The sequence below is a fragment of the Fundulus heteroclitus genome, chromosome 6, assembly GCF_011125445.2.
Source record: "Fundulus heteroclitus isolate FHET01 chromosome 6, MU-UCD_Fhet_4.1, whole genome shotgun sequence".
In the NCBI taxonomy this organism is placed as follows: Eukaryota; Metazoa; Chordata; class Actinopteri; order Cyprinodontiformes; family Fundulidae; genus Fundulus; species Fundulus heteroclitus.
Window position 1 is genome coordinate 8,462,839 of NC_046366.1, and position 57,833 is coordinate 8,520,671.

A 57,833-nucleotide genomic window follows, 5' to 3' on the forward strand; every position below is an offset into this window, starting at 1 on the left:
AGCGAAGACATGAAACTCTCTCTAGCTGTGTTCACAAACCTGATCCAGTACATTGTAACAGCTGGAGGTACAAGTAAAAGCAGAAAAATAGCCTTAGTTAACCACTTCAAACCTTTTCATAATCCGTTGTCACGCTGCTTTACTACCTTTGGAAGACCTTCAAGGAATCATAGGAAAACAAGGAGAAAAAGATTACAGTGGTTTATAATTTCTTTGCTCGCTTTGTTTTTTTTTACGTTTGACAGTTTTTATAAAGTTAAAATGTTGAACACAATAGTTATTCGTCTGGTTAGTGGAAAGATTCAAGTGTATCAGGAGCAGATTGACGGACAGATGGAATCATTCAAATACACATCCAAGTAAGCAAAAACATTAATAATAATATTTAAGACAGGAAAGAAAGAGTGCAATAAGGTCAAATACACACCATAAATATAGAGTTATGAAATTTAGCAGATGCTGACTCTAAAAAAATGCATGTTAAGATAATGAGAAACAGTACAGCTGTACAAAAACAGATTAATTACAGACTAGTTTACTCTGTTATATTAGCAGCACAGTACACAGTAGTAGTCCTGCCCTTTGCTGTGATATGCTTGATGAATATAAAGGGATAACGTTGCTGACAATTTTAAAGAACGGTTAGGTTATAGAACAATATCCCAAGCTGTTGAATATCTCACAGAGCTCTGGTCATCTGTCGCCAGGACCAATGTAGGTCCTGACACAGCAAGTCTGGAGAAAATAAAGTGAAACCCTCCAGCTTTGTGTGGTAAACAGTTAACACTGCACGTCCCCCTAAACAAGACTCTAGAATGGGGCGGAGGTTCAACTTCCATCAGGAATAATACCCTAAACCTACACCCAGAGCTACAGTCAAATGGTTTACATCAGAGCATCTTCATGTGCAGAATAGCCCAGACAGTGGAAGTTCAAACCCAAATCCACTTCAGGATTTAAAGCAAAATCTGCGGATTAATATTCCCAGACACTCTCAACATACACACACATGGTTTATAAATGATTACTTACTTTATCTCAGAAAATGTCAATAAAATGCACCCAAATTTTGTAACTTTACAAAATGGGAAAATTATCTGGGGTAAGAATACATTTGAGAGGCACTGTGTGTGTGATATGAATGAAAAGCCTGCAAAAAAAAACCTGTTAGCCGTTAGTTTAGAAGGCAGAGGCAAACACAAATCATTTTAAACCCACAAATGAATGGTCAGCATGGTATTAAATGGTGGGAAATGATGGTTGTCCTTTTCGATTGAAATCACAAGATCTTATATACCTAAGACCTATTATAAGTTTTAATCTCTTATATAATTTTTCAGACAATTTATTAGCTTTGGTGATCAGATTTAAACCAGAAATGAGTACAGAGTTCCTCTAATGCTGAAACAGCACGTGGGATTTCAAATAAACATCGTGCATTTTCAACAAAAAAAAGGAGAAAAAAATACATCATCGTCGTGACCATGTGTGTAAATGCTTACGTGTGGGCTTCCCAAGCAATTCTGGGTCTCTTTAAAGTTAGAAGATGGTCTTCTGATTCATAGAATACCCACAGATGGCTCATCTGACTTCACACTTACACCTAGATCGTGTTTACTCAAAAAGCGCACGCCCACGCTGACAGCCTTCAAAGTTGTCTGCTATTATGGAGGAACAGTCACGCGTGAAAGCAGCTCGTTGGGGAAAAGCAGGGATCTCCTATTTTTTCGTATTGTGATGAACTTCTAGGCCATGCCGCCCACTGTATGTCGACACTGCGAGATTCTACACCTATTCAACTTCAGCCTTGAGACAGTGCTGACATGAAAACGAGCCTGGCTGAGAATGTGTTTACATTCAGGCTGTTTGCTTCAAATCACTCAATGATATTGTGTTTACACAACCAACCCACACAGATCACTGTCGCTCCCATTCCTCGGTCACGTGTTGTCTTTGCTGCCACCTAGAGGTAAACACCGTGTACTACGGGGTGATTCGTACCGAATGCAACATTGAGTGCTTCATCTTTTTTCTTTTTCTTTTCTTTTTTTTTTTAATCAAAATCTAGATTTAAAGTAATTAACGACTACTTAATGTCAAATTTAGTAGAGTTGTACGTGTCTGTTCTTTTCCAAGTCAGCCAATATCTGACTGGCACTGTTGCCACAACAAATACGACTGTTTGGTGAGAATTCCAACATTTTCTGAAGCACTCAAATGCGGCATGTCTGTAACTACTAAAAAACAAACGACCACGGAGGGAGTGAGTGTGTAAAATGCTTTTCATCTGAGTCAACTTGATATTCATTTAAAGTGTGGCCATTTTAATGCAGACAGTTTATTATGGGGTGCTAATAATAATAATCAATAATTATTAATAATAAATTAATAGGCATCTTACATGCTTAAAGCACAGGAGGGGAGCACAAATTCATTGTGAGAACATACATGGAATCAGCAATTGATCCTGCAACACTTTCACGTTCTAAGGCAAGATTGAGGATATGGTGATCAGTTAAACAATACTGGGAAGCAGGGGCGGATTTACCATTAGGCGAAACTAGGCAGTTGCCTAGGGCCCCTAAGTTCCTGGGGGCTGATTATCCAGCCAGGCTTTGATAATGATATTGTTCCACCAGACTGAGAGAGTCCAGCATCATCCACTCTGCTGGTAAGCAGTCAGCATAGTGTACTTCCTGAAGATGACCCAGCTCTGGCCAATCAGCTGTCTGATCATGCACGCTGCTCAATAGTACTGAGAGGACCGCTCCAGGTGAAGAACAGGATCTTGCCAAGAAATGGAGACGGGGGCAGATTTACTTCCAGCTATTATTTCATTCAAATAAAAAATGGAGAACACATAAGCAGATCATGGGTTGTCTACTAAAAAAAGGACAAAGGAAAACATAGAGGAAAACAACAAGAAAAGGGATAAGAGAGGGACAAAATGTAGAAAAAATAATATATGTCTATTCTATTAAAATTTTTGTATCTGTATAATGGGTCTGTTTTATGTGTTGTCTTCACAATTCAGAGGGCCCCATGCCTTTCTTTGCTTTGGGCCCCGAATTTCCTAAATCCTAAATTAATTTCAATATGGAAGTTGATCATTTAGATTTCTATATTTGTACGCTATTTTACACGCTACTCACCACAATATAAAGAAGAAATTGGTAAGATCAAATAAAAGATTGGTGGACAGAGGAATGTGACAAAGCAATCAGAGTTTGAAATAAAGCTTTTAAAATGTTGAAAAGGGATCACCTTTTTGAATACGAGAGGTTTAGGGTAGCATTTAAGATGGAAGGTGAACTTCCTTTGAAAAACTGATTCATCCCCTAAAAAAAATTAATGTAAAACTCGATTGAATTGATTTACAATGAGACACCCCAAAACTTAAGGTGACCAGGTACACCGTACCAGTAGGTGGCGGCAAAGCACCAAATCGTTGTTTCCCCTCCGCCAATAGATCCCACGAAGAAGAAGAAGGGGCGGAGCGTGTGTCCAGCGCTATAGAGACGAAAGTTAGATTCACATGACTCACAACACATTCAGCGAGGTAATATCTTTATCACTCACTTTGACAGTCAGTGCGTCGTTTCGCCTCTCGTTTATTACGCAGCTTTTCGGGTTCTGTGCGACAAACAACGTCGGCGGTGAGGTCTTACCGCGGTTAAAGCAGCTCAGCCGCCGCTGCCCGTTAGCAACGGTCGGCCGGCGCTGAGCCCCGGCAGCCGGCGGTCACGTAATGATGGAGCCTGTGTGCTGCCAGCGGGCACGAAGCGGCGCTACTTGGCTCTTTTGGCTACGTTTTCCTCGTGAATCTATTATTTTTAAAACGTTTTCTTCATTTTAAAACATGACACAAATGAATGGCAGGTGTTGCTTAATTCCAAAGTGTCCCCTAGTTGTAACAATGGGCCAAGCAGCTGCTGTCTTTTTTTGTCCTGAACGAGCATTATATCATAGCGGGGATGTCTCCCACGTCATGCTGGAGGAATTGTTGGTTCATTGAAGTCTGCCGCTGTTTATCCGCTGCTCCAATGTCCCACCACAGCATGTTAATCAGGGTGGGAGCTGGACTTTGACTGGTCCACTTTAGGCCAATCTGTTGATGACCCAGTTTCATCAGTAGGAGAACATGGCCTAACATTTGGCACTAAATACTTTGTTGTTCATCTAAGTTTGTGATTGGCTCAGGGTCTGTTAAGCAAGGCCAAATCGTCACCTTTCCAGCACAATGCTAAGAGATGTTTGTGTGGCTCAAGCTTCAGCTGATGGACAGATGGCTGCAAGGCACCACATCAGGTGGCCATAAATAAATAAATAAATAAAAAGACACGCCCAAGTCATCACTCCCCCACCACTGTGCTTGACAGAAGCTGATCGGTTACATTTGGTCTTCCCTCGACATGGAGCTGAACATCTTTACTGTGATCTGTCAAAAGGTCGATGTTCCAGAGAGGATCTGCTTCATTCAGATGAAACATTACCCTGACATTGGCCTGACACGCACACACACTGCGTTTTCAGAAATCATAAACAAGAAAAATACATATCGCAATGTATAAGATAGAAAATGATGAAGCTGATGGCATCAGCAAAAAGCCTCGTATTTTTGAGGCAGCAGATGCGTGCCAGACGTAGGGCTGGGCGATAAATCGATTTAATCTTCTTTAAGATTTCATTTTTGGAAAATCTGGGTTTTATTTTGCCAATACACTCATTGGGTTTCCATGAAGAGAACAGCATGTGATGCTGAATATATGTTTAGGAAAATGTATTGTCAAAATATTGTTAAGTAGAAACTTTATTTTACCATAATACGAGGTACTTATTTACTTTTTTTTTAACTTAGTTTGAAGTTCACAAGTGCAGTGAAGCCTGTTCCTAGCTCAATGTGTAATACCACTTAGCAGCAAATGTTTTGTTATATTTTCATTGTTTATAATGGCACGGCTGCCATCTTGTTTTGCATGTTTCACAACTTGTTTTTAGTTGCACTTTGAATTCAGGTCAACTCCCTGACAAAATGCTTGACATAAAAGCAAGGTTTTAAAATAATTTCTTTTTATGAAACAAAAAGGAGGAAAAAATCGATTAATCGGATTTGGTATAATAAAATCGGAGATTTGTTTTTTTAATCCATATCGCCCAGCCCCAGCCAGACGGCTCGGATAAACATAACAGCGTCCATCAAGTCAGACTAGTTTGATCTGGATAACTAATTATTTGATTTTAACTATCCGTTCTCTGTGAATGTGCCGCCGTTATTGTCAGACGTCGACAGGGAAGACACCTTTTTGCACCATTCCATTGTGATTGTTATTTACGTCCTCAGGTGTAAAGGTCTCTGCCCTTTTTTTTTTTTTTTTTACGTCTTTATTACCTGTAACTTGTTGTCTTATCATCCACCCGTGCTATCAGCTGGCGTAACGGCATTATGTCTCCTTGTTCGTACGCCTTGGCAGAAAAAACACCTTTAAGGACTCTCCTATGGATTCTCCGATGGAGCCTCCTCGGCAGTCCAAGAAGACTAAGCAGAACCGAGAGCCAAAGCGCGGCCAGAATCAGTCGAGGGCCCCTCCTCAAAAAGACGCCTATGCCAGGCTGCTGAGTCAGCACAGCAGCAGCGTGTTCAGTTCATATCTGGAGCAGTGTGCACAGGACTCCTTATCCCAAAAAGAGGCGAATGATTCCGGCTTCCACCACGACAAGCTTAACGGAGCACAACAAAGTCGGGATTTCTCAGACCCAGGTGACTTCTCCCTGTCCTCAAAAAACAAAGGAGAGGAGAGTTCGCTGTCCCTGTACATGGAGAAATTAAGCACCCGCAATGCTCGCCAGGAGCCTGAGAGGAAGCCAGGGGTGAGCGAGAGGCAGCAGCGAGGCCAGAGGAGGGACACCGCCACCAGCCAGGACGGCGATATCGAATCCGGAGAGGAGGTTGCCTGCTCGAGACCCACCAGCGCCAAGAAACACCAGAAGCCGCAAAGGAAGAAGGATGAGCCGAGCAAAAACGCTGGCCCCAAAGCGGCGGAGGAATACGTCGGCCCCGTGACCGCCCCAGCTGACGCAGGCGAGCAGCAGCAAGAGAAGGCGAGGAAGTCAAAGAAAAAAAGCCAACCGAAGCACCCGGGGGAGGAAAAGAACGGAGAGGGGATTCCGAAATTACCCGCTGATCCTCAGACACCGAGGCCAAAACCTGGCATGGGGAAAACTGGTAAGCCTCAGCAGGCTGCAGGTTAGTGCGCCGCCTCACTGATACGTCTCCTTTATCGCTACGTCGAGCCTCTGACTTCAGATCTTTCCCAGCTGCAGGAACAGATTCTCCAGGCGAGAGGAGTAAGAATAAAGGAGACAGGCGAGCAAGGAAACAGGTGTTTGAGTCCTACATGAGCCTGGAGGAGGTTTCCCATGGCCTCAAGAGGGGAGAGCTTTACCAGGTATGAGCAGCTTCGCCCCTTCTGCTTCTTTCGTTTTGAAAATTTTGAGGTGGATCGGGTTAGAGAGTATATGTAAATCATTTCATTATAAAACCTTATTAAAATAATATAAAATTAGAATAATACATGATATTTTAGCATTTTTGTGATCGTCTGATTAATTACGACATAAACAGATTTAGTAGACTGACACCCAGTGTTTAGTACGTTAGTGAATTCTCAAATTCTTCCTCCTTTCCTCTTCAGGGACAATTAAGAATCAATCCCAAGAATTACACTGAAGCCTTCGTCCCATCTCCTGTAAGTTAAAATCCAAAGCCTCCTCAGAGCGCTACACTGGACAGTGATGCTGTTGGTCTTCTTTGTGTCCTACCTGCAGAACTGAGACAATTAGAAACCCAGCTCCATGTTTTATGTTCACAGGACGACACTCGTGATATATTCCTGGATGGAGTCGTTGCCCGCAACAGAGCACTCAATGGAGACATAGTGGTGGTGGAGATTCTTCCCCGGGATCAGTGGAAGGTGAAAACACGAGAGTCTGATAGTGTTGTAATTTAATATATTCATCCAGGATCCTTTTGTACAGCAGCGTTTGTTTTCGTTGGGTACAGATTGGACTCGTTAAGCTGGTGAGTTTTAGTTTTGACCTGCTAAACGTAAAATATTTAAGTGGCTGCAAGCAAAAAGCAATTATCAGAGTTGTTGTCCGCATTGAGGGCTGAGTTAGCGAGGCTGGGAGTCAAACATGGTCATTGTAGCTACGGCTGGCGCTATTTTAAGCCAGCTACCGTTGTACTAAAAGTGCAAAACTACACATCAACTTCCAGCAAATCAGCAGTCGTTCTAGTAACCTGGTCACATTAGTCATTAAAGTACAGGCAGAACTTTTCCTCCTACCCGTGCTGTCTTAGCTCTAGCCTGGATGGTGTTTCTGCATGTTTACGAAAGCTCTGGAAGTTCAACATTCTGCATAAACATAAATGTCCATTTAGGAAAATGTTTAGACTTCAAGACTGACTAATGTTTCCTATTATGTAACAGATAAAAATTGGAAGTGGTAAAATATTTATATTGTTTTATTTGTAGATGATACCATGCGTTTATTCATTTAACACATCCAAACTTAACTTCCTTTCCAACTCCCATTGTTTGGGTTTTTGCATTAGTCACCAAACCCTCAGATAAATGAACAGGAAAAATTAACTGATTACTTTCCTTTTTTTTTTCTTTTTTTTCTGGCCTTCAGACCTTCATATATTGGAATTTTAAAATGAATGTGTGGTTCTTACACCTGGTTTAAATGGCAGGCAAAGTGTTGATCAGCAGATTTTCCTGATAAACGCAAGACAGTGAAATGCATCAACCGTGGCAAACTGTGCTTGACAGTCTATGAATTTAGTGTAGAAAGCTGCAGGTCAGTGCTGAGTGAAGTAGGGTTGGCCAATATATTGAGATTTAAAAAATACAGAAATAAAAAAAAAAGATCAAACTGTATAATTTGTATCGAGAGTTAATGTTGCGTTAGAATTATACTTCTATGTATTCTAGTAAGTTATTTTTCAGCCTTTTCTCACAATCAGTGAGAGAATGCTGTATAAGCATTCTCATCAATGAGAATGCTTATACAGCATTCTCATTGATTGTTTTTCTGTTATGTTTTTCGGTGTCTCCTGCATACTTCAACTGATTTCAACAATTTTAGTATCAAAATGTTCATCTCGTTCTGGACATTACTGCTGTGTCTCCTGGTAATTCTAACAGTTATAATTTTCAAGGTATTTAACTTTTTGTGAGTTTTTTTTTTGCTCTCATTGAAATGAATGGAAAATCCTTCAAAAACGTTGCTTTTTCACAGCTTACTGCTTCAGCCTACTTTCAGCTATAAACTTTATTCAAACTTTAAAATGTTCGCACATCCTTTAGCTATCTTCAACTAATGCAACTTTTGGGGCTTTTCCCTCATGTTGTTCTGCTTCTAATGATTTAGCTGTTGTCCTTTCATGTTCACATTGGTTCTTCTTTGATTTAAATTCGTTTTTCAGCTAGTTTTTCTCTTCTTCAGGGATCTTTTGCATCTTCTGCTCACATCATTTTGCAGAATAGCATTCTCACTGTTGTTTCATGGGAACAGCTTTTCTAGTTATCTACTGCTGTTTGTTAAAAAATGTGGCATTTGGGATAAAGCTTTGATTCAGAGATGCCTTTTTTATTACTTTGAGAATAAAAACTTATCAAGATGAATATCATATATATAGGCATTCAGCCTAAAAATAGCAAGATATTATTTTTGGTCCATATCACAAAGTACCAAAGGATAAAGGGAAGTGGCCTTTTATCCTTTGCATTCACAACCTGTTAAAGGTTCAGAATGCAAATGTTGTGGAGAATGTTCAGAAATGCAGGAATTTGGGTCGGGGGGGAATGACAGCTTGTAGCTGATGACATGTTAGTAAATCTGGAGTAGGTAAGGACACACGCAGCAAGTTTGCATCAGTACAGTCCTGTTTACCAGATGGAATAATGTCAACAAGAGTGATTACTACACAAAATGCCAACTTCTTTAATTGAAAAACACAAACTGTAAATTAATGTTATCAATGAGAGCTTTAACGTTGCAGTTCTCAATTGTAAATATTTTATGGTGTTAAAAAATGTATTATATATGCAATTAATTTACAATGAGTTGGGACTAAAAATGTTGCTAAATTTGCTTGAAACTAGGCTGCACAAAATATTGAAGATATCACGTCATTGCAATATCTTTGTGATGAGTATTCATATCATAAAGGACTGTTTGGTGGGCAGTCATAGTTGTCGCATATATTCCAAGTGTTTTAAACTTGAGTTGGACAACGTCTCACGACAGCAGATTCTCACATCGGACACAAATGGCATTGCCCAAAACGCTGAAGGTCACAGAGTGATGGAAGCACAGATGAAAAAGAGAAAAAAGAAGAAAAAAGGCAGATGTCATTGCAATATTTACCAATATTATTGCCCTACTCGAAACCCAAAATGTAGATTAAATTTTTTAAAAGCATGCAACAACCCCACAGCTTCTTGTTCTTTTTTTTTTTAAATAAAACACTAAATTAGATCTTTGAACACCCTCCAGTGCTCATTTAAACCACTAAGTTCTGTGCATTGTTCTAAAAAGATGAATATTTGCCTCTGCAGGTGGTGAGATCTGACACGGACTGCGACAGCACCAGCGAGTCCGACACACAGACGAAGCACGTGGCACCGACAGCCCAGAACAGCACAAGGCACGCCCCGACTCCTAATGCCACAGCAGAGGACCAGTCGAGTGACCCGGAGGAGCTCGTCAGACCTCATGATGTCTCATTCACCGCCACAGGTACCGCGGAGCAGTAATAAACAGAGCAGCCGATGCAATTTCTCAGCAGTAAATGAAATGATGTTTCTGCTGTAATCTGAAATGGACAGTTACTGGCATGTTTGAGTTTAAAAAAGGGCTAAACAAGCTGTCCTGGTTTTGCTCATATCATTCATTTCATCTTGACTCAGGGGAACGTCAGGAAGATCCTTCAACAACCCGAGCCAGTGCTGAAATCCTCCAAAAGACTGCTAAAGTAAGCTACATTGCTGACTTTTTATGCTCTAGGTCCGCCCCAAAAAATAATCTCTCTCTCGCTCTCAGTTGATGTTACCATTTTGTTAAGAAATGTTTTCCAAGACGCATCTAAAGCTCTCCCTTCGCTTTCTGTCTGCCTGTCTACCAGGTGGTTTACATCGTTGAGCGCAAACACTCCCGCGCTGTAATGGGCCACCTGAAGTTCCTCCCAGACAAGCCCTTCGCCATGTTCTCTCCTGTCGACCACCGGGTGCCACGAATAAACGTTAAACTCGACGACTGCCCCGCAGACTTCAGAACCCACCCAGGCGACTTTGCCAACATCCTGTTCATCTGTCGGATCACCGACTGGCCAGCTGACAGCAACTTTGCTGACGGGTGAGGGGGGGGGGGCGTGGAGGGGGAAAAAAACGTGCCCCGTTGGGATTATAAAGTTGTACTGATTCTTAGATTGTTTCTGTCCTCAGCCAGCTTGCTAAGACCCTGGGCCAAGCAGGAGAAATCGAGCCAGAGACGGAGGGAATCCTGACAGAGTACGACGTGGATTTCTCCGAGTTCACAGAAGAGGTGTTGGACTGTCTTCCTAAGAACCTCCCCTGGACCATCCCACCGGAGGAGTTTGCAAAGAGGAGGGACCTCCGGTAGGACCCCAAAGCCCGTCTTCATCGGGAGCATGTCTCGTGATGTTGAATGCTGCACTGAAATCCACAGATACCTTTTTTTTTAAAATCCACGCTGTGTGTTTAGGAAGGAGTGCATCTTCACGATCGATCCTGCTACCGCCAGAGATCTGGACGACGCTCTGTCATGTAAACAGCTCCCTGATGGTAAGCTGCTGATCTACCCTCATTGCTAAGACCTTTAAGAGGGAAGCATCATTTCACACTGTTTGCTTTATGCAAATTATTAGTAGAAAATCAATCAGACTTTCTCTGGCTACTCACAAGTAATTACTAAGTGAAAATGGTCACGAGTTTAGTAATATTCAAACTTTAATAAACATGCTGGGTTGTCGTGGTGTGATGTATTTATGCAAGATAATGATTTATTTTAAACTTGAATAAAAGTAAAATGATCTAATTAGTTTTATTTAAGACAGTGAAGCAACAATTATCCCCACAATGACAATGGTTATTACAGTTGTACCTTTTTGTTGTTCTGCGCTTTACAGAGTAACACAAGTGAACAAGCAGGTATTTCTGTTAAATTAGGTAAACTATCTGTTCAGGAGTCGGCCGCTAATCAGTCGGCCTGCTCGTTGCTTGCTAACTGTAGCTTTAATTATTTAAAGTCTCATCTAAGAAATAATAGTTTAAAAAAAAAAAAACATAATTTTTTATGCGAGGTGGGTTCCCCTTGGTCAGGTCACCTGTCCACCACAGTATTTTCCAATATGTAGTAAGGCTGGGCAATAAGGTCTAAAATCAATATTGCGATATATTGAGCAGTTCTTCTCTATAGCGGTAAATGGACGACACCACTAACGCTCGCTCCCACTGCACTCGCATCCATCTGGTGAGCTCGGCAGCTTCAACCATGTTTGCGGCGACATGGGCCTGTTCATTATTGTCCCATGCACACAGCATCGCATTTAAACCTCCGACCACCTCCCCGGTGTCGGAGGTTTATAATTTCCTCCATTTTCTCAACCTCCATCTCTTTCACTTCTTGTTTCAGACTGGATGGGGTGGAGTCACGTGACTCAGCGCAGCGTCATAAAGGGACTGCAGCATAGCTTACCTATGCCTATAAAAACGACTTTTCCTTTCATTTTTTAAACACCGAAAATACCGACGTGGGCAAAATGACGTCGATTGCTGTCGTAAATTCCGGTGCCGGTAAATTTTTGGTTTATCGCCCAGGCCTAATATGTAGTACAAATGACACGTACTAAAAGAAACAACCCATGCTTTGGACCGTACATGATAGCTGTGTACCTAAAGTACCGTAATTGATGTTCACATTTTCCAGTTTATCCATATAACATTTCTTGATATTTTGGGTGAAAGTTTCCTGCATGACTTTACTATACTTTTCAAAATAATCAGTTATTCACGCTGTATTTCCGTAACCATTCCCAACAAGCACTTTATATTTTATAAAAACCCTGCTTCTTAAAAGGTGATTTAAAAAGGAAACGGGTGCTTGGCACATGTAGTACCTAGATCCTCCACCAGAGGATGAGACAAGTTTAGTATTGATTTAATCAGGTCACTGAGGAGAAGACCACATTATTAATGGAGAGTTCTCAGAAACACGTGTATCAAAAAATACGTTTGGTGTAATAACGTTGGAGCAGCATTAGCACAGTGAGAGTGATAGGTGGCGCTGCTTAGCCTTTTAAACCGTTACTGTCTGTGTTGACTGGAAGAATAATCCAAACAGCCAAATGTGTTTTCGTTTTCTTCTAAGTTAGGGAAGTGCATAGGAGTCTTTCTTCAGCCACCTAACTGGCAGTGTGCAGCAACAAGTGGGGGGGGGGGGGGGGGGGGCAGCTGTGTGTTACTCTATGCTGCCCACAACTGGAAAAAACTCTGCTTTCTGTCGATTGCTCATACAGCATGTCTTAAAACTGGTAACCGCTCCATGCCTATTTTTAAAACTAAAGTTTTGTCATAGCGATTCTTTACTGGGAAGCCTTAAAGGGAACATATCATCCAAAATTCACCTTTTTTAGCTCTTAAATACATTTTATTGTGTACGTGATGTCTTTAGAAGTGCAGAAAAATTCAATTTAGTCTTTCCAGATGCCGCATAGTATCGTTTTATTGTGACATATTTTTCAAGCTGTACAATTTTCACTATTGAACTGTTGTGAGTATTAACCCACACAATTCATCACACCGTCCCCCAGCATGCTACAAAAGTGGCCGACCACGGTGGAGTTAGGGGTGGACAATAATTCAATATCGATATATATTGCAATATAACTTTACTCAGTAAAGGGGATATGACAGTTCCAATATTTCAGTATACATTACAGTCTATGATTACAGCGTTTGTCACTGACTGACATTCTGGGTTTTATGTCATTTTCAAAGCAAATATTTCTAAAATGTTATACTGGAGTTTTATAAACAGGGTAAAATATGCATTTGTACCTGCATCTGTTGTGGGCATTCTTTGCAGTCTTTCTGAGGCTTTTATTTTGATTATATCGATATTGTAATTATATTGTATCAACAATAATGTTGAATTCAGACCAAAGCATTGCAGTCCCAATTTATTTAAACCACACCTAAATTATTTAAATGTGAAAAGGAAGGCATTAAAAAGCATGTCCCCTTTAAAATAAGATGGAAATGTTTTGTTTTTTTCTCAATTTCACTAATAGTGCGAGACATTGTTGTCTTTGTGCTACTTTGCACAAAGATTTTATGCAAATAAAATATTTATTAAAGCAGCACTAAGTAACGTTTTTACCATAAAGTATCATCTTCTAAGTCCCTGTGCTGGTAATCTGTGTTTATGAGACAATTGAGGATATTGTCATTGAGGATATTGTCATATCCTACTGTCTCTGGCCAAAAAATCGCACTCGCAGCTTTCTATGCACCGACCCGGTGGTGGTCTGGCGGCTATGTTCTCCTGGTAGGATGAACAGCTTTACGGCAGCCCAGTGGCATCAATAGCGACGTTATTAGGTCCACCATTTTCTGAAGTCTCTTGTGAATTGCGTGGGTTGCAGTTTATTGGGCTTGTTTTTGACCATGAAGTCGCTTATTTGGGCTACAAAATATGCGACCATGAACAAAGGGCTATAAATAGACCTGCTTGCACTGTGTGAGACAGGCAGCCAGTTTTTAAAACAGTGCTGTTTTCAAAAGGTCCTGTAGGGGGCGCACCTGTACAAAATTACTTAGTGTCGCTTTAACTTGAACAACGTGCTAGTTTTCATACATTGTACAGTTTCATTATATTACTTATTGAGATCTTGATCTAAGACCAAATGTAAACATTCTTTGTAAAACTATATTTAGGCCATTTTAAAGTTTGAGACTTGAAGGCTGAAAATTTTTTGGTTTGTTCTCTTTTAAAACCTTTGCCAATTCACCTGTGTTTGTTGCTGTTCATCTGTTTTATGGTTGATGGTAAGAGCATACAGAGTTAAAATGCAATTTTAAACGCAGGCAACTTTGAGGTGGGAGTTCACATTGCTGACGTGAGTTATTTTGTGGAGGAGGGCACCGCGCTCGACACCATCGCCAGCCAACGAGCCACCAGTGTGTACCTTGTTCAAATGGTGAGTGCTCAAAGAACCCGTGACAAGCAAAGAAGTCTTTAGTTGTGTACTTCTCAGGGGTTTTATCAGACTTTTGATTTATTTCTAAGTCTTCTCTGAGGTTTTGGAGCCAATGGTTGCTTTGTCCTCTGTCCCACCTCAGGTGGTTCCCATGCTGCCCAGGCTGCTGTGTGAGGAGCTGTGCAGTCTGAATCCTCTCACTGACCGGCTCACTTTCTCTGTCATTTGGAAGCTCACGCCTGAGGGAAAGGTATGTGCGACAATGAACAAAACACGAGCCTGTCACAGCTGCACTCAGTTCAAAGGATTACCCTTTTTATATGCTTTATTAAATCAAATGGAACCATTTTTCAGATCCTGGACGAGTGGTTCGGCCGCTCAATCATCCGCTCCTGTGTGAAGCTGAGCTACGACGACGCTCAGAGAATGATCGATGCCCCTGAGAAGTTATTCCCTCTCGAGGAGCTTCCACCTATTGACCCTGAGCACACAATTGATGAGATACACCAAGCTGTGCTTTACCTGCACTCTATTGCCAAGAACCTTCGAGCTCAACGCTTTATTGGAGGAGCTCTTAGACTGGACCAGGTCAGCCCATCTGACGGTTTTTCAAGAACTTTATAGTTTGGATAATTAAACACACAACTGAAAACCATACGTATATTTTCAACAACACTATTATAACCCCTTGAGTTTGTGTCCTGTCTCAACCGCTATCATCTGAGAATTTTATTGAAGGGATTAGGGCTGTCGTGATTAATCGAGTGATCCGAGGAACTGATTGCTAAATAATCGTTAGTGACAGACCTAGATGTGATGGAACAACACATTGTGAAATGGAGGAAAAATTATACATAGTTTTTACTACTTTTTCTAAGTAGACTTGAGTCCATTTGTATTCAGCAAACATGTGGAGAAAAAGGACTTTAGTCATGTAAGATCAAAATAAAACTTTTGGGCCTTGATACAATACACTATAAGCGACTTAAAGCTAACTATGCACGCTCCCCTGATCATACATCAGACTGTGGGGGTGGGTTTTCTGTCAGCAGGGCTAGGGAAGGTGGTCGGAGGCGATGGGAAGTGGTTGCAGCTAAATTCAGGGAATCTTGGGGGAAAAAAACCTGTTGGATTCTGGAAAAAAGATTTGAGACCGGGGCAGAGCTTCACCTTCCAGCAAGATTATGACCCTCAGCTGGAGCAACAGTGGGTTAGATCAAAGTGTGTGTTAGACTGGCCTAGTCAAATTCCAAACCTAAACCCAATTGTCTATTTCATGTGTCTTTTGGTTCAGATCAAACTTTCTTTCACACTTGACAAAGAGACCATGATGCCTCAAGGTTGTTATATTTATGAATACAGAGACAGCAACAAGTGAGTAGCCTCTGTTAACCCCATTGTTCAGATCCCTCCGTTCTTACCCTCATATTTATCCTCAAATTTAAATTGTTTTGACGAAAGATGTTGTTGAATTACTCTCTAAAAGACAATGTATCGCTGTTAAAACCGTCTCTTTTAGGTTAGTGGAGGAGTTCATGCTGCTGGCTAACATGGCCACAGCGACCCACATTTATGGGAAATTCCCTGAGCTGGCCCTGCTGCGGCGCCACCCTCCACCCAGAACCAAAATGCTGAAGGAGCTGGAGATGCTTTGTAGCCAGCTTGGATTGAACATCGACTTCTCCTCTGCAGGATCCATACAAGTCAGTGTCTTTAAACAAGAAATAGTGAAAACCTGCCATTCTTAGATTTCTGTTACTAATGAGCTTATACATAATCTCTTTTATCGAGCACAGTGAGCAATACAAGTTAGAGATATTATCATAAGGATAATCATGACTAATTGTGATTTGTTCAAGATTCTTTCTGCTATGATGGCCATTTAGATATGAACAAAATGTCTTGTGTTTCTTCAACCAACAGAAAAGCCTCTGTGCTGTTTATGGAGATGACGAGTACTCTGTTTACAGAAAGGAAGTCCTCAATAACATGTGTTCCAGGCCCATGCAGGTAAGAAGTGATCAGTTTCCCTCTTTAATTTATCTTTTGTTTTCTAACTCAATACCATTTTTGATACTGAAGCAATATATTTTGAAGGCACAAGGTCAGTTTGGTTAAGAGCAACATATGATTAATTAAGATAAAGCAAAAAATAACTAACTTCCCTAATTAGGACAACACCAATGATATTTCTCCTCTCATTTAGAAAAAGTAGATAACTTAAAATTTTCACTTCCCTGTTTGGCAAAACTATAGACAAGACCAATGGAACTGGAAACATGTATCTTTGTCATGCAATTATTTTATTAAAATTGCTTATCTTTAGTGTGCCACTGTGTGCTTTCATTTGTCTACTTGCTGTTGAAACAATTAAATGTTGCTACTGAGGGACAAATAAAATAAATTAAATATCAAAAACAAAAATGGATCTGGCTCAAACAAAACACATTTTACAGTGTAAATGGAGATCTGGATTTAAATATATTCAGCGGCGGCCCTGTACAATTCTTACTGGTAATTTAAACATTATATTTTCTTTATCTGTTAACAACAGCAGCAGAGTTTCTATTTTTTCTGCTCTCCTTGATGGCTTCAGTCGTGCTCCATTAACCGCGTTATTAGCCACATTAGCCTCCAATAGCTTGACAACCAAACAGAGATGTAATCATGGGGGGTGCACTGTTTTGTTTTTCGTTGACATTGGGTTGTCTGTGTCTGCAAAGCTAATATTTAAACAAGATAGCATTAGCTTATGTCGTTGAGAAGGTTTACTTTTTATGCTTCCAGCAGCAGATTATTGTGGAGATGAGCACAGGGAGGCTAAATGTTATTGCTGCGCTGTGGTCAGGAGAAGAGCAAACATATGGACAAATATAAATTGGTCAGTTTTTATTGATTATTTTTATTTTTAGGCAAATGATTATTTCTTAATATTTTTAGTATCAGTTATATTGAGATATCAATCATTTTGACAGTCAACGCTGGCGCTTTGCCCATGTGCATCACACACTGCGTGCAGGGCACCAAACAAAGCAATAATTTGATGAATGGAAAACAGCTTGGCAATATGAATGTCAAAAAGACTTAGCAACTAGGGCTGTCAAAGTTACCACGTAACTGCAGGTTCACGCAGTTACCTTTTAACGGCATACATTTTTTAACACAACGCATGTTATTGGGTCTTGTATGTGCTTTAGGTTGAATGTTATTTTGTTTTCTGTTTCAGCTGGTTCTCCAGTTTGCAGTGGTGAGCACAGCTAACCAAACAAACAAATTAGCTTTGTTACCATTAAACCAATGATAAATAAGGAAAATTAGCTAAGGGCTAACCCATGTCTGTCACTCAGTCTTTGTCGCACGTCTTCAGACAAAAGGTGCTGCGGATGCACACAGAAGCCTCAGGACAAATGTGCGCAACGTTAGAGGGGATAGCTGTTTTAGTTCAGGATAAATTACTCTTAAACCTTAACTTTTACACAGCAGTGGACGCTTTTGAGAAGAGTCTTCTACCCCTCTGTGCCCAGGTAGCTGCATTTAGAAAAAAGAACTTGTGCAAGTCAGCAAGCCAGTCCAGTGTTGCCAGTTCTTGTGTCAAAGGCAAGCAACCAGCTCTATCACCTCTACCTTGTAAACAGTATAAATGAACAAGACCAAAGTCGCTTATAACAAGTGGATGTGGCAACACTGCTGGAAGCCTGGAACACAATGCTGAGAATTTCTGGAGGTCCCTTTTCCCCTCTGTCATCGCTATTTAACAAACGTGCAATGAATCATGACATTTTGGGTTACTTATTGTTGTAACATCAATAGTATATATTTAATGTGCACTATTTTTTAACAAAAATATATAAATAAAAAGGGGTTTCATTGCTGTGTAGAAACAAGTTTTTCCTATTTTATGCATGCTGGTTAAATGTCCCTCGAGGATTGTCATAGCAGGGTTGGCACTAAGCTATGCGGTGTTTAGTACGGAAGTGTTGGGGGGGGGAAAAAAAGAGTCGCTGTATCAAAACACTATGCTAACATATTGGCAGGAAAATGCTAACCTGACGAATGCTATGATAAATGCTGGCAATGCTCACAGTTTGTCTTAACAGGTGGTCACCACTAAAGATATATCTAGTATCTGGTGAACCATTTCTGTGTTAAGCCATAATGAGTCCACCAGTTTTTATTTTTTTTTTATCTTTTTTTACTTAAAATCTCCTGTTTTTTTTTTTTTTTTTTTAAACGTGCATGATCTTTAAAAAACATTTAGAAAAGAAACATGTCCACATAATCACAGTTCCTACAGCGTACTTGGTTAGATTTAAGATTGAGTGCTACGACTACCAATAATTGTGTGACTGGTGTCCAAAAACAATGATTTCTTTGCATTAAATTGTATTTCCACTTATAAAAAAGGTTGTTAAATTAGAGGTTGGAGTTTTAAAACATATTTAATGTGAGATTAGTCTCTTCAATAAAAGATTACAGTAGATTTTGAAAAGAAAAAGACTAATCTGTATCCATACATGAGAAATGGAGATTTTAAGAAACTGTGGTGGTCAACTGGACCGATCATCCGGAAAACATCACTGATTTAAAGGAATAGAGCTCAGAGCTGTGTAATTCTCCCCCCATAAGAAGAATAAATAACTTGAGTTTCTATGTGTGATCTGTACTGTTTGTTTTTTTCCTCAGCTGGCCTTGTACTTCTGTACCGGTGCACTGAAGAAAAAAGGAGAGTTTAGGCACTACGCTCTCAACGTTCCTCTCTACACACACTTCACATCGCCCATCAGACGCTACCCTGACATCATGGTGCACCGGCTGCTGGCGTCGTCTCTGAGTATGTGCCGCCTTTACAAAGGGACACACACAAACAACCCCTTGTAGTGTTCAAAGGCTGCCTTTGTTGTTGTGTCTGTTTGCCAAAGTGAATCTGAATGAAAGACAAAAAAACACACCCAGACATCCAACTCAGTTGATGCATTGTTGTATTTTCTGTTCCTGTTGTTTTCGGCACATCTTGTTCTTTATCTGCCTGGTTTATAATATTGTGTGTCTGCTGAATGTTTGCATGTAGAGGTCGGTCCTGACTTGGGCCTGTCAACTGAGCAAGTGGAAAAACAGGCGGCGTACTGCAATGATAAGAAGACTTTGTCCAAAAGAGTCCAGGAGCTCAGCTCTGAGCTTTACTTTGGAGTTTTCGTGAAGGTGGGTAACCAGATCACAACGCACACCCATCAAATACAACGAAACACAAGGGTTAGGATTTCCATTAAATAAATGACAAAATAAAAATCTAGTTTTACTGCATGTAATCAACTAATTGCCTTATTGTATATGAACCGTTTCTAAAACCTGGGATCACAAATGCTATTTCTTATTATATCTACAGTAAAGTTTTTAATAGGGTTGTAACGGTGCATCTAAAGCCAAGTTTGGTACAAACGACACTCATGTGGTCGTCGTTTGGTACAGGTTTAGTAAAAACGATAAAAAAGGTCAAATGTGAAGTGCTGCGTTAAAGTTAAAATAGCCATCACCTGTTCCAACAGAAGAAGAACGCACCCCTACTAGAGATGAGGCTCTAGATTCCCTCCATTATATCATTAGATCAATTATAGGCTCCACAGTTTCCTGAACGTTCGTCCCGCACTCCTGTTTCTCAGTGGAGCTGCAGCCGCGTTTAAATTTTTTAAGCTATCGAGCAGAATATTTGACCGCCGTTTTTGGCAGAACTGTTAATTTATTTAAATCAGTTGTTTTCCTGTCCCAGATTTGGCTTTTAAACATGGTTCATGAATGTTGAGTAGATTGCAGGTTGAAATGTTAAGGTTAGTCTGCTTTATTCACTCTGAACCAGTTTATTGAGTTGAGGAGAAGTTGCAGAATTCAGAGGTAGTTCATCTTCATCTATTTCATCCCAAACATCAGTAACACTGGCAGTGAAACAGACCTACAGCATGATACTACCTCCACCATGCCTAACAGGTGGTACAGGTGGTACTTCCTCAGACTAATATCTTCATTGTTCAGCTCCAGCATGTATCATGTGGCACTTCAGGGCCAACATTTGCACTAATTAGTTTTTTTTTTTTATTATTATTTTTGCACTGCGGCCCAAATTCTTTATTAATTTGTTCCGCAGGAGTGTGGCCCGCTGGACTCTAAGGCTATGGTGATGGGGGTGCTGAACATGTCGTTTGATGTGCTGATTCTCAAATACGGGGTGCAGAAACGCGTCTACTGCAAGGTTAGTTCAAACAAGATCACTTGGAACAGTTTTTTTTTTTTTTTTTATTCTCAGACATCACTTTTTTAGACTGATTTATTTGAGATATTGTGGATGACATTTCTTTTACGTAAGAACATGTAGGGAAATGTAACCCACCGAGGAGGGTCTCTAAAATGGCTCAGCAAGTTCTTGTCATAGTGATAACTGATGTTTTTCTGAAACAGTGTTTATGTTATTTCTTTTCCCTTGTAGTCTATTGTAGGTTTGGACTCATTCCACTATTTGAAGGTGAACAAGGTGCCTCAGCTCAAGCTGGTCTGGGCAAGTGAGGACCTAGAGAGTCCCCGTGAGGAGCAGGTGAGAACTGCACTCATTTAGGGTTTCTACTATGATTGGTTTGTGGGTTCTCACTGAATTATACTATATATCCTTCTCTTGAAGAGCTTTGATATATGAAGATAGAAAAGCATTATGATTAAAATATTTTAGTGAAACGATTAAATTTTCTTCCTATGTCAACAATTACTGTGCTTAACATTGACTAAAACACCATTCTCACTTTGTAATGTAGAAACTGAAGATGGAGGTTATCAAACATGTTCAAAAGTCCAGATCTGAGGACAAGGTTCTAAAGGAAATAGTGATTGGAAAATATCTCGTTTAATAATCCTGTTTTACATGCTTCAACAAATAGTGTCTTTATTTGGACACAGGAATGCAGATATTCATCAGTTTCAAAGCGCAGCAAGACAGTAACATGCATTAGCTTCCTAAACCAAAGGCCCCATGAAAAGGTTTTCATTTTTTTCACATTAAATTATGTTGTTTCTAAATTCAGAGCTCCATGTTTAATAAATTAAAAGGATTGTTTAACCCCCAAAAATAATCATGTGGTTAATGCATAAAGTTTCTAGTTTAGTAGATAACCCCATTTACCATCACTTCTCTGTAAGTATCATCAAAGTAAAATTTAGAGCATGTGTGTTTTATATGGAAGCTCTGACTTCCAAATCCAGACCAGAATCCGGAGAGAGCGAGCTGTCGGTCCTTACCTTTCTAAATCAGAGATTTCCATAAGGCCTCCGACATTATGTTCCACACCAGAAGAAGGTTGAAAACCCAAGAGGAAAACAAACAAACTTTGTTTTGTTCTGTTCAGGTTTCCTTGTATCTGGTCTCTCTTTCAGCCTTAATGAACAGCATTTATCGTGACGTTACTTTTAAACCGCTCCCTACACCACTGTGGTTCCTCAGACTCAACCTTAAACACCTCACTGACGATTACACAGCCAGAGGCTTTGGTCTTCATTCAGCAGGTTTAGGGTTGGTGCTGCTCCTGGTGTGACCTGGTAGCGTTGGGGATAGTTTTGCTCAGGCGTTGGAAAATAAACAATGTTTGTGTCAGAGTCGTACTCTGGTCAAGGTCTATCAAGCCAAAAAATGGTCCGATGCACCAGCAGTTTTAGTGGTGCGTCTCCAGACAACAGAACACTAATACGTTTAGGGGAGTTTGACCAACGCTTTGCATACGTTGGCATTTTTTAAGGGTTTCACGTATCGCTATATTTGAGACGGTTGACATAAAAAGAAAAAACCCTAAGTGTATCATGATGCATGAAATCAACAACAACAGTGCCTCTGGTTTTTCTCCGCAGGTGATTTCCATCTTCTCTGTGGTGGAGGTGCAGCTCAAAGCGGAAGAAGGACCTCTGAAATACAGCGCAGTGCTCAAGAAGCCGGACACCAGCGATCCTAGAGCGAACACTCACTCTGCAGAAAGTTTGGACTCGCACATTTAGTGAATAGGAATGGGACTGTGAGTTTGGATGTAGTACCGCTGGGTAGCTGCTATCGGACCGGAGCCAAATCTCAGCAAAGTCCAGTGCAAGGGCAGGAAAGGCTCTCATATAGGTTGAGTTTTTAATGTTTTTAAGTGACCTCACAAAGCTGCTGTCCTTTATCCAGGGCAGGCATCACTTCTAGAAATAACATTCTTTCAGGTGTCATGTGCTTCTGCCTTAACAATATTAAATGTTTAGATGGTTCTCATTTCTCTTTATGTCTGAATCTTTTGTCTGACTTTTTAAAGCGTTTTAAATCTGCCATTGAATAGAAACTGAGTAGCTAGAATGTGAGCTCTGCTTCACTGCGACAGAAAACTACGTGTAAAGGGACGATTCAGTCACTCTTCTGTAACTCTGTCTAGTCTTGTCTCAGATCTGGAGATCCCACAAACGTGGGCTTCATGTAATTTATTGTTTTGTTTTTGTTGTTGTTGTTTTGACCAGATGGCGTCAGTTTTATGTTCTATGATTCTTATTCAGTTTAATTTGTGAAAACAGATTATTTTTTTTAAATTTTAGTTTACAATTGATGACTTGCTTCTTGATAAAGGAAGGAACCTCTTTGTGTTTAGTTACACTGACTGGTATTATCACACACCAGCAACGTTTCCTGTGACTCAGACGGGTTTTCCTTTAACACATAGTGACCAGCATGACTCAAATAGGGAGATCATAGGTAACGTTATCACGTAGCATCATGTTTGCCCTTTCACCTGGATCTAGATGTTTTCATACACCAACATGAGTGTTAAACTAATCCTGGCCTTTCGTTGATGCCTTCATTCTGAAGGCTGAAACGGTGGTACACCATATAACTTGAATGATTATTTTTAAAACAAGACCTCGGTGAATAGGTTTGCATTCTTAGAGCAACTGTAGTCAGACGTACGGAGTCTTACATTGGCCTTCACACAGAATAGTGAGGAACTGCCTTTTCATTTTCTTTAAGCTCTTGATGTGACACAGTGTTGGCTTTCCAGCTCTAAGACTTTCAGTTTACAATATTCAAGATGGGCACAGGGCCTGTTATAGACTCCTTATGCACTATTCTGGTAAAGAGATGAGATATTGAACCTCTGCAGGTGTCTTGATTTTTAAGCTCATAGGACTTTTATTTAAAAATAAGGACTTGATGTGTTTTTGCTGTCTAAATAAAATGCCGTGCTCTCTATGTTCAGCGTGCCAATGAAGCCAAAGACGAATCCCTTGTCAACTCTTTCCTTTTGTTCTAATATTGGGAAGCACTGCTGAAACCCGGTGGCCTTAGAGGCCTTGTGGAATTTCTCCCTTGCGTACGTGCTTCCATCCGCAATTCATTTCTTGCCTTTTTCTGTGTCTGAGAGCAGAGTTGACCCGTGGAGCAGCAACGCGCTCATTCTTAATCAGATGTTAATTGACATCTTAAATTGAGCTAATGAGCGTGGCTGGATTAAATCAGGAGCGAGTGAGAGCGCGGCTGTGTGTTACCACAGATGGGCGCCACACACTCCTGTTTTTCCTTTCTGTAAAAGATTGTGGCATTTGTGAAAAACCACCAGCAGTGTTTTTTATTTTCTCTAAGCTTATTTTGAACCTTGTAAATTTGAGTCAAGGGACAGGAGAGATTTGTGATTTAGGCTAAGGAAGAAAGAAAAAAAGACTAACATATTCTGTTTACCTTTTGGTTATGTTGTCAAGTGTAACCTAGATGGTCGGTATTTACCATGTGTTGTTTCAGTCTGTCTCTGATTCACCCAAAGATTGTACTCCCTTGTCTTTTGCTTCCTGAAAATATAGCCATTCATCCAAACTGTGTTGTTTTATTCGAGCTTTTCCACTGCCTTTGGCTTAGTCGCCAAAGAGAGGAGGGGGGAATGCAAAGTCTAATGCGGGTTGGACGGATCATTGAGTCACCAGCTCTGCCTGTTGCTCACCAACAAGCGCATGCACATCCCTATACACGGTTTTATTTATAGCAGATAAACAGATAAGGCCAGTTTTTGTTGCCAAGGCGTGCCTTTCATCAATTAGTGACAAATGCTGCGGGGCGGTATCGGACTGATAATGAGAGCCGATCACCATCACCACAGGGAGTGATCACAGCCGTAACTTCACCAATAATTCAGGCTAAAGCTCCTGCTGGGTTTGGGTTGGGTTAAGATACTGACAACTAAGGTAGCCTCCAGAATCCACCAAGTAAAAGTGTTTATTTTGTCCTTTTTATGGCATTCAGGGACATGTATTTGGATCACTTCAGCAAATGTTCTTGTGTGTGTGAACATATTCATTCTTAACCGTGTTTAGAGTCGACGGCCACACGTGGATTGATGATATTGGTTCACTTTTTTTTTTTTTACTCCTATCATACAGGGAGTTCCTTATCAGGGCCCGATTACAGTGACGCCATTAAGAAATCGTCAGGAGACGACCACCCGCTCGGCTCCACTGTCAAAACACTGTAAACCCGCACAGTGTTGGGGGGGGAACGTTGCCGTGTGTGCCGTCATCCCCCCTGCATTGAGGCACAGACTGATCCGGGGAACAGAAAAGGTGACAGCTTAGGGTTAAACTCCTGAAAAGCTGTACGGCCAGCGCGAAGGAGCTTTTCAGTTCTGCGGGTTATCTTTATGGCCGTGGCAGGTAGATTCTCTGCTGCGTCTTCTTGGATTTACACAAGCAGGGTCCAAAGGCTGCACATAAATTCATTACAACGCCCGGTGACCCTGGGAAGTCGACGTCAAGGCTGTTTACGTAAACTATTGTATAACATAAGCATCTGTACTGGGCTGTAGCAGCTCTCTACAGGGGTCGCATTGCTTCATAGATCTCATCTAAATATATCATTGCTCGTTTGCCCACCAGTCCAGGGCCACGAGTTTGTTTCAAGTTGGGACAACTTCATAAAAAGCCACCCAGGGACGAAGGTGGGTTCAGGCGGAGCTGATTAAAGGCAAGACAGCTGTTCCTTCACCTTACCCAGGTTTCATTTCCTTTCCGTCAGAGCCGGTCCAAAGTCAAAGCGCAATAAACTCCCCATCAGTGATAGAAGAGCTGAGTTTCCTCCTTCCTTATACTGAGTCGGATACCAAACGAGATCAAGTCGGGAGGCTTAATGAGGATCAGGACCCAACGGACTGAGGGGTATTCTTAATCGTTTTGTTTATGGCACATTTTTCCTTTTTTTTCCCCTTTAAATGTTTGACCTTTCTTTGAACTAAGAACCCACAAGTGGATTTTGTTAAAAAAAATGATGAATTGGAGTGACACAGCATAGAGTTACCTTCATCAAACGTTGGAAACATTGGATTTCACATTTGGCTTTATTCTGTTTTAGGGAGCAGGAAAAACCTAACTTAAGATGCTGAGAAAGGTAAGATTGTCTGTGGAAGAAAGGCTTTGCTTATCAGAACTAGCTGCTGTCATATGTCCACTTCAGGCCTCCACATTAAACCTGGTCACAGAATAACACGTGGCTCACCAGGAGCTCTCTAACACTGCTATTTCAAAGAGCTTTCTGTTATTATGGCCTGTTTTGTTTTCAGGGAGAATGGGTGTGGGTGGACTCAAAAATCGGGGTCCCCATAGGAGCCCGGGTCAAAGAGACACCAACCGGTCAGAGGTTACTGGTGGATGATGACGGGAATGTAGGTATCCTCTGATGACGAGAGAGAGAGGGAAAAATAAGCCTGTCTCATTCTGCAACGCGCCGTGTTGTCTCCTAATGTTCCCTCAGGAGCGGCGTCTGTCCCTGGAGGAGGAAGCCTCCCTCAGGATCATGCACCCGACGTCTGTGGAGGGGGTGGATGACATGATCAAGCTTGGCGACATGACGGAAGCGGCCCTCCTCAGGAACCTGTTGCTCAGACACAAGCGAGGCCACATCTACGTAAGCCACGCACTCAACCGAGGGGAAGCGCTCTTGGCGCTTTTGCTTTTGGTTCCGTAAAAACCGGCTGCTTTATGGAATCCGTTTGTTAACGAGGAGTCTCCATGGAGGTTTTCACGGAGGGATAAGCAGATGCAGTTCCTGGGTGATGAAAAGATAAGAGAACATTTGCCGTTTGAAAACAATTTTTCCAGCTTTAGTACCTTGTCCGATTCAAAGGGAAAATAAACCTGTTGAGGGGGAAAAAAGAAGTGGCTGCCATAATCTGGTTGTATAAGTGTACACCCTTCAACTAATAACTTGTTGAAGCACCTTTGCATTCAATTACAGTATCTCTTCTTTGGTAGTTATCAATCGATATACTATTTGGTCACTCTGTCTCGTAGAAGTTAAAAACAAACTACTGAATCTCTTAAAAGGGTTGTGTAGATATCCGATCTCTAGCTTTCTGGCCAGCATCTGGAGGTTTATGGGCCAAAATCTAAATACTGCACTTCTGTTTGAAATAACGTAACCCCATAGCATGATGCTGCCACTACCATGTTTCACTGTACGTGTGGGGCTGTTTCGGTCATACATAGTGTTGTTTTTATGCTAAAAATGGCATCTGGAAGTGTGGCAGAAACACTTAACCATAACACATCCTCCTACAGAGGCCTTGGAGATTTCAGACAGGTGTAGATGTTTTGGTTTTGTTTGTTTTTTGGAGGAAAAGGTCTTGCTGCTCTACTTTGTAGTCAAGATGGAAGGAGAATACTGTTAGTTGTGTTAAGGAGCAACCTGTACTTACCTAAAAATCCCACTATTGCCCAGTTTCAGTCTCATCTTCACGTGAGCTTTGGATAAACGTAACGTATGTGGCATTAATGTGATCAAACCCCCTTAAATTTTAATCCTGCTACATATACTGTTTCTGTCCAGTTTAGATATGACAAACAGCTTTTTGAAGGCCTTTCACAAAGCAAACTGGTCAAATACGATTTGACTTCTATAGAATCCAATCTGGTCCAAGTGTATGGAAAATACGTTCGAAAGCAATGCAGTCATAGCCAGAATCACCTCTTATAACCTGCAGTCAGTCTGAGTCATATAATACAATCAGTCATTCGATCACATTGCGCTAGTTGGTAGAAGGTTGCCGGGAAGTTAACAATCCCTGCTGCTGTTGCTAACATAATATCAATATTATTATTGAATGGACTGCTGACTTTGCTAACCTCTGGGCCAATTATCTAAAGTTATGCAACTGCACATTTCTGGAAAATCCTAAGAGGCGGTTGAACTTTCTGGTTGATCAGATTCACTGCAGCTGTGAAGTCAAACCAGACTGAATGCTGAGAATTCAAACCTAAAGGCGCTTCAACATAGTGTTGCTTTAAAGGTCCACTTCTATGACTACGTTGTTGTGTTTTTATTTTAGTTACCTCCTTCCCCAAACTTGTATTTTCTGCTTAGTCGAGGTTGGAGGAAATGTTGAAATGAGGATATATCTCAAAGGTTAAAGGAGGATCGCTCCAGGGGTGCTGCCCCTGATATTTAGGGGGCAAAGAAATATTTTTACAAATTAAACAAACAGAAGCCTTCCCTTCACTCCTGTGATCCTTCTCATAGCATCAGACCAGATGCTTTGCTTTTGCTGGCCCTGGACCAAAAGGCAATGAAACTGTTTTGTTTCCCAGACCTTCATAGGTTCGGTTCTGGTGGCGGTGAACCCATACCAGGATTTTCCGATCTACGCAGCGGAGCAGGTCAGTATCCGTACACGCGGGGGCTTCTGTCACCGTCCCACCAACCGTGCTCCTGACGTGCGCGTCGTGCCGTTCTGCAGGTGAAGCTATATCACAGCCGGCGCCTCGGAGAGCTCCCCCCGCACATCTTTGCCATCGCTGAGTCCTGCTACTTCAACATGACGCGCCACCTCAGAAACCAGTGCTGCATCATCAGGTCAGAAGGCATTCGCATGCCGCCATCTTGGATCAAATCAGCCGCTTGGCTCCCTTTGCTGTACACCCATGCCGTTTCTCCTTCCCTGCCGCAGCGGGGAGTCTGGAGCGGGGAAGACGGAGAGCACCAAACTGATCCTTCAGTACTTGGCGGCGGTCAGCGGGGAACTCTCTCAGAAGCAGATCGAAAAGCAGATCCTGGAGTCCAACCCGATTCTGGAAGGTGCCCCAGCAGCGCAGTGGACTTTAACCCATGCAGACTCTAACCTGAGCTGCCCTCAGGCAATACAAGTTCAGTGTTTGTTGTCACATAAAAAAAAAGACCGGTTTGCTCTTTCTCGCAGCTTTTGGGAACGCTAAAACGATCCGCAACGACAACTCCAGCCGCTTTGGGAAGTACCTGGAGATCTTCTTCAACAAGGACGGGGTGATCGAAGGTGCCCGCGTGGAGCAGTACCTTCTGGAGAAGTCCCGGGTGTGCCATCAGGTGAGGGAGATCCTGCCTCTTATCTCTGCAGCGGGCTGGGTTGTTCTGTAAACTCATAAAATCCCTAAAGGATATCTCTGATGGTGGTGCCCGTGAGTGTACTGTTGCTGTTTGAATCTGCTTGGTGACGTTGTTCAGCAGCTCCTCAGGAATGAAACTGTACTGTTCATTGGTAATGCACTGAACCAGATAGGTTTAAACATGTTCCCTTTACTCTTCTGTTGCAATAAGCTTATTTTCCCCTCACCGTTTCAGGCCCCAGAGGAGCGAAACTACCATATATTTTACTGCCTGTTGGCAGGAATCACCTCTGAGGAGCGGAAGCGCTTGAGCCTTCAGTATTCCAAGGAATATAAGTACCTTACCAAGGTAATCCAAAGCCAGGCCACAGTTCCTGCTGGGAAAATGACGCAACCTCACAACATTGTCGTCTATCAACAGTGCATAACCGATGTCTCTCGTGTCCCTCAGGGTAACTGCATTGTGTGTGATGGCAGAGATGATGCTAAAGATTTCAACCGTATCCGCTCGGCCATGAAAGTCCTGAAGTTCACTGAAGAGCAGTTTCAGGAAATCCTCCAGCTGCTGGCTGCTATATTACACCTGGGAAACGTCAGCTTCGAGGGTGAGCGCCTTTTAGAACAAGAGCAGTCAGTGAAAAAAAGGCTTACTGTACTCGTGTTGTACTTCACTTCAGCGTGAGATGAAATTATAAACTATAGCTCAGCAGGACAAACCTTTATTCAATCAGTGGTATGACTAAATCAGCAGCTCTGCTTTTAGGGATAAACCAAATGTTGACGTTTTTAAATAAAAAAGAAAAAAACAACTAACTTGTTTGCAGAATAGCTTGAGGTCAGTCATATTGGAAGGAAATTGTCTGTGAAGAGCATCTTTCAAGATTGGCTACAGACTCTCATGCAGATTCAGGTCTGGCCTTAGAGTCTAAACACTAGAATATACTGTGATCTAAACCAACACGGTGTACCCGGCCTGCATGTTCCGGGTCGTTGACCTGCTCAAAAGTCGACCTCTGCCCCCACTGTCGAGTCCTTGACCTTTGACCAGCATCCCTTTTCCTGCTGGAGAAGGACATTCCCACGGCATGATTCCCCGGCTGCTATGTTTCAGCATGGCGATGGGTGATGTGCTTCATTAGTTTTCTGCCTCACATAGCATTTGGCATGTTGGACAAAAAGTAGCATTTTGGTCTCATCTGACCAAAGCCTCTTTATCCAAGTTTGCTTTGTCCTCCTGCATGGTTTGTGCCAAACTGCAAAGTGGACTTCCTTGGGCTTTGCCACTCCACTGTAAAGACCAGTGGTGGCCATATTCCCAAAGATTGTCAGAGTCCTATCAGAGAGCTCCTATTTAGTCTAAAAAACAAACAAAAAAAACCACAAATACGCTCCAAGTAATCAGAGAAAATGTAATTATTGTCACACAGCATCAAAATGTTTCAACGCGTCTTATTTACACCCTCATCATTATTTTTGATTAACTCACCATACTGGTTATTTTACTACTCCATCTATTTGATATTAATCTCCACTCACCTGTCAGCATTTCAATGGGATGGCCTGCTTGTATAAACGGTTGGATTTGGCAAAACGGCCGACATGAAATGGAGAAAAACAGGTGGAAAGAAAGCAAGAGGAGCGGCGCCTCTGTCCGCTTAGCTCTGGGAGGAGAATAGAGGAGTGTTGGAAGGTAAACTGGTCCCTGGATCAGGGCCTAAACAGGCAGAATGTGAAGCACTTTGCTGCAGATCAATGAGGCTTTTACTCTGTATGCCTTGGTGCTTTTACACACCAGCCTGGAAAGCGAGAAGCAGTTCATGCAGCAATCAAAAGCAAGGAGATGGCATCAGAAAAGTGATTTTCTTGATGACCATTTAGGCTACTGACATTAACATCATGCAATGGAGAAAATACTTTCTTTTCTTTAGCTTTAGGAGCTCCTTTTAAGACCTAGGATGCTTTGTGAATAACTGTTATATTACCAAAGTAAATTTCTAAGAAAAATCATTGAATTTGGGAAATTCAATTCTGAGCTGTGGATCTGTGCCACTCAACCAGAGTTACACGGGACTTTTTGGCTGCTTCTCCGATTAATGCTCACCAAGTCTGCACGTTTAGGTGGATCTATGAGATGTTCAAAGCTTGAGACATTGTTTTTAATCTAGCTTTGCTTTAAATTTCTTATCAGCTTCAAGACGCTGTTTATTTAACTGATGTTCTCTAACGAACCTCTGAGGCCTTCACAGGACAGCTTGACTTGATAGATTAAGTCACAAACCGGAGGAATCTGTTCACTAATTAGGTGGTTTGAGAAGGCAAAATGTGTTACACTGGACCTCATTTGGGAGTGTTACAGTAAAGGGGGTTGAAAACAAACGCCCTCCGCACTTTTCAGATTTTCATTTGCAAAATGTTTAAAAAAAGTAAAAAAATAAAATAAAATAAAAAGTCATCAAATCCCATTAAAATTTGTGGTTGTAGAGTGATAATACTATAAATAATAAATAACCTATCTGTTCCCTGTAGCTCTTAAAATGAGGTGAGTCAAAAGCTAAAAAAAAAAAAATCCAGCTTGTTTTTATATGGTTCTTCCAAGTATTTAAAAGCTCCTCGTAGAACTAAATCGACTTCTCGAACATTTGCTGATAAGAAAATGTACCTACGCCCTTTTAAAAGTCGTAGCAGCTTATGTGCATGGCAGTCATTGTGTTTTGTCTTGCTACATACGACCAGGCGACGTGAAAGCCAACCTGGAAACCTCTGTCGTGGGCAAATCAGAGCATTTCACCATCGCCTCGTCGCTGCTGCAGGTAGGAGACTTTGCCCTTTCACAGGTCTTTTTAACTGTAACTATTACTGGGCTTTTATTGGGATTTTAATGTGCGTTTGCTTTGCAGGTGCAAAGGTCTGCCCTCGCGAACAGCTTGACGCATCGCTCATTTGTGGTCAACAGAGAGAGAGTAACGAAGCCCCTCAGCTCTGAACAGGCCACTGACTGCAGAGACGCCTTCGTAAAGGTACCAGTGCCGTGCCTGGGGCAGTAAATCCGACACTTCCTTATTGAGCCCTAAATCACAATAACCCTCTGGCTACAGATTGTGGAAAGGGGAGGGGTCGGGCAGTGGGCGGAGTCAGATGACTCAAGCCATTTTGATTGGATAGCCCTTCTCCTTCACTCCAAATGCCCAGTTTTGCTCCTGCCGTGAAGTTTTTATTTGTTATTTTTGATTTTGTGGCACAAGTGGCTTTTATTTAACAGCAGGCTGACAGGAAATGAAGTTCAGAGAGAGGAGAGGGGAATGCCCCGGCATCAGTCCGTCTCCTTAAACTCAAACCCACTTTGGTTTTGTAGCGGCACAAAGATCGGAAGCACACCGATGAGATCGCCTCTGAATGGCTCGCATATTTAGAAAGAAAAGTCTGGAGTTAAAACTCATTGAAAAGCTGAAGTTACATGTTTAATTGTCTGTATATGTAGGCAACTTCCCAACATAGATGAGGAATGGCCCAAAATAATTTTACAGTGACGTAAGCAGCTCATTATCACAAACGCTGATGCTGTTGGCGCCAAGGGTGTCAATGATTTATCAGATGAAGGCGCAGTTTCTGTTTCACATAGGGTCAACCTGGTGTGATATTTGTTTTCCTTAAGATATGCAGTTATATTTATTTTTTTATTATTATTTTGAATATATTAGGTTGATCTAAAATTAAGGTTTTGTTCGAGGATCTGATACATTTGCTAATGTGGGGGGAAAACCCCAGATGAAATCAGGTAGAAGAGCAATAGCATAGCTGTGCTATTATTGTATTCTCTAAGGAAGTCATTCGCCGGCTTTGACTTTATAGGTTCGTTTGTGGAAAAACTGAGAACTGCTCAGCAAAATGTTTGTGTTTTTTTTTTTCTTCCTCACAGGCAATCTACAATAAGCTCTTCATATGGATTGTTGGAAGAATCAATAGCGTCATCTCTCAGTTACCGGACAACAAACCCAAATCTTCCTTCCTGTCCATCGGCCTGCTGGATATATTCGGCTTTGAGAACTTCAAAACTAACAGGTCAGTGGTTTTTGTCTTCTTGTTCTACAAAGTATGTTTATCAGGGCTTAACTAGGGTTACAGAACATTATAGGTGGGTTTTTATTTTATTTTTTTAACAGTTTTGAGCAGCTTTGCATCAATTTTGCTAACGAGAAGCTGCAGCAGTTCTTTGTGGCCCACATCTTCAAGCTGGAACAAGAAGAGTACCTGAAAGAGGGGGTCGTGTGGAATAACATCCAGTTCAGCGACAACGACAAAATCCTGCTCCTTCTGGCCGAGAAAAACTGCAACGTGCTCGCTCTGATTGATGAAGAGAGCCACTTTCCAAAGGTACACTGACTGCGCCTCAGTTTTAGACTTGGGAACAGTAAACCCAAAGCGTTTATTTTGTTGTTAATTCAGTTTTCTCTTTGTTTGTGTCGCAGGGTTCAGACTCCACCCTGCTGACCAAAATGAACCAAGAGCACAAAAAAGACGATGCCTACATCAATTCCAAGAGCGCACACGATACACGCTTTGGAATCCGCCACTTTGCGGGCATCGTTTACTACGACACTAATGGTACACCAGCTACCTGCCGGAGAGCGATAACCTTACGTTATGCTGGCTCTCTGATAATTCAGAGATGTGTTTTTTTCCTGTGTAGGATTCCTGGAAAAGAACAGAGATGGCGTTAGCCACGACATCATTAAAGCCGTCGAAATGTCCACCAATAAGCTCCTGCTCCAGATATTTGAGAGGAACCCGGCGGCCAACGGACTGAAGGCGTTTAAGAAAGCAAAGTTCATCATGACGCCCAACAGCTCTTTTCGGGTATAAAACCTACCGGTCACGTCACAGTAAAAGAGAAATAGGAAAACGTAAAACAAGAATCAGAGAAAAAAAACAAGGGAGTGAAAATAACAGAACAGATATGTGCAGATTTCTCAAAAAGAGAGAAAAATTATTTAAAGCAAGAACCAACAGACTGACACATTTTACATGTAACTACACAAAATGTAACCCCTATGAGGGAAAATCTGAACATTTTCAAGTGTTTTCAAGTTGTAAATTAGAAATTAGGCCGAATACTTTACAAAACTTGTTTGAATTATTGTTTTTTTTTAACCTTTTTAAGAGCTACTAAGTTTTCAGCAATATACATCACATCGATTTTCATAACGGATCAGATTTGGTTTCTGCACACAGAAATGCTCTAGAACCACCCTGATTAATATCAAGGACAGAAAATCCTGACCGGATTCAACGGCAGCTTTTTGGGTGACTTTTATTTGACAAAACATTTTATGAAACCAACCCAGTATTCTGTTGAAAGTGATGTGTTTAGCAAATAGCCTCCATTTTATTTGATCTGATGTATGATCTGATCTGGATGAATATAATCAACTAGTACTTCTAACAGTTTGGTATTTCTTTATAACCTCCTAATTTATAAATGTAAACCTACAGCTGTATTGGTCCAGCCAGAGCAGAAAAAGAGACACAGTTTGAAAAATGATTTTAGCCGCAGTTTAAAACCTGCTGTCCGTAACCGTTGCTAAGTTTAACTTCAGGCCTAAAGCGATATATTCACTTGCTAGGGCCAAAATAAGTTGACAAACTTATTAAATTAAATAATTATTAAATTATTAAATATTGCTAAATTATGGAACCTGTTACTTTAAATGGAATTTAAAAAATCCAGGTAATATTAATGTTTTTTATCTATCGTGTACTTTGATAGGTATCAGTAACAAGACCACAGTTATTGTTTTATGTTTACTTTATCCGATAAATCACAATACACTCCTAGATTTAATTAGATAAGCTAGGAAATGGCATTTTGAGGGTAGAACAAAACTGTTTAGGAAAGAGGTTGTACATCCAAACCTCAGTCTAGTTGCTTCTTTCTTTAATATTAGGTAATCATATTGCATATAACCTGCAGTTCTAGAATAGATATCGAAATGGGCAAAGAAGGTCCTTACTAATGGAAATATGTGGATGAGACTTGCAAAGCTGATCAAAATCAGCCTAATGTTGATTGACTGAACATCTATATTATTCTTAACCGTGATTCTGTCTCCACGCATAAAGCTACCGGTGATCATGTTTCCTCCGCAGGCGCAGAACGACAACCGTAAAGAAGTGCCGACGCTGAGCGGTCAGTTCCGAGTGTCTCTGGATTCCCTGATGAAGGCGCTGAATGCCTGCCAGCCCTTCTTCATTCGCTGCTTCAAGCCCAACAACGACAAGCAGTCTGAGGTGAGTGAGCAACGCCCACCGCGGCACAGATGATCCACAGCAACACACGGCTGTGCTTCGGTGTGGAAAAAACAAAACTCCATCCATCAGCAGGGATTGGGACAGAAATTAGGACGTTCCCATTTAATCCCAGTCAACATCCCCGGAAACATGATTTAGCTTTAAAATGTGCTTCGTTAAAGTTCCTGCTCCTGTTAAAAGGTCTTCCATTTTCTTTCTTTGGCATCGGTCTTCAGATTACATAAATGTTGGCACTTTAGTATTATGGGCTATAAAACAAATGGGAAGCAACCTGGATCAGAGTCAAACCCTTCTAACACAAAGTGTAAAGTACAATACTGATGTAATCTTTATTTAGTTAGTTATTTCAATACAGGTCTGTTGTAAATATATATATATTTTTTCATGTAATCGCTCAACCACTTTGGTGTTTATGTGTGTATTGTGACTATTGATGACTTTTTGGCATCCAGTGGGTCACAATTTCTTCTTCCTTTGAAATGATTTTAGTATATTCTAGTGCCATAGGTTTTTGTTTTTATTGTGTGGTACAGGTCCAGCTGGTGGTGCCCTGAGTGGCTAGAAATATTGGTATAATTTATCTGTTAGCTAAATGCGAGCATGTTGACCGTGGTCCTTTAACCTGACTCCGCCAGATGGATTTGCTCCGCATATCCATTTGGAAACCTTCCGTTGAAGTAATTTTGGGAAGGGGCGAAAATACTGGTTAGCTGATTGGCCTATGTTGGTGATAGACAGGCCAAATAAACCAATCAGATCAACGAAGCATATGACGTACTAACAGCGACGACGAAAACACAACCACAAGCTCTTGCCGAAACCAGTCGGGAGAAGAGCAAAAACATCTTTTCCTCTGAGAAAAGCCTCCAGAGCAGTGTTTTGCTCTTCTTTCAGTGAAGAAATACTCTGTAATTCCGATAACACTTGCTCGATAGCCACGCTAACGCTAGTTTCATCGGCTGAAGCCGCCATGTTCCTTAGCCTGAACTGTCGCGCTTCCCGTTGCGTCACACCTCAACCCGCCTCAAAGCCAACGCTGATTGGACGTTCGTTTGGTGAACGGCTCCAAATTTTCTTTAACGGAGAGTAGCCAGACTGATCTGCGAGTGAAACCTTGAAAGCTCGCGAGATCAGGATGGTCTCGCGAGGCTAGTGGTCCTTGGCTCAGACCCAAAATACTCAAAACTGTAGTGAAAACATAGGGATACTCTTCTACTGGCTGAACCAGACGACGGGGAACCATGAAGGATGCATTCAGAGCAACTTTGCTGAACTCTGTCCAGACTGCCTGTTGTCTGCTGTTAGCCCTTTGAATGACCAGGAGATACGTCTTATATTAAATGACTCACTGAAAACAGCTAACATTGAGCCTTCTTTGGTCAGTAACAGCGTCCACTCTGAAGAGTGTTGCTATCCCAACCTGCTAGCAACACTTTCACAGCCTTCAGTGCCCAGAAGAAGATCTGATCTCTGTGTTTCCAAGTGGCCGCTCGAGCTGAAATTTCTCTGACTCCAGTTAGGAGCTAATTTCTTGGTGCATCAATAAATGTACCTTTTAATCAGTGTGTGTGGCCTTGATAGTTGACGATGGTTTGAATCTTGACTCCTTGCATTCCCTTGTAGAATTTCGACAGAGAGCTGTGCATGCGTCAGCTGAGATACTCCGGCATGATGGACACCATCCGCATCAGGAAGCTGGGGTATCCTGTGCGTCACACATTCGAGGACTTCCTGACGCGCTACAGAGTCCTCCTGAAGACGACCGTCTGTGATCCCAGAACCGTTAAGTGGCAATTTCTTCCTTGAATTCGAACAATTTTCTCTCCCAAAGTGGTTTCATACCGGTGGAATTTGGGAGCTGTGAGGCATTGTTGCCCTGTCCCGAATACGTAACAAACAATAGCTTTACTCTCCCCACAGAGTGACGCTGCAGCCTGTTGTGAAGCCATCTGCAGGGCTGTCATTAAAGGAAAGGATGAGTGGAAAATAGGAAGGAGCCAAATTTTCCTGAAGGTACAAAAGGAATTAAGATCGAAATCATGTTGTATTCTTTTTATATCGTATGACTTGAAAGATGATGAGTTCATCAAGCGGTGAAACTCAGCTGGAACCGTTACAGGGAAGCAGACACGATGCTTTGTGCTGTACACTTCACGCCCTCTTAATCCAATCCATTCCCTTTCATTCAGATTATGTACAGTTTGGAACCTTGTCATCTGAATCCAAAGATCTGAATCAGCTGAATGAATGTTAGTTTCTTTCTTCTCAGGATGCCCACGATGCTGCTCTGGAACGGTTACGGGAGGAAGAGCTGAGCAGGGTAGCCGTGGTGATCCAGAGGGTCATGCTGGGAATAAAAGACAGGTGCAGTACGAAGATCTCAAATCCAAATGTGGATTGCTCAATTAAATGGATCTCTCCCAGCAATAACTGATATGAATATCACCGCAGCATAGCCGCAGATAGCGATGTTTCATAGTCGCGCCTGCGGCCTGGCCAAGCGGGACGTTAGATAAGGACGCGTGATGAGGTGGTGATTATATGAACTGCTTATGGAACGGATCAAATCCTTTTTTCAGAAAGCTCTACCTGAGGAAGCGGGGCGCAGCCGTGGTGCTGCAGAAGCAGTGGAGAGCGTACAGACACAGGATAGAGCAGAAAAAGGTTTGATGGTTTCTAACTTCCAGTCCACCTTAGAGGGTGGAGCTGACCTCATGATCTGTGTGTTCATAGGAGGCTTGTTTCTGTTTTTAACGTCTTCTTTTTTTCCCTCTCTCCCTCTGCTGCGTCTCCCTTTAGCTTCAGCTGGGTTTCGGGAGGCTGGTGTCAATGATCCGCGGTCGGAGGCTTCAGTCTCAGTACCAGAGGCAACGGGAAGCTGCGATCGTCATCCAGTCACAGGCATGTGCTCCAAATGCTGGGCTCTTGTTTACAACGTTGAATCAGTGCACCCTCTGTCAAATGTAGGGTTTTACAGATCACCACATAAATAAGTAAAACTAAGATGAAAGAAAATGAAATCTACTCTCCAGTGTCCAAAAACACACTACGCTCTACACGTTGTCAATATGTATGAAAAGACGACCTTATCGGTCTCACACAACTGTGGTTTGCCCCAACCTTCCTCACAGCAGAGCTTCAGTTCATTGAGGTTTGGAGAGGATGGTTCCTACAAAGCTCCCTTATGAGACCAGCGCACCATTTCCAAGCCCAGATCATTACCCCTCCACCGCTTTGCTTGACAGATCATAGGAGATGTTTGGGCTGATATGCTGTGTTTGGTTTTCAGCAGACGTGGCCCCTCTAGATCTTAGACAAACTACTTTCTTCTTATCTGTCATAAGCACATTGCCTCCAGAAGTCTCTTGGTTCACTCAGATGCAACTTTGCCAACCTATAAGACATGATCCCACAGTACTTTTAAAGACAGACTTGTTCCAGCTTTTTTCCAATTAACCTTTACGTCTTTCTCATGAACTTCAACTTTTAACGTCCTGACTGAGGCCTGTCGAGTCTGAGATGTAACCTTTGGCCCTTATTTTTTGAGCTTTGCATGGGCTGACCTTGGGGAGAACCCCAAAAACACCTGCTTTTAGAGAAGTCATGTCCATTTGCTCAGCAGCTATTGGCTGCCCCTCCCCCCTTTAAATCCTATGAACATAACTAAGGTGAAGTTTTTGTCACACAAAGCTTTTCCATGTTGGTTTGGTTTAATAAATTATGAAAATGTAGAATCTGCCAGGTCTTTTTTTTTTTACTTGAGGGCAGATTAAAATAATTATAGAATTTTTTTGTCATTTTCCCACTTATAAAACAGCATATTTTAAACAGTGTGTGCTTTCATTTCTTCATGGTTCTAGATCACGTTTTTTTATCAATAAACTTTACTTTAGTGCAGGCGTGTCCTAAGTGAGGCCCGGGAGCCATTTGAAGCTTCTGTGCTGATTTTATGTGCCCCCCCCCCCCCCCCCCCCCCCCCCCCCGACTGCACTTCAAGAAAGATTTGGCCGACCAGCACTTGGTGGCTGGTGCAGCTGGAAGCGTTTTATTTTTAATTAGGGCAAAATTATCAGAGACAAAGTAAAATCTTAAAATTCAATGTTAGGTACGACACAAAACGTGTATTTTAAAAACCACACATATCACTTGCTCTTTAATTTCATAGTAAATAGGATTACATCCATCTGCTTTTCCTCAAACACAGACTTTGGTTCATTAAAATCTGATCAGATTTAATTTATCAAAACTGGGTAAATACGGATAGTCTAATTTGTTTATCTAAAATGATCATATTTTGTAGAGCAGCTTAAAAAATATCACACAGAGTTTGGACACCCCTGCTCTAGAGCCCCATACAGGTTTGTCTTTATTCTGGGTCTTGTTGTACTATTCTCTTTCTCGTTTTCATTTTAAGTTATTTTACTGTGGATTTCAGTGCATTTCAAATATTTTAACAAATCCAATTTAAAGTTTTCTCTTCGATGCTCGCCTCCTAAACTGTATGTAGGTACGAGGCTACCGGGCGAGGGGAGACTACCGACGGAGGAGGGAAGAAAGTCGCAGGCAGGCTTTGCTCTTGGAAATGGAGAAGCAGCAACAAGACGAGATCGGCCTGGAGCTCCAGCAGCGACTGCTGCAAGTTGCTGCAGAGCAAGCCGACATAGATTCAGAGACGTCCAGTGAACCCGGTTCTGTTGGAAACGCGTCTGAGAAGCTCCAACTTTCTGAAGAGGACGTGGACGACAAATCATCAGAGGCTGAGGTTAGGTGGCAACTCTGTCGTGTCGTAGATGACCCCTGACCCGTCATTAAGTGGCTCTAACTGTTCCTTTGTCTTTCTGAGCAGGACATTATGGAGGTGGAAGAGGAAATCCCACGGAGCTCAAACCAGATGGCTGTTATCATCACGCCGGCCTCTGACTCATCAAGCCCTGTGCCGTCCATGGACGAGGAGGAGGAGGAGGAGTTTGACGACGGGTTTGACGACGAGAGTGACAGGCTGTCCTTTTACAACTTCAGCAAAAGTCAGTTCCAGTTCAACGAGGACCACAAGCACACCCCCCAGAGATTGAAACACCCCCTCCTGCACCACGAGGATGAAGGAGACGCGCTGGTAAGACGAGCGAGAGACGAGAAGCCGTTTCCGTCTTACTCTCCGTTCCTGCCTCACATCCACGGTCTCCGTCCTCCAGGCATCTCTGACCGTGTCATGGATCATTATGCGCTTCATGGGGGACATACCGGAGCAGAAACCTGCGGATTCCATATCCCAGGTGTCCAGCACCATCTCCCGGAGCAGCATGCCCCGCCTGCTTCCCAACAGGCAGGGTCGAAGGCTGAGCAGCCTGGTGGGACTGGATCAGGTAAATATCTGAGACGCCAGTTTAAAAAAAAAACAACAGCACTGCTGTTCATTATTTTAACTCCGTCCAAACATTTTCCATTCCGAACAGAAAATCCTGAGGAAGAACAAGAAAAAGTTTGGCGGTGGAAACAGAAAGGCGTCAACTATACTGGAGGAGGTTGAAACAATATTCGTCCCGCAGCATTAGTTTCCTTCTGATTCTCAACGATCTTTGCATCAAAGCTTTTTGCTGCTGTCCTCTTATCCAGCCGGAGATCCTGACTGAGGACGAGGACATTCTGGTGGGAGAGGGCCCCACGCTGGATCGGCAGCTTACGCAGCTGGAGAAGTTGCACATCATCGCAGGATACGGTCTCTCACGAGAAGGCATAAGGTAAAATGTGAAACCGGTGGAACGCTTTGTTGGGGTGAGGGAACCGTGTGCGGTTTTTACAATTAGTTTGCTCTTCCCTTTAACTCACAGAGACGAGATCTACTGTCAGATCTGCAAACAGCTGGTGAACAACAGGAACAGGAAGAGCTGCATGCAAGGCTGGGCCCTCCTCGCCCTCTGTCTGGGGATCTTCCCCCCGACCAGCCTCTTCATGGACGTCCGTATTCTCTCTGTCTATTGCCTCATATTCATTGCTATGTGCACTTTGTTCAATCATTTAAAAGAGGACATGATTTAAGGTGTAATTCAGCTCTAATTGGTGTTTTGATGGTGTGTTGAGACCGTTTAATGTGAGGAGGTAACATCAATGAATCTAGCTGAATCTCGTGCAGTTTAACAGGACGGGCGCACACAAGGTGACATGGGGGGTCTGATATCAGGCTTTCCTTCAGCGAGAACAGGGAAGCAGGTCAGAGTTGATGGGGACAGGGAAGGAGCTAAAAGCAGAGCAATCCTGGAAGAAAATTTCCACCCTCCATCAGGACAGGATGCTAGATGGGAACAATGATAGAAAGCAAAGCATATGTATGCGCCAGGATGGCTTAGTCAAAGTCCAGACTGAAATCCGGTCGAGAATCTTTGTTAGGTCTTGGAAATTAGTGTCTACAGAAGCTTTCAAACTAACCTAATTTACTCAGCACAGTTTTGCAAGGAGGAATGGTAAAGAAATTAGTCTCTGGATCAGTGCTCTGCACCTCCAGAGCTTTTAGATGCATCCTTGCTCCAACAGAATTACATCCGCTGCGTGTCCTGGAGCTCTGCAGAGGCCTGCTCTAAATGTGTAAAGCTTTTAGACGCATGCAGTGAAAGTGGGTTTTAAAACCACATATCCTTTCCTTGGCGCTAGCTTTTTGTAAGCTCGGCAAATTAAATACCAGTAAAATACACTGGGGTTTGTGGGCTTAATAGTAGCAAGGAAAGGTATGGCAAGACATTAATGTTTTATTAACATCAGGATTCTCTGGCTTGAAACCATTCAGCTAAGATCTTTAACTGAGGACAGAACCTCTTTAATCAAAGTAATCCATTCAAATCTTGCGTTGCTTTATTAAAAGCCGGTTTCCCACAGAGTCGTTGTTTCTCATGTTCCCTCTGTCATCTCTCCTCCGTTCCGCAGTATTTGAGGAAATTCCTTCGTCGAGGTCCGAACGGTTACAGAGAATACTGCACCGAGAGGCTTGATCGTATAATAGCCAATGGAGAGAGAAAAGAGCTCCCCTGCTGGATAGAGCTGCAGGTAAAGTCCTGTACCAGGGTGCTGAGGTTGCAGCGTTGTTCTAATTCTCTAATTGTCTCTAATTCAAGGAAAGCTCCAGCATTACATTTCATCATCAACGCTTGTTGTTATCTGTAACAACAGGCTGCCGTCAACAAGGAGCCCATTGATTGGCCGGTGACGCTAATGAACGGCGAGACGGTCACTGTATCGTTGGATTCGGCCACCATCTCCTCTGAAGTCTGCCAGGCCGTGGCCAAGAAGACCGGACTCACCGACACCTTCGGGTTCTCCGTCTACATCAGCTTCTATGAAAAGGTCTGCGAGAGGTTCCCGAGTCCAGTCCCGTGGCTGTAGTGTCTGTGCCGGGGCCGCCGCCTCCTTACATGCTGCCGCTCTTGTCTCTCCAGATGTGGTCTTTGGGCTGCTGCGGGAACAAGCACGTGCTGGATGCCGTGTCTCAGTGCGAGCAGGAGATGAGGAGGCAGGACAGGGAGGAGAAAGACACCCCCTGGAAACTCTCCATCCGCAAGGAGCTGTTTGCACCGTGGCACGACTGCTCCCAGGACCCAGTCAGCACGGATCTGATCTACAAGCAGGTCATCAAGGGAATCAAGTCCGGCGAATACGTCAGCGAGAAGGTGAGGCTCTGGAGACGCACCGCCGCTTGACTGTACGTCCCTGAAAGGAAAGCTAGTTATGGAGAAGATTTCGGTCATGTCTGTTTGTCACTTTGGTCACTTTTTGGCGAAGGTAAATAAAAAGGTCAATAATAATCTGTTTTTAGGGTTTTCTTCTTGATACAGACAGACCAGAAACTGTTAAAATTAAGATGTTGGCATAAACCAAGGGACTACGTCCTTCAGATTATGACTTGTTAATCAACGGTTCCCTGCAAAAGTATTCACGCCTTGAACTATTCTGCTTTAAAACTACAAACTTTAATGGATGGTATCAGGATTTTACATGACAAAGCTAGACAAACTAGTGTCAAATTATGAAGTACAACAAAAATGATGCATGTTTTATGTCGTTTTAAAATGAACTCTCGCTGCTTCTGTAAACGCACGTTTTTAGGTCTTCACAATTGGATTTGGATCTTTTGTTAGAATTTTATGTGGTATGGTGACAAAAAAACATTTTGGATAGATGAGAACTGAAAAAAATCGATTTGAAAAGCCGCCCTGCTGGAACTAAATTTCTACAGTTTTGCCATCATTTATTTTCTGAGGATCGATGGAACATTGTTCTGTGAATGTTCCTGACCTGGGATGCTGTTTTATAACCTAACCCTGCTTTAACCTGCTCCGTTTTCTCTGACTTGCCTCCTATGTTACTTGGTCCCTAATGAAGCTGATCATTCGGTAATGTGCTCTGCAGTGTTGCCAGATCTCACCAGAGAAACAAGCAACCAGCTCTATGAAAACAAGCCCAACAGTCCCCCACCACGCTCTAATTCAATGGTCGTAACAGTAATACATGTATTTATCATAGAATTATACAGAACTAACCCCAAAATTAGGCTAAACACTTTCAACATGAACATTTTAAATAACTCTAATTATTTGATTAGCATGCTTTTAAACTCTAATTAAAGGAAAAATTCATTTTTGGCTCATTTCTTTGTGTGCTGGCCTGTTTTGGGGCAGTGAAACCTATTAACCCACGTTCATTAGCCTCTTAGCAGAGACATTTTTTGCTTTATTATGGGTCGATATTAAGGGGAAAAAAGCCAAATGAGGAACCTCATGTTAAAAAAACAAGCCCAAAAAACCCACATTACGTGACTCGCGAGATTTTGCGAGCGACTTTAGAGAAAAACAAGCCTAAAGTCGCTTATCATAAGCGGACCATGCAACACTGGATCTGAGGCCTTCACAGAACAGCTGGAATTGTGCTGAGATTTATTCACACACAGATGAACTCTTAAGTGATTTCTAAAAGCAAACGGTGGCGGCGGATTTATTTGGGGAATTAAAGAGGCTGAATGTAAATGCCCTGCACTCTTCTTAGGTTTCGTTTGTGAAATGTTTGAAAATCACGTTTCCTTCCACTTCACAATGATGCACTCCACACAGACTCCTAATGAAAGACGTTGAGTTTGCGGTTGTAAAATGATGGAATGAGAAAAGTCAAACAAATTTATAGATACTTTTAAAAAGACATTAGACGTGCTGAGAGGCAGCGCATGTCTAACAAATACTTTTCAGAGCACAGTAGCTTGTACAGCTTGTTAGATATCACAAATGAAGTGATTCATGAAAGTGTCTAATCCAATAAAACCACTCTGCATTTCTCAGGAGGACGAGTATGTCCAGCTGGCTGCCATGCACTACTTTATCCAGTTCGGCTCACGGGACCCCACCAGAGACATCGTCCAGAAGGTGGTCCTGGAGTGCATCACAACCCAACAGATTGAGCAAAGATCTATGACGAAGTGGATCCAGCTCATTACCGCAGAGCTCTCAAAGGTACCGGAGAGGAGAACCGTTGCGTGTCCCTTTAAATGGCTCAGACAATGAAATCCAATGTGTGCATATGATGGATTTGGTATTTTCTGAAGCAGTTTCTCTAATACCACGCGTTGAGCTGAGTTGAGGCTTTGGTTCTTGTAGGAGGAGTATAACAACGGACGACTGAGAGCGGAAAAGGTCAAAGCAGATCTGGTCGACATCGCGCGACAGAACTGGCCGCTCGACTTTTCAAAGCTTTATGAGGTCACCATGACGTCAGGTCAGTGGACGTTGCGGCTTTCGCTTCCCCCTGTTTAGGATTCAGCTGAAAGGCCTCAGTCACCTGATGGAGGTCACCTTTTAATGTCGGTTTTGCTCACAGATTCTCAATTTGTTGGAAGTCTGGACTTTATCTTTGCCGTTCTAAGGCACGAATATGTTTCAGTGGAAACTGTGGATCTCTTACCTTGGAACCTTGGCTGCTACTTTTGCAAGGTGCCACTGTTCTTCTCATTGTCATTCTTCTCATTTTATTAATTGCATATGTGTTCTGCCATTCATCCACAGGACCACCATTGTCCAGAAGCAGGTTTATTGTGGCCGTAAACTGGAAAAGTATTGTGTTTATGGAGAAAAGGGAGAAGATTCTCCTCGAGATCCCCTATGCAGAGGTGAAAAAGGTCCAGATGGCGAGGTAATTCTTCCTCATCCTTGCAGAACATCTTTGTCCGTCTGCTTTTAAAGCACTGGAGACGTGAATCTCACACGTGCCTCTTTGATGCATCTAGTGAGGGCAACCAGTCTGTGAGTTTGTCCACAATCAGAGGACAGTACGTCCTGAGGTCCGAGGAAGCTGCAGAAATGGCCAAGGCCATGCAGTACAATGTGGACGGCCTTAAAGTGCGTTCTGTGTACGCTTTGGTTCAGCAGGATGTTGGTAAACAAGGTAGGAGTCTCAAATGCCCGCCGAACGTTTTAGGTCGACAGATTTGACCTTCAAAGCTCAGAAGTTTCTGTCGTTCCCCAGACGATCCCATGTACCTGATCTGTAAACGTGGCGACCTGCTGCGAGTGGAGAAAGACGAAGGCTTTCTGACAGACGACAACTTGATCAGAGCCGTCAACCTGCGAACCAAAAGCAGCGGGGTGGTTTCCAGGGACAAAGTGGAGTTTCTACCCACTCTCACCGAGCCCAACGAGGACACGCTGGTAAGGTTACCTTCGTGTCCCACGCGCTGTTATTTCTCTTTTTTGGGTCTGACAAACTGTGGACAGCAAATTTGCTAAATCTCCCATCGAGATGCAACGCAGGCTTTGCGGGTGGAGACTAGTACTTCATGCAGCTCTGAAGATTTGATGCTGACTAGAGAAGCGGTGACGGTGTTCCACCGCCATGTCCCACTATGCTCCTAAATATTCCCTGTTCTTCTGGTTCTAACCTCACTGAGCTTCCACTGCTCTGCGCTGCTTCATATGATTCTCCCCGTGTGGTGTAACTGATCCACTGCCTCCCCCCCCCCCCCCCCCCCCACAGCAACTGCTCAGACCGAAGCAGAGGAGATCCTCCCTCCAACCTGTCGCCCCTGTGGTCGAAGAGACCGTGGCTCCTGTTTCTTTGAAGGAGTTTGCGATTGAGAATTTCAGGTAACAATGCAGCTGTTTTTGTCATTTTACCGACATATGAGACATGTCAAACACAAGTACTGAATGTACGAACTAATGTTGCCATCTAAATGGCAGGGACACTAAATATGTTCTAAGATGTTACCAGGGATCCTGCACGGTCCAGAAAAGTCCAGAGTTTGATCTAAGTTGTTTTCCAGGTCCGGATAGTTATGAAAAATAAAATTCTAAGTTCCAGACTTTACTCTTTGTCCTACTGCCTTAATCGAGCCATCCGTCTGTCCATCCGTGCGTCCCTTTTAAATAGATAAATAAGCCTAGAACACTGAGTCTGGAGAAGTTAACTTTGGACATGGAAATGTGTAAGATCGCTGCGTTGCACTGAATCTGTGCATGAATACCTGCCATTCTGCTGATCTGCTCACACCGTTTCTGCTTCCTCTCATAGACAAAGCGGCAAAGAAGGTGGCCGGCAGAACGCCAAGGGGGTCAACAGGGAGAAGTTGTGGGCTTTTTCCAAGGAGCCAATCAAACAGCCCCTCATTAAGAGCTTGGTTCGCAACTCAGAACTCAGCAGCCTGGCCTGCAGCGCCTTTACTGATATCCTTTGAAAAATATGCTGCTTATTTTCCCAGGCATGAAAGATTTGCACGTCAGAAGGTGTCACTACAACCTTTGAACTGTCAGAAAGGGAATTTCTTTTGTCTATTCTTCCTGGCAAAAACAGCTTAAGCTCAGTCAGAATGGATGGAGAGCATCGTTAGATGTCAATTTTCACCTAACAGATTCTAAAATGGATATAGATGTGGACTTTGACTGGGCCATTCAAACAAATGAGCATGCTTTGATCTAACTCACCCCATAGCTCTGGCTGCATGCTTAGAGCAGATGTCCTGCTGGAAGTCTTCTGCAGCCTCTCGCAGGCTTTCTGCCAGGGTTCTTCTATATTTAGCGTCACCCATCTTCACATTAACCTGAACCATCGCCGCTGCTGAATGCCTCGACACATCCTGAAGCTGCAGAGTTTCAGTGTTCAGGTGGTGTGTTCACAGGCATGTGCAGTGTTGGCGTTTCACCACGTATGGTCTATTTAAGTCTCATCTGACCAGAGCCCCTTTATTCTCCTGTTTGCTGTGGCCCCTGCATGGCCTGCAGCAGACGACAGCTTCTTATGACTTCCTTTCGACGGTGGCCTTCGTCTTGCCGTTCCTCCATCCAGGCAAGATCTGTGGTGGGCGTGGCTAATGGCTCCTCTGGAGAAACTATGCCATACATTTCTTAAAATAACCTGTTTTCTTTGATCTTATCAATCAGAATAGGAGGGTGAATGCAATAAAATCAGTTTAGGTTTTTTTGGTTAAAAGAAAAGGTTAAGAACCATATATGCATATATTTTCAGATACACATTTACCCACAGCCTTGTGTTGGACTACCCAATGAATCCTGGTGAAATCCTATAGGTTGTGGTTGTAACCTAATGTGAATAGGTTCAAGGGTCCTGAGTAGTTGTTCTTTGGTCTGATTACATGGCATTAGTCCTTGACCGTATCTGCTACCTATCTTGAAGTACATGGGCGACTACCCCATCAAACAATCTCGAAGTCCTCTAGAGCTGACTGACCAGATCTTTGGTCCAGCCACCAAGTATGAGGAGCTCCAAGATGAAATCTACTGCCAAATAATGAGACAGATGACCACCAACAGCAACAGGTGCTCCTCAGTCTACGCACATCGGATTTAAGACGTCAGCCGAACCAACACGTTTAACGTTTAATCCTTTCCCGTTCGCCTTCTGTCTCTGACGCCCTCAGGTTGAGCGTGGACCGTGGGTGGCAGCTGATGTGGATGTGCTCAGGCTTGTTCCCGCCCAGTCCGAAGTTACGGAGACACGCGCAGCGCTTCCTGGAGTCACGGCCCAGGGACGTCCTGGCTGCTGGTTGCTTACAGAGGATGGAGATTTTCTACAGGTCAGCCTCAACAGAATATGTGATGATTAAAAAAAATGGGCAGTGATGTCGCCTCACTTTCTTTCTTTTAAAAGTCACTGTTACAACTTAAATGCACCAAGAACCACCAGCCACACCCTAATCTGCTAAAAAAAAAAAAACAAGATGACATCATAACCTCCAACAGAAAAAAGAGCAACACTGTTCATGGTGGTACAATGCAAATTTCTGCTGGGTTGTTCACCTGCTGTGCAGACTGACCAGGTAACAAGCTGATGGATCCCATGTGGCGATCCAGTCCGTCCCACAGAGACTCAGCTATGCTTGAATGTTGCAATATATGAGAATGTCATTTTCTAAATAATCTCTGCTTTGATGTTTGCAGACCTGGTAATACAATACTGCAGAAATGTTGTTCAAATCTAGACACAACCTGTTAATTATTAATATACAAAATATGTTCATGGACAGAGAGTGGAGATTATTTAGTTACTGGTAATAATTATTTAATTTCTAGTTCCAGGATTATATTAAAATAATTTGGTATTTCCATAAATCAAGTCCAATTTTGAAATTCGCTCGCAGAATAATTTCAAGTATGTCATACATTGTCAAAGGATTTCACTGAACAATACAGTGCCTTGCAAAAGTATCCACCCATGTTGCATTTCTAATATTTTGTTGCTTTAGAGCCTGGGATTAAAATGGATTCTTTGAGCGTTTCCACGATTTCTTCTAAAGAACATGTCTGCAACTTCAAAGATATATTTTTCTATTGCGAAGCAATTAACAAATAGGAAAAATTATCAACAACCTTCAGGTTGCATAACTATTTGCCACTAAAATCAGTATTTTGTAAATCCACCTTTTGCAGCAACTCCAGCTGCAAGTGGCACTGGATCAGTCTCTATGAGCTCGCCACATCTGGCCGCCGGGATTTTTGCTCATTCCTCAAAGCTAGTCTGCTCCAACTCTTTCATCTTGGATGATTTTCACTTGTGAAGAGCGATCTCAAAGTCTAACCACAGATTCTCAATTGGATTGAGCTCTGGACTTTGACTAGGCCCTTCCAAAACATTTAAATGTTTCCCCATCAACCATTCGAGTGTTGCTTTAGCAGAGTGCTTCGGGTCATTGTCCTGCTGGCAGGTGAACCTCAGTCTCGGTCTCAAATCGCAGGCAGACTGACAGGTTCTGCTCCAGAACATCCCTTTATTAGCACTAGGACCAGTTTCCCAGTCCCTGCTGCTGAAAAACATCCCCACAGCATGATGCTGCCACCACCATGGTGCTCTTAGGGTGATGGGATGTGTTGGGTTTGTACCAGATATACTGTTTTCCTTGGTGGCATAAAAGTTTAAATGTTAGTCTCATCTGACCACTTCACCTGACTCCAAAGATTTGGGCACACGTGTCTTTTGGCAAACTCAAAACATGCCTTCTTATTTTTTTTACATTGAATGCCTTTTATCCTGACACTTGGACTGCACATAGCTGGACTTCATTGCGCTAATTATGTGACTTTTGAAGGTAACAGGTTGCACTAGAACTTCTTAGGGGGCAATCACATAAAATAAGATTTACAAACAGTTCAATTACAGGTTGGAATGTAACAAAATAGGTATAACGGCCAGAGCTGAATACTTTTCCAAGGGATTGTACTGTAGTGGTGATGGTATTAGAAATAGTGCTAAAATAAGTGCAGTACCTACATGTTTCTATTGATGGCCCGGCTGTCGATTAGCATCTGACCCAGAGCGCTCCCAGGAGGAGGATGGGCCTCCATATGCTCAGAACAGCAGCGCCCAAACTTCAGGTTGCTTCCAGGATTGACAGAGACTCCTGCATACGTGTAGAAACGTATTCACAAAAGCTGAGCTACAGTCCAGTTTCCTTTGATTTAAGCCTGTTGTAGTTTTTTTTTTCTTTCATTTCTTTAAGATGTCCACTTTGGATACTTTTTGAAACGGTTTCATCTTATTACTTAGTTAATGTTAATCTGCTGAGAGCTGTCGTTCTGTTTTGTCAGATAAATTAATCTAAGTGTTTTGCCCCTTTAGCAAGGAGCCCCGGAAACTTCCTCCCCATCAAGCAGAAGTGGAGGCCATCCAGCAGAACAGCACTCAGATCTTCTATAAAGTCCACTTCCCAAATGAGACGGATGCTGTAAGACCCGAACATATTTATTTCTCAGAAATGTGGCTCTTTGTCAACTGATTATACTATCATTTTTCATTATTTTGAAATTGATTTTGGAAGAAAAAAAACATCTATGTATTCTTTCCCTAATTATAACTTAGTCTTTTTAGTAACCGTGTTATTGTTGGTGTATTTATTAATGGACGCAAGTGGACACATAGTTTATGAATTTTAAGAGCAGTTTAGTGGAAACCTTTAGAGTATCTATGCAAAGGAAGAACACCCTATTTTAATTATTTTACAAATGAGCACCTATGTAAAAAACAAACAACGCAGGAGCTTCGGAAGTTTTCCGATTCGAGGCATGTAGGAGTTTAAACTCGCTAACAAGAGGGGGACACGTCAGCAGTGATGTGAGAGAAGCGAGCCAGTTTCAAACTATTTGGCAAGTGGAAAACATTTACAGCCACTGCCAGCCTTTCTTTGATTGGACGCCCGAGTAAAGGAGTTAAAATCAGGCTGACCAATGCCTCTGAGAAATGGCAAAAACCCCAGGAACCATAATAAGTCACTGCAATAGTTCAATTGCTCATAATTTATTGCAAATTCCCAGGAAACTGAACAGGGCTCATCAGCTAGGGGTCTAACAATACATCGAGCCACATCGATATATCGCTTAAATGATTAAAGGCCCAAGTACATCGAAGCAAAATGAAAATATTGATCCATATCATTATTTTTTTTTAAATATGCTTTTATTTTGAAATTCAGACATGAGACTATAGTGAATACTTATTTTAAAATTAGAAGAATGCAGTTTTTGATTATAAATGCATGTAGGACATAAGAAATAAAATTGTCAATTTCATTTTTTTTTTTTGAGAGTTCATATCAATTCAAATATCTGTTTGGTGGCCAAACAATATCGCATCATGTCAATCTCATTGATCGGAAATCATAACAAACTTTGTCATATCAGCAAATATTGCATCGTCATCCAGGCAAATCGATATAACATCATATATCGACTAATCTGGTGATTTACATCCCTAATATCTGCTCATATGCCACATAATTGTGGAGCACAGAGATGGATGGCTGATGATTTTGTCCCGTGTTGCAGCTGCACGACCCCGGCACCTTGCAGTTGTTGAGTCGCCCCTGAGCTCCTCTGTATTCTAGAGATCAATGTGAGGGAAACTGCTCCAGCAGCAAATCTACAACAGAACGGCGGAACAAAAAGCAAAAAGCGTTTTGCAATGGCCTAGTCAAAGTCCATTGCACACACTGGCAGAGTGTTGTGGGAGCCGTCCAGAGACGATGTCAGCAGAACTTAACGAGCTGAAACAATGTTGCAAGGGAGCAGCGGGCCTAGGTTCCCCCAGCACGTGAGACACCGATACAGAAAACGTTGACGCCTCCGAGGTTGTACAAGTTTTTGAACCACAGGGTGTGCTAAGTTTTTCCAACAAAGCCTTTCCATTGCGACATATCTGTTGTGTTTTGTACACTTAAGGTTTAAAATTAAAACATTTTAATACCAGGGACCTAAAACCCTGGAATGGAATACGGATGTCTTTTCTTTTTTTTATCATTGCCGTAACATGTTGGGAACGTTGTTAGTAAATGAGCCTATAGACTTTGATCACCTGTGCCGATCATGTTTGTGCATTGAATGAAAAGAGGTCCCGGAGCATATTTGCTTCACTCAGCCTGAAAACAGGAAGCACGTGGTTTGTAAGTCTTCACGCCGTGCTCACCTACATACAGTACTGACCACAAAAACAGGAGACTCTCGCTCCCTGCTCTGCTATAGAAAGCTCATTAAGGAAGTTGACAAACGGTGTTTCTGAAAGTCGAGTTGTGACATTTTATATGTTGTTTTTTTTTTTTTCTTTTCCCACAGCTAGTGGAGGTGTCTTCAACGACCACAAACAGAGAGCTACGCCACAGCATCGCCGCCCAGCTCTCGCTGAGCTCACCAGAGGGATACGGCCTGTATATGAAAGTGCCTCAGAAGGTGGGGTCATGTTACACAAACAGTGCCCTGAGAAGAATAGTTGCAGAATGCATTTATATTCAGCCTCCATTCCTCCAGTATCCCCAAAATAAACATGGATCAACTAGTTGTCTTCAAAAAAATCTAAAAAAAATTGTCTTAATAAGTAAAAAAGAGTCGCGCTGTATGAAATCTAATCTCAGTGGAAAATCTGGTTGTCCTGTGAAGACTTCAGAGATCAAAGCTGATGGAGACACAGAATGACTTGCAGCTGTGATTGCAGTGAAAGGGAGTCGACAAAGTATTGACTCGTGGGCACAGAACGTAAATGTAGGCCGCACTTTTCAGATTTTTCTTTGTAATAAAAAAAAAGGTTATGCCCAGATCGTCTTCTCCTTTAAGTGCAGTTCTTTCCAGCTCTGTGAAATACAAAACCCAGTAATGTACACCAAGGTTGAAGTGTGACTTTCTGGTTTTGTTCTACTGCAAGGTGAACAATTGCTTCACACTTATGTGTAATTTAAAGGGACATTTTGTTTTTGTGTCACGTACTGTGCAAGACGCGTCCCACAGTGTGTTGACAATAACTCCTAAATGACTGAGTGCAAGGCCGTTTTTTAAAATGTTCCTCTTTCCTGTCTGCTGGGTTGTAGATGCTGAGTCTGGATGAAGACAAATATTTCTTTGACAATCTAAGGCAGCCGTTAGACATTCCTAAGAAAGGGAAAAAAGTGAAAGAAGGTAATTATTCAAACGGGCAAATTATTTTTCTGTGTCAGGGCTCTCCATGTTTATTTGTCAAATCATGCTTCACAGCCAATCTATCAAGTGCGCCGCTCCTGGTGATCTACAGGAGGAAGCTCTGGTTCAACGTGATCCCGGGAAAAGACCGAATTGCAGATCTCACTTTCCATTTCCCACAGGTATTTATTGCAGCTAAGAAGCAAAGCCTAGGTTTTTGCTGGCTTTTACTCATGTTTGAGATGCAGGGTGATCGTGATTGGTTTAATTTTTCCCATGCAGGAGGTGCCCAGGTACCTGCGGGGATACCACAGCTGCACCAAAGAGGACATGATCAATCTGGGTGGGCTCCTGTTCAGAGTGGCAGTGGACTCCGACCGGTCACAATTCGTCATGATCCCTAGAATGCTGAGGGAGCTGATTCCTGCTGACCAAATAGAGATCATGCAGCCTGACGAATGGAAGAAGGTAAAAAAAAAATTAAAAATGTGAACGTTACAGATATTTAATAAAAAAAAAAACTGTTTTTATGAAATTCAAAAACAGAACTGAGGAGCAAAGGAATCCTTTGACCATTAACCGTGTAAAATGGGCCTGTTTTGTTTCCACGTCTTCTTTCAGAACATCATCTCGTCATACAACAGGCAGAGCGGCATGACGGTGCAAGAGGCCAAAACTGCCTTCCTCACAGCCATTTCACGCTGGCCGACCTTCGGCTGCTCCTTCTTCGACGTTAAAGTGAGTTACAGATGATGGGGTGGCAGCCACATTTGGAACCAAGAACCCAAGAAAAAAACTAATTTTTTTCCCTCCTCTGTTTGCAGCAAACTTGTGAACCAGAGTACCCAAGCATACTTTGGTTTACCATCGGCAAGAAAGGCGTTAGCTTAATCGACCCCAAAACAAAGGTATGAATGGTAATTGATAATTATTGTCAGCGAGCAGATTTACAGTGTTTTACAAAATGTTCATACCCACTTCCTAGTAGGTTACAACCAGAAACTTCACTGCATTTTATTGGGATTTTATATGGTGGACCAACACAAAGCAGAGCATCATTTTCATAAGAATTTGCACTGAACTGCACACATTTGCTTTTAGCCCCCTTGACTCCCTGAATAAAACTCATTATCTACCTAAATTGCACTATTGAAAACTAACAATATATAGCAGCCCCCCTAACCTAACAGTTCAGGCAAAGAGAGGCAGACAAGAAACTTACTCTGGAAGAGCTGCAGAAAGCCACAGCTAAAGTGAAAAAAATCCAAGTATTACCTTTATTGAAGATTTACAACAAGAGAGCAATCGTTGAAAGCGATAAGAAGTCCTGTTTATAAAATGCTATCTGTGGCAGAAAACTAACACCACAAACAAACCTGAACACTTTTCCCTTGGTGAGACATGGTGGCGGCAGCATCATGCTGTGGGGATGCTTGTCTTCAGCAAGGACCGAGTAGCTGGTCAGGGCTGATGGGAAATGAATGGAGCTAAAGACAGGGCCTTCTTGGGAGAAAAAAACAAAAAAACAAAAAAAACCTTTAAGAGGTTCCAAGAGTCCTGAGACTGGAGTGGAGGTTTATCTTCCAGCAGGAGAATGTTATCTCTAAACATGCAGCCAGAGCTCCAGTTGAATGGTTCAGATCAAAACCTGTTCATGCGTCTGGAAGGTGATTTAACAAACTATTGACCTAAATGCCCGTCAGACTTTTCTCATTTTAATCCTAAACAAAATAACAAAATAATGTATTAATTCAATTTCACAATATTGTGCAACCATTTGTTGGTCTGTCACACTAAAGTTTGTGGCTAGAATGTAAAATTCTTCAAGTGGTGTGAGTATATTTTAAAGGGACTGTATAATAGGGTTTGTTTTTAAAAAAAAAAAAAGATCTACCAGTTCTGTCACTATTTGATTTTTTTTTTTCCCAACAATTGTCCAAACCTTTTAGGAGCTGCAAGTGATGCACCCGTTCAACCGCATCGTGGAGTACAGCAGCAGAGGCAACTTTTTCCAGATGACCATCCGCACCCTGGTGAAGGGCGTCAACTTTGTGTGTGAAACCCCACAGGTGAGCGAGTGGCTGTGTTTAAATGCAGATTTACTCAGAGCCCAGGGTTATTGTTGTTCGTTCATTTCATCCATGTTTCTTCCTGCTTCAGGCTTCCACGATAGAGGACCTCGTTAAATCGTACGTCAGGATGTACGAGGAACAGAAGCAGATCGCTCTGCCGAGGAACAGCATCTTTGCTTGAGGCTTCAGAAACGAGCCTTTTGAACTTCCATGCACTGTTCTTCGGTATCTTTAGGTTTATGCATTGTTAAACTAGAAATGATGACGTTGTCCAATATACAAATTGCCCCTATTAAATGAATAGTGATGTTCAAACATTTCTGTGCAATATTTTGATTCTTTTTTTTTTTTTTTTTACTTAATACACAATATTAGCATTTTAGCAAGGTAAGAACTTGGATTAAGATTTATGTGCTGTAAATTTGAGTCTTACTCCTAATCCTTTTTCTAAGGTCATTATGTATTTATCAATAACATTGGTTATACGTCCCACCTCCAGTTAATGATTTTACCTAAATGAAAAGTTGTCCGTATCAAAACGGCAAATTCAGCCGTGTTACTGGCTCAGGACGGAGACTTTTTGCGTGTTTGTGCATACATGTAAAATGATGGACATTAAGTATATTGGAACTAATTCTCTGGTTGCCTCTAAATGATATTATCGCCACAACATTTAAGAGGCCTTCATGTAATATATTGAATTAGTAGTCAGGTCATTGTCAGTGTTTTATTTGGGGGGGGGGGGGGAATGTCTGTAATGTTTGACCATATAGTTTGACACAAGTTAAATTAAATATTTATGCCAGATCTGCAAGGGTGTAATTATTAAAACCGAGTGTGGGTGCTGTACATTTAAGCTGATGTGATTGGTTCAACTTGTGTTTTGTTTGTAGTGATTGGTCAAACTGTCTGCAAATAAATAATAAATCATGATTATATTATACATGGGAATAAAATCCAGCAGTGAATTAGTGTAAGTTTGTGACTTAAACAAATACTCTCCACCCCTCTTAGGGGTCCTTGGTCCTATTCTATATAACTTTTACCCAAGGTTTCACATACAGAGAGACAGGTCTCTGACTGCACAGTCTTTCTGAATGATCCACAGTCCTGGTTCCTCTCTCTCCTCTGCAGCTTATCTAACAGGTCTTCTGTAGGATTTGGGTTTGGGGACCAAGATGGTGACGGCTGAAGGCTGATTTAGAGTCTGAACCCATTTCTATGTGGAACTTGCCATATGACTTGGATCAGGGGTGTGAAACCCCCGTCCTCCAGAGCCGATGATGGGTAACTTTTAGATGTCTCCTGGTTTGACACGCTTGAATCAAAGGGCTGAATTGTCTCATCAACACGCAGTCGAATTTTGGAGGGTCCTGCTCATGACTCGATTGTTTGACTCGGACGGGTTGAACACATCTTGAGCATCGCCGGCCTTTGAGGGCTGGAGTTTGGCACCGGTGAAGGTGCCAGTTGTTACATTTTAGGTTTTCTGGCAAAGGCTGACAAATTATTGTTCAAATCTCTTTGAGATTTGAACAATAAATAAGAGAAAAAGAAAAGCTGTTTTTCTGCCTTCCAATCATGTAGTTAACATGTAAGTAACGTCACATGAGTGCTGATGGAGAGTTGGTGACTCTCAGATGCCCGTCTTTGCTGTGGTTCCCTAACTGTGAACTTTGTTAAGCCAGTTAAGCAAAAAAGATGAATAATCGTTGAACTGACCCTTGCAAAAAGTTTTTACCAACCTTCCAATGACTATATTGATTGCTTCCTATCTCTGTTCTTGTTTTTCTTTATGTGATGGCAAAGTTGTTATTTATTTACAATTCTAAACATAATTTGTCTCTGCAGATGATTATATGAAGTCTACCTGAAATCAAGTTAATGACATTTTAGAGTATATTAAAATGTAGAGAAAATATGGCAAGACAACATCTGGATGTTGATTTGCTGTTTACAAGAAAACATTTTTCCTTAGATTCTAAAATGTGGACCTCATTGAAAATTTTAAATGATTGTTTCTTCTGATTATTCTTTGTCACTTATGTACTAGAATGCATTTAGCAAGACTGTATCATAAAACTGCAGCTATGCAGTCAAGCTCTAAACCCTGCAGTCCTGAATTGGATTCTCCCAAAATCTCCTGATAGCTTCTGAAATTCTAGTTACCACTATCCAAGTCACCTCTTTCATTGGATACTACCACCCAAGTTTCATACTGAAATGCAGAATCACATACAGGATGAGTTGTGCTCATCTGTAAATGAGTGGCATGTGACAGACTGCTCATACAATCATCTGTCAAACCTATTGGTGTTACTGTGGAAACTTTGCCGCAAAAAAAAAAAGCAGGTTACCATGAACAGGTGCACATGAGGTGCAATGTGATTGTGTGCACCCTGGTGTTTTAATGTAATCTGACAGCAAGGGGCTTCAGAGACAAAAAAAACCCTGTTTACAGTGTAATTTAGTTTAGCTGGCATGGTTATCTGAACCAGAGCTTTTAAGCACTACACTTTCACTGAGGAAATAAAAAAGTGAGTCTACAACACAGATGTCTTGCAATGCAACAAGGGTAAAAGTGTAAGTTGCGTGCTGAAGTGAACAAGAGACTTTGTGTGTGTGAGAGATGCCTGGCGTGCAAGATGGGGAAAAGGCAATTTGATGCACTGCACCAAATTTGGTAGAAAACACCTTAGAGCCCAGACCACATCACTATCCTCCCACCTGCACCCCCTCACTGCAACTTCTTGTACTTCTAGACAGAGAAAAAGGCCGATCGAGACCACAGCCCAACTCATCACATAACGTCACGCATGAATGCACAAACTCCGCACTGCCACCTTAAAACAGACTCAAAACACACGAGGG

General features: G+C 42.1%; 2 protein-coding genes across 3 annotated transcripts; both read left to right on the forward strand.

Moving 5' to 3' along the window:
- The first annotated feature begins 3,462 nt into the window (after positions 1-3,462).
- dis3l2 (DIS3 like 3'-5' exoribonuclease 2) lies at positions 3,463-24,143 on the forward strand. 2 transcript variants are annotated; one of them, XM_012868425.3, is made up of 21 exons: positions 3,463-3,559; positions 5,472-6,244; positions 6,316-6,446; positions 6,693-6,746; positions 6,870-6,971; positions 9,627-9,807; positions 9,978-10,042; positions 10,193-10,422; positions 10,512-10,685; positions 10,792-10,871; positions 14,175-14,287; positions 14,430-14,537; positions 14,642-14,875; positions 15,582-15,661; positions 15,807-15,990; positions 16,211-16,297; positions 18,971-19,118; positions 19,356-19,486; positions 20,424-20,528; positions 20,763-20,867; positions 22,166-24,143. In XM_012868425.3, exons 2-21 carry the CDS (start codon positions 5,497-5,499, stop codon positions 22,307-22,309), a joined length of 3,204 nt encoding a protein of 1,067 aa, XP_012723879.2. In that variant the 5' UTR covers positions 3,463-3,559; positions 5,472-5,496; the 3' UTR covers positions 22,310-24,143. The 2 variants fall into 2 exon arrangements, with proteins under 2 accessions (XP_012723879.2, XP_012723880.2); XM_012868426.3 differs by having other exon boundaries at positions 5,472-6,223.
- A 1,531-nt stretch (positions 24,144-25,674) lies between these two features.
- Positions 25,675-55,887, forward strand: LOC105930297 (unconventional myosin-VIIa). Its single transcript, XM_012868433.3, has 48 exons — positions 25,675-25,703; positions 25,876-25,977; positions 26,067-26,219; positions 27,899-27,967; positions 28,048-28,163; positions 28,258-28,385; positions 28,507-28,649; positions 28,905-29,018; positions 29,121-29,274; positions 31,403-31,479; positions 31,567-31,686; positions 32,586-32,728; positions 32,830-33,040; positions 33,136-33,271; positions 33,357-33,523; positions 34,814-34,954; positions 36,599-36,757; positions 36,896-36,988; positions 37,245-37,339; positions 37,555-37,639; positions 37,775-37,876; positions 39,483-39,737; positions 39,822-40,088; positions 40,168-40,338; positions 40,429-40,497; positions 40,589-40,713; positions 40,804-40,930; positions 41,891-42,010; positions 42,134-42,307; positions 42,400-42,630; positions 44,290-44,460; positions 44,605-44,722; positions 45,010-45,136; positions 45,231-45,388; positions 45,470-45,651; positions 45,977-46,086; positions 46,514-46,665; positions 47,622-47,775; positions 47,877-48,032; positions 50,072-50,177; positions 52,057-52,170; positions 52,803-52,890; positions 52,966-53,072; positions 53,173-53,358; positions 53,512-53,628; positions 53,715-53,798; positions 54,840-54,959; positions 55,051-55,887. The coding sequence occupies exons 1-48, from the start codon at positions 25,692-25,694 to the stop codon at positions 55,141-55,143; spliced, it is 6,402 nt and encodes a 2,133-aa protein (XP_012723887.2). The 5' UTR covers positions 25,675-25,691; the 3' UTR covers positions 55,144-55,887.
- The last annotated feature ends 1,946 nt before the right edge of the window (positions 55,888-57,833 follow it).

Excerpts from the sequence above, each read along its gene's own strand:
- LOC105930297 (XM_012868433.3), top strand. Across the intron at positions 45,389-45,469 it reads GCAGGATGTTGGTAAACAAG|ACGATCCCATGTACCTGATC; the intron begins GTAGGAGTCTCA and ends GTCGTTCCCCAG. Across the intron at positions 53,073-53,172 it reads TCACTTTCCATTTCCCACAG|GAGGTGCCCAGGTACCTGCG; the intron begins GTATTTATTGCA and ends TTTCCCATGCAG.
- dis3l2 (XM_012868425.3), top strand. The coding sequence starts at position 5,497 with ATGGATTCTCCGATGGAGCCTCCTCGGCAGTCCAAGAAGACTAAGCAG. Across the intron at positions 20,529-20,762 it reads AGAAACGCGTCTACTGCAAG|TCTATTGTAGGTTTGGACTC; the intron begins GTTAGTTCAAAC and ends TTTCCCTTGTAG. Across the intron at positions 20,868-22,165 it reads AGAGTCCCCGTGAGGAGCAG|GTGATTTCCATCTTCTCTGT; the intron begins GTGAGAACTGCA and ends TTTTCTCCGCAG.